General features: G+C 41.9%; 1 protein-coding gene across 2 annotated transcripts; it reads right to left on the reverse strand.

The window, feature by feature from the left end:
- Positions 1–2,330: 2,330 nt before the first annotated feature.
- On the reverse strand, positions 2,331–56,401 carry PLPP3 (phospholipid phosphatase 3). Of its 2 annotated transcripts, none has more exons than XM_073643701.1 (6): positions 55,701–56,401; positions 29,242–29,399; positions 20,638–20,927; positions 19,859–19,916; positions 9,206–9,382; positions 2,331–4,008 (listed from the first exon to the last, which is right to left on the reverse strand). In XM_073643701.1, the coding sequence occupies exons 1-6, from the start codon at positions 55,837–55,839 to the stop codon at positions 3,895–3,897; spliced, it is 936 nt and encodes a 311-aa protein (XP_073499802.1). In that variant the 5' UTR covers positions 55,840–56,401; the 3' UTR covers positions 2,331–3,894. The 2 variants fall into 2 exon arrangements, with proteins under 2 accessions (XP_073499802.1, XP_073499801.1); XM_073643700.1 differs by lacking the exon at positions 29,242–29,399 and adding an exon at positions 28,875–29,032 and having other exon boundaries at positions 55,701–56,392.
- Between the last annotated feature and the right edge of the window lie 15,688 nt (positions 56,402–72,089).

Genomic DNA, 72,089 nt, shown 5'->3' on the forward strand with positions numbered 1-72,089 from the left:
AAGCATGGAGGAGGAGGTGTGATGGTGTGGGGGTGCTTTGCTGGTGACACTGTTGGGGATTTATTCAAAATTGAAGGCATACTGAACCAGCATGGCTACCACAGCATCTTGCAGCGGCATGCTATTCCATCCGGTTTGCGTTTAGTTGGACCATCATTTATTTTTCAACAGGACAATGACCCCAAACACACCTCCAGGCTGTGTAAGGGCTATTTGACCAAGAAGGAGAGTGATGGGGTGCTACATCAGATGACCTGGCCTCCACAGTCACCAGACCTGAACCCAATCGAGATGGTTTGGGGTGAGCTGGACCGCAGAGTGAAGGCAAAAGGGCCAACAAGTGCTAAGCATCTCTGGGAACGCCTTCAAGATTGTTGGAAGACCATTTCCGGTGACTACCTCTTGAAGCTCATCAAGAGAATGCCAAGAGTGTGCAAAGCAGTCATCAAAGCAAAAGGTGGCTACTTTGAAGAACCTAGAATATAAGGCTATGTGCCCACGTTGCATTTATGAAGCAGAAAATTTCTGCTGCATAAATGCAAGTCCTCTCCCGGAAAAACGCATGCGGAATTCCGCACGCGTTTATCGCGCTTTTTTCGCGCGTTTATCACGCGTTTTCCACATGCGGAATTGCCTTGCGTTTTTTATGCATTGGACAAAGGCAATTCCGCTTGCGGAAACGCAAAATTAAATGACATGCTGCGGATTTTTGAACGCGGCATAAACGCTGCGGAAAAATCCGCAGCATGTGCATAGAAGTTGCGGAAACCCATTGGGGATCATGGGGTGCGGGTTACCAAGCATTTTACAAGCGTTTCCGCTGCGGAAATTCCGCATCAAAAACGCTTGTAAAACGCTACGTGGGCACACAGCCTAAGACATATTTTCAGTTGCTTCACACTTTTTTGTTAAGTATATAATTCCACATGTGTTAATTCATAGTTTTGATGCCTTCAGTGTGAATGTACAATTTTCAAAGTCATGAAAATACAGAAAAAATTTTTAATGAGAAGTTGTGTCCAAACTTTTGGTCTGTACTGTACATAATAAACAGAAGTTAGGGTATGTGCACAAGTAAAGTATTTGGTGCTTTTTTTTTCTCATTATTATGGGTGAAATATGTAGCAAAAAACGCTGAAAGAATTGACATGTTGCAGATTTAATTGCAGCTATGGATGTCTACAGTAAGCTTTGTGTTCAGTTACTGTGTGCTTTGCAGTTTGCCTCACCTTTCAGTTCTCTTAGTGGACAATCATATCTTCAGCAAACTCTTGTTTGTTTTTACCCATCTGCATGTACTTCCTGGCACAGACCTTCTGATCAACCCTTCATCTGCTGTAAGCAAAACAAACTCTTCTCTGGTGTTGTTCACACTTCAAACCTTGCTGCAACAGTGCATATCTTCTCTACAAGCAAGTATTATGTTTGCCTGTTCATCATTGCTGCCTTTGACCTTGCCATCTCTGCTTAACCATTTGTTTGATGCAAGCCTTTAACTAGTGGTATATCTTCAATTCCTGTCTCTGTGTCTTCTGGTGTTTCCTGTTCCACTTGTCTGCCTGCTGTCCAGCATATCCTACTCTGTTAGTCCTCACTGGTCCATGTACCATCTGACAAATCCTGCCTATTATGCCAACACCTTCAGTCCTGACCTAGGGCAAAGAGAATCCACCTCACCAGGTAAGCCCAGACAATAGGTATATTTACTTACTGGCTCAGATCTGCTCATCAACACTTCATCTGCTGTAAGCAAAACAAACTCTTCTTGGGTGTTGTTCACACTTACACTTTATTTATTTTTATCTGTCATTTCACCTGTAAGAATACATGGCCTCATACCACACAGAAAAAGTTAAAACTGCTTTTGGTACATATATCAATCCAATATGTCCAGGGACTGTTCTCATGTTCTGTAACCTGACATCCATTTTATTTAAGAGGTCAGATCTCCATTAGTATTTTTCCAGCATTTTAGGTTCAGGAACATCCTTCTCTTCCCAACATGCATTGTTCCTGCCATTGTCCAATAGCATGTCTGCCCAATGATCAATACATGACTTTTGTCTTTAGTTCATTTCAAGGGACAGGATAACGGACTCGTAAGGGATAATCAGCTAGATTAGTAGTACATGGTGGTTGTTTCACTTCTGTGACATGTACTGGGTATATTTTCCCAATAAAATGTCTAGAAGTTTCTTTGTTTCCCCCCACCCAAAATAAAAAAATATCCAGTTTTTAGCTATTGGCTTCACACACCCTTCCCGCCTCTCCCCAAAATAAAAATTCTAAACAAACCACAAAAAAATAACAATAGACAAGACACAAAGGGATAGAATAATTATCCATTATGAGCTTTTATTTAAAAAGCATTTTTGTACAGCAAATTTTTGCAGAAAAAAAAAAAGCCCAAAAAAAACAATTGTGAATTCTACAAAAAGTATTCGAATAATATTCTTTTTTTTTTCATGTTTTTTTTCTTTCCTTTACAATATGAAACATTACAAAAATACTGACAATTTCTTTCGTTTTACACAATTGCCACTGGTTATTGATTTCATTTAATAGAGAAATTACTACCACAGATCTAAAAATATTTTAGTTGACTATACAAAAAAAAAACAAAAAAAAACCTTTGCTTCTTTTTCTGTTTTCTTTAAGCAGCAAAATAATAACACAGGTCGAGACACCGTTAATGATCATAGTGGATATATCTAAAAATTATTTCGTTTTTGTTGTTTGTTTTTGTTTTTTTTCTTTTTCAAAAATAATATTTTACATAGTTAATTTTGTACTGTTTTATACATTATTTATATAATATATAATATAAAAAAAAAATAAAATCAGCTTGCTATTGTTGAAATGATAGGACGGATTTTGTTTTTTTTTCTCTTTATTTTGCAGTTAATATTGCGATTGATTTAAGAAGATTTGTATAGTCCCTTTTAAAGGTGTAAAAGTTACAAAGTAAATTATATATATATGCCTTTGAGTCCGTACTTACGATGGTTCGGAACGCTTCATATCGTGTCTTTTGTGAAATGTCATGACTCTATGGATGAACGTCAACGAGATTGGACAAGACTACAATGGATTCGGTTTTCATACCGTCCAGCGGTACCCATCTAAAACTGCCGTATGTCATCTGCATTGGGTATCAAACCCAAAATCTATAGTGCTTAAAAAGTCTCAAGCAAGACAGGCCACTAATGGTTTTCCACCTTCTGAGAGTCTCTGGTCAAGAAACGCGTTGGGTTTTGGGTTTGTTTTGGGTTTCGCTCTAGAAAGATATGAGAAGAGTTGTAAAACTTTGATGTTCTTAGTGGGAATTCCAGACTCGGGCTTGGCTGGGTCCATGATACATTTTATATATATATTTATCTTTACTATCTTTACAAATTTGCGTTATAAGGTCCATCATTTATGGTCAAGAACAGAGACACCATCCCCAACCATGAGTCCCGGATGGTCTCCTTATTACACGAGTGCTATATTTTCTAGAGATCTATGTAGTGCTATCGTTATCAGCTTTACTACAAGCCAAGAATATCTATTGTCAAAGACGACTCCCTTTTGTTAAAAGAAAAAAAAGTTTAGAGTTCATAAATTTATGAACAATAGGTTGTTCATTAAAACATGAACAGATAAAAGACCAATTGTACATCTGGAATTCCAACTCGGCGTTTTACGTCATCTCTTGACTCTCCATTAGACTGAACTTTCCCCCATAATATGCCACGTATAAAGGCCTCAGACATTTTTTTTTTTCACTTTCGAGTCTCCGTTTGGTTGGGTCAAAGAGTCTTTCTCTACATTCTACTGTCTGATGAGATCGGAAAGCAGCAGGTCAATGAATTCACTGTCAGAAGTTCTTCTGCAATCGGTTGACGGTGGTTTTTATACAATATTTCGGTCAATTATATCCACAGGTGACAGAGAGTCTTTCTTCACAGGAGGAGGGGTGATTGAGGTTTTCTTCGGTGTCTTGAAGAGGTCAGATACGAAAAACACCTGCAAAAAAAAGATAAAGAACAGAAGGTTAATCAATCCGTTTATGACTCATTTTTGAAAATTTTTTGTATCATTGTTAATAAATAAATATTTCTATTAACAATATTTAAATTTAAATGTAATATTTACGACTCAGTTTTGAACATTTTTGTATAATTGTTAATAAATATTTAGATGAACAATATTTATTATTTATGCAATATATAATTTTTAACTTAATTAGATTTTTAATGTAATAGTTATTACTCACTTTTGAATATTTTTATATTATTGCTAATAAATATTTATATTAACAATTTTTAATTTAATATTGAAGATTGATGACTCATTTTCGAACGTTTTTTTGTATCATTGTCAATAAATATTTATATTAACAATATTTACGTTTTAATTTAATTTGTATGTATTATTTCATTTAATCTTTAATTTTTCATTTAATATTGACTTTTTTATATAATTAATACATATTTATATTTACAGTATTATTTTTTTATTGACTTTTACATTTAATATTTATGACTAATTTTTAAACACTTATTTGTATTGTTAATAAATATTTATATTTACAATACTATATTTATTTTTCAATTTGCTTTTTCATTTAATATTTGTGACCTGTTTAACAACAATATTTATTTTTAATATTTAATTTTACATTTAATATGGAAGACTCATTTTTGAACATTTTTTGTATCACTGTTAATAAATATATAGGTTAACATATTTCATTTTTATTTTAATATTTAAATGTAATATTTATAACTCATTTTTGAACACTTTTTGTGTCATTATTTAATAAATAAATATTTACATTTATTTATCATATTTAATTTAATGTTTAATAAATATTGCACAAAAATAAAATCTGCAGAACTGACTCCAGTCCTCCAGGATTTATAGGTCTGCCACCACTTCATAGGTTTCTTTACTAATGGTAAAGTCTACGTTTCCTGCTGTGTAATATTCCTTCCACATCCCACTCCTGGAATAATGTCGCACACTATAACTCCTCTTCCCGCTGACATCTCGGTCAAAACCAATGCAAGGAAGAGGTATTTGACCACGATTTCCTGAATACCCAATAGCGGAAGCCGCCTGCAGGATGTGAAATAGACGACATTTAACATATCAGGGCAGGGACGTAGTCACGACGGGTGTGTGCGGGGAAATCACCGGCCAGGTCCACCTAACTTCCTACAGTGCGAAGTGTCAACTGGGGACAACATACAATACAGGCGGAAAAATGTGTAGGATGAGAAGTAAGAATCCCCCCTCTGGGGTCATCTGTGACGGCCGCTTTACATGTATTTTATTGGTCCACAGTTTATTTTTCCTGCATGAAATTGGAGGTCGTACTGGACGTCTGCACATTGACTGATCAAACCTGACCCATTTTTATTGCCAGATTGTGAAACAATCCCCCTGGGTTCGGAAGAGGGGCCAAAATATTTGCCGTCACATGAGAGTAGAGCAACAATGTTGTGTTAGAGCTCTAGTAAAGCTTCTGCATTGGGGTCCAGGAGGACCAAGTTGTATCATTTTATTGGACCATGTATTGGAAGACAATGAGATCCTTCAATGGATGGACAGATAAGATGGTGATCCCCACTGAAGCACATATTATTACTATTATTTAACAGCGTTGGGCTTGACTTTGGGACATGGAGACTTGATGGATGAATGCTCAGTAGGAAGATGGATCTTGTGCAAGCCTTCATAGGTCCACCAGGGTCTTCTCCACCATTATCTTGATAGTATCATGCCATCGGTTTGCTGGACTTCCTCAGCGCCTTGTTCCTTCTTTTCTTCTGACCATGATGTCCTTCTCCAGTGATTGCTTTCTTCGTATAATGTGTCCAAAGTAGGCAAGTCGTAGCTTGGTGAGCATTGCCTTGAGTGACATTTCTACCTTGGTTTGTTCCAAAATTGACTTGTTTGTTCTTCTTGCCACCCATGGTATTGATAATATCCTTTTCCACCACATTTCACAGACGTTGATTCTTCTTCTGTCTGCACACATAGGGGTCTGAAAATGGTGGTAAACTTTAGATCTTAGGACCAAGAGCTATTTCTCTTGACCTCCTCATATATACACATGCTCAATTCGGCAGAGTATGCATGTGCTCTCAATAGGGAGTAAAGCTGCTACCACATCCAGATCGGATATATTGAAATCCAACTACCAGGTCTTTCATTTCCCTGACATCTGCCATTAAAGGGGAAGGAAAAGACACCATCATACATATTCAATAGTTGGCCAGTTTCCCTCATATTGGAGACATTGGCCAACATGTAATGTGTATGTCACCGTTAGGATGGCCATTGCTTACCAGCGAGACTACTATCTTATTGGCGAGCCATGCCCACCACAGGGCAACCACTTCATACATGGTTCAAGATCTGAAATAGCCTTGAGTCAAGACCCTATAGGTCTCTCCTACTGGAGGACTGTGGATCCCAAGAGTTTTCCACCAGGGGTGTGAGGCATCTTAGGACAGAAATTAGGTTGACCATGATGGATTGATAGATGGATGGTTGGATGAGAAGAAGAATGGAATGTTATGTTTTCCTTACCAAGCAGAGGGGCAGCAAAAACAAACATAAAAGTTGGGGTTGGCGACCTTCAAAAGCAGGACCCTCTCTTTTATCTATGATGGCCACCATGTCATCTGTAGTAGGTGACAGCTGATAATTTACTACAAATGCAAAATCAACCATTAAAAATTCCTTTCCAGCTTCTCCAGGTATTGCGGAGTGACAGGCCGGGAATTGTTAACCTACTAGCATGTTGCACTTTGTCTTTTTTTTTTACGGCAGCTGTCAACCATTTCCCAATGGCTGGAGGTTATATAAACAACTGGCAGGGCTCATGAAATACAAGCTCTCCAGGCTGCGAGTTCTCCTCTCTGGGTCACACAATGAAGGGCGGCGAATACAGAGGAGAGAGAAAAAAAAAAGGTGGGGGGGAAGCTTTTTGTACTGGGTTTGGTCCACTTCCTGAAAAGTGAAGTTCTCCACCCAAAAAATAAACTCCCCTGGTCTACTCAGGGATAGGAATGTGCATTCATTCCCGGCTGATGTGTCAAATTGTACATTTTTTTGGGGAAATGTAGTGGAAATCAAACACATCTCTGGAAACATTGCAGACACCGGCTGCCAGGGTGAAGTATAGATTTGTGCTGACTTTGGAATTTTGGAGAATTACCTGAAACCAGATGTTGCAAGAAAAAAAAAAACAGCGTAAAAACTTGTCTTCTTCTGCTTTAGCCATTTCTGGGGGACAATTAGTAGGACTTCATAGAATTTATACAGGACTTTTTTTTTTTGGTGGGGTGGAGGTTACTTTTGTAATGTGACTCATGTGAGGACATGACAATGAGCCTCTGTAATGCTGGCGAGATGCTGTCATTTTAACCATACGGGATATGATAAAGGTCAGCGTGTGCTCACATCCTGCCAATGAGCGTGACCATGACAGTGTACATTTCCTATAGAATTCTGATGATTCCATGACAGCTCGAAGCGCCGGCGGTGAAGTCTCATCACGCCACCATTAACCATAATCAGGAAAGATTCAGCTCTACGTCCGGGAGGAATGACCTTAGTCTGTGCCGGGAGCTTTGTGTGAGAGCAGCATCTGCCCTACCATTTGTGCGACAGTGAAGTGCCTGTACAGATGGCGGCGGCAGTGGTGGTGGCGGCGGCAGCAGTCAGCACAATGACTTATCAGTGCTCAGTCCAACACCGATCCAAAATGGGCCAATGATTTTATTTTTTTCGAGGTTAGTATCCAAAATTGCTTACTGATCTGACATGCAACTTTCCTCCGCCAATATTTATAATCTATTATATTTTTCATTTTCAGCAATACGGCAGCATAAAGCCCGTGAGTTCTGGAATCCTTGTCTCTTTGTACTGTAGACACAATGTAAGAGCATTGTGCAGAGACACAATAGTCTACAACCCCTCGTGTGAGACCAGCTGTTTCCTACGTGGCTGTCATACGTCAGTCTATAAAAACTGCTTTGTCCCTACACATTTTACAAGACTTGGACGGATCGGCATGGAGACTGGAAAAGAAACAGGAGATGATGTTTGTAGACATCACCGATACGTGGAAATAGACAACAATGGCGAGAAACCCTAGGAACTGGTTGCAGTGGGAGCGAATGTGGGACTCAATGTTCATGACCAAGCATCAGGGCTTAAAGGAGCCAATCACTTTGAAAGGATTCTCCAATAATAGGATACCGATGACCTATTGGTGCTGAAGCACCTCCATCAGTCAAAGAATAAGTCATCAATGTCATAGTCCCTGATAATCCTTTTAGTGCTTGGCCAGTATGGTATCTTTGGGTGCACAACAAGTCCTGGGCTCCTTGGGGTCAATTAGTCATATAATGGAGATATGGCCATCATGATGGATGTATGACCAGTCATAGGGGTCTATAAAAAGTTCCATGGTGGAAAAAGGTCCCATGACTCGAAACTTGGGATCAGACTTGAGCGAAGTGCATGAACAGTCGGGGCACTAAAGAAAATCCCCATATAATCCAAGTCTAAATTTATGGGATTGGGCTATCTATCTCCATCCATTAGAAACTTCTTCAAAGTTTTCCAACTTATTTGAAAACTACTAAATTAACTAAAGTTTCATGGTTTTAGACCTACAAGATAGAAAACTGCTACCGGTTTCGTAATCTCTGGGTATTTTTGCCGTGTTTTCCTTCAGTTCACCCGAAGCCTCCTTCTCAGATAAAACTGCAGACGAAACTGGATTACATGACCATTTTTCCACTCTGCTCCTAAATTAAGTGGTAACACATGTCTCGCCGGTCATAAAAAATAAAAAAAAAGAAGAAGACGCTGGTTTTTGTGTAAACGGTTTGAGAACAAGCAATGTGGCTTCAAGCCTCAATCATGGTCACGAGATGGCCACAAATCTACAATCAGGAGGGTTTTGTTACTTCTCTGCTGGCAGACATTACTGGGGACGGCTGGCGCAGGGCAGACATTTATACTGAAAAATTCCCACACTTATCCTGGCCATAGATACAAGATTTTTGTCGGTGGGGCGGCCAAATTTCACAGGATCAGCCAATCGTCGTGATTAAGGCTCGGACTTGGAGGATTCCTCCAAAATTGTGACTGATTGTTTAATTCCCTGCTTGGACTTTCCATCATTTAGGATACTTACTATGCAATAAGCCACCAAAGCTCCCTGCACAAAACCAGCCAGCACATCGGTGGGATGATGCTTGTGGTCCGAGACTCGAGAAAGTCCTGTGTAGAAGGCCATCATAAGGAGGGTGAACTGCAGCAGGGGACGTAGGAGGCGAGCCCCTCTCCATGTAAATCTTGACTGAAGGTAAAACTGGAAAAGAATAAAACAATCATTAATAATTGTAGCCAAATAATTATAGGGATTTCCAGAAATATTAAGGGTATATTCTAACACGGCCACCAGGGGCGCTGTTCTCTTGCTACCCGACTCCAGAAAACACACGACAGCTCCTAACTTTACACAATCAAAAAGTTATTCTTATTTTTTCGTTTTAGAATGTAAGAATTGTAATTTTTTAAAATATAAATAACCATTCCTAACACATCAGATCTAATCGTCCTTCACCTTCTACTAAATCTTTATTCCTTCCTTCATCTCCCGAATGCCTACAGCAGTAGCCAAGCTCCTAATTTAGATAAAATTACATTTACTAGCAAAACACTGTGATTAGCGGCAGAAAGAGGCCAAAGGCAAGTCAAGGTCGGGAGATCTGTCACTATGGAGGATGCTAGCGGCTTGTAAAGGTCTAGGCCAAGGAAACTACTGTGCAACGTAAACTCCAAGGTTGAGGTATCGTCATTTCTGACTTATCCCTCGTTCGGTTAAGTGCATCTATTTTTTTCAAGAACTAAAAAAATATATATCAAAAAATTGCATTTTTAAGTGAAATCTTTTTTACAAAATGTAATTTATCTAATATTTATATAAATAAGCAATAATAGTCAAAGCAGAGGGTTTTGTTATTTGTTCTGCAGCTCAGTAGAAATTAATTTTTCTGAAAATTCGGATGGACGAAAAAAATAACATTTTCATGGGACAAAGGGGAAAATTTTTCAAAAATTCCAAAATTTAAGTAGGTATTCCCCAACAAACAAGTCGTTCCCCAGCAATGGGTGAAGGTATTTCATGCTGTTCACTGGGGGAAAAGGAATCTGGAACCCAGAATTAGGCTCTCAGGACAAAAAAAGGAAATTTTCAGGGGTCAGAGGGGAAAAATTTTCAAAAATTCCAAAATTTAAGTAGTTATTCCCCAACAAACAAGTCATTCCCCAGCAATGGGTGAAGGTATTTCATGTTGGTCACTGGGGGAAAGGGAATCTGGAACCCGGAATTGGTCTCTCCACCCAGCAGCAGTTCACATTCTTAACCTTCGCTACATTCATTGTCTATTGGACTGCAGGATAAAGTTGAGTACGGCGCTCGGCTATTTCCGACACTCCCACAGACAATGAATGGAGAAGATATCAATCGTGCGCACCTCTGCTATGTTCAAGAAGGGGGCTTCACAGAGCTGCACCCCTAGCCTCCAGAAACTGATATTAGGAGTCCCAGCAGTCGGATGGACCTCCAGTGATCAGCTCATATCGATAGGGGATAACTTTTTTTTTCGGAGGGGGGGTATCTCTAATTTTTTTTTTAAATAATGAGTCTTTTAAATCAAAGTAATAGAAGTAGTAGTAGATGCCTCGAGGAGGCCATGAAATTGTGTATACATTGAGTCTATATATATATATATATATGTTGTGAGAGTTTCATTGTTGCCATTTCCCCTTGGACTCGGGCCCAGTCCACTTGTCCGATTTCTGTGGGAACCTCCGAAACAAAGGAGAAGAGACGCAGGGAGGTTAGACACTTTTGCTCCACAAATCAAAAATGAATGGACAGGACCAGGCTGGGATGAGTATAACAAGGGGTGGAAAAGACCCCATGAGGAACCCCTCCCTTCCTATAGGAAGGAAGCCGAGGGGAAGGCCTGGATGCCACGGGTGGAGGTGACTTGTATATTTATAGATGACTTCATACAATTAGCAGGACACAGGGGACTAGTGAACCAGAACTAGAGATCTCTCCCCAAAAGTGCAAAAACTTCAAGAATGTGTATCCATTTCTGGGGGACACAAAGGTAGCCACGAGTGTTGTCCCCCAGCTTTACTATGGCCCTGAGTGTCACAATGTGGCAGTGCACATTGGCCATGGATATCATGGTTCTCTTTTTTTTTGCTACATTCGCAGGTTTCTTGCTTCCTGCATCTGTTTCCAATCACTCCTGTTCCTTCTTAACCCTAAATTTCCGATTCTTCCCGCAAGGTCTGCAGCTTTTCCCTGCTGCCCTCGGACAGATGACAGGTTTTGGTGGTCTTTGGATGACATCGGATTCGGTTTCTCTGTGCTGCCCTTTGACACAGGAACTGATGTTTCCTTTGTTACTGACTTACTCAGCTCTGTGGTCATTACAAATGGTCTATAAAAATCCACAGTGACTCAAGTAAAAGTCAGTGAGCAGGAACTCAATCAAGTATGGATTTAACATTTTTTTTACTGTATATAGCAAAAATTGTATAATGTATGATATAGGAAGGATTTAAAATAGATTCATCATTTGCCATAAATATGTAATTTTTTCACCTGGTGTAAATGCCGCTGTTCTCCTGAATCCGGCGATGTTTTTCTTTTCTTCCTGCGCCTCTCCATTCCTGAGATATGACCTCCTCTTCCCTGTATACAAATCTACTCTTTTCAGCAAGAAGGGCGTGGCCCCAACTCTTCTCTGTGGGTGTCTCATTGAGAGCCACACCCCCTTTGCTCACAAGAATAGATTTAAATACAGGGAAGAAGAAGCCATATCTCAGTAACGGAGAGGCGCAGGAACAAAAGAAAAACATCGCCAGATTCAGGAGAAGATCAGCATTTATACAAGGTTAAAAAACATACAGATTACTGAAAAGTGACAGGTCCTTTTAAAGGGACAGTCTAAGTCTTCGTAATGAAGAATATTTAAAGAGAGAGTGCAAATGAAGTTGCTGTTGGTATGCTGGGGCTTGTAGTTAGCCATTAAATGCTTTTGCTTTAGAGTAAGGATCCAGTGATCGAATAAAACTAAAGATCATGTGATTGACGGAGACTTTGTTAGATGAATGCACAGACATAATAGCAGCTGTCAAACCTGAAGTTTATTCCAACTTTTTCCAGTTCAGTAGAACTTTCCCCCTTACTGATTAGTCCGATTAATGCCGCACAACGTTTTCTAAGTCAATAAGTAACTGAGAAGTCCTGACCGACTGCCCTTGCATAATATTAGAGATCAATCCCTAATCCCCCACAGAAAATGACCTGATCATTAAGCTCTGATAGACATTATACATCCTTACTCCTCATTTTCTAGCATTGACTGGATAGTGTGTCAGTCTGTACTGCGCTCCTGTTATTCTATTCAAGAATCAGGAAGCAGCAATGCTTGCTGGGAGTTGGCAGTTTCCCGACAAATGAAGAGTCACAGTCTATAAACCATAGCCCGGAGGCACAAATAACTAGATTTGCCTTGTAGCAAAGTTTCAGCTTTCAGAGCAAATATTAAAGTGATAACGAAATGTTAGTGATCCTCAATACTGTCAACACAGTCACCGGGCCGGGGCCTCTTGACCCCTGCAATCGCCTTCATGGGGCAAGTGGTGGTCCCTAGGACTGCGGGCCGAAGCAGAGATCAGACCCCCTATTATCAGCTGCATGGCAGGGAAACACAATGGGCACAGATAGGGATCACAGCTTTGTGCTGTGACAGAGGGTAATCCCATCTCCCACCCGGGATGTAATCAGTGATCGACCTGCAGATTATCGCACAATAGCTCCAGGTGACCAATCACCTCTGACACAATGGCTCTTGCTACGATCTGACATTTGTCCGCTCTCCTAAATAGCAAATCTGCCTAGTTACACGGCAATGCATCCCTCTGTCGCAACTATTGCCTTGTCCCTCCACCATGCTTTGCACTGCAGCTCTGCCTATTCACATTGGCTGACACAAACTCACCATGACCCACAAACCAAATATCCGACACATCAACTGCTATTAAAAAAAAGCAGCTGCAGTCTCGTTCACCCTGCTTTACACTGCAGCACTGATCTTTATCATTCACAGCTGAACATGATCACGAGCTTCTTCATTGCAATGTCACCTAATGTCTATATAAATCCAGGAACCCGCTGTTATTTAGTCCGATCAGTGAGAGCCATGGCCGACACTGGTCTTCGAGGGGGAAAAAATAGGGGAAATTAAATGCGTGGAAACTCGGCCTCGGCAGGGAATTATTAACCTCTTATCTGACTTTGCCCTGTTACTTATCTCTGGACTTTGCAGCATGGGAAGCACCTGGTGGTTTAATCGTTTCTGCTACATATCGATCCAGATGGATAAATAATAAAAGGAAAAAGACGCAACGTTTGTCACCGAGACTAAACATGAGCGAATGTTATCTGTCTGACGACTGATCTGGAAATGAACTTTGACAGTGGCTACAATGTAACAAACATGCTATTATGTGTGATTCAGAGCAGCAGCACCGGCTACAATAAACAGAAGGATCAATATGATCTTAAAGGCAACCCGTCCTAAATCTAACCCTAAGGCCACAGCCCCACTATCAGTATTTGGTCAGTATTCGGTCAGTATTTTTTCTCAGGAGTGGGAGCCAAAACCAGGAGTGGGTGATAAATGCAGAATTGGTGACTTATTTCTATTATACCTTTTCTCTGATTGTTCCTCACCTGGTTTTGGCTCCTACTCCTGAGAAAAAATACTGACCAAATACTGACCAAATACTGATAGTGGGGCTGTGGTTTAAGAGACAAAGTTGATTCCTACCTTTTATTACTTAAATGCATGCATCTGGGACTAAAAATAATTTTTGCAATTGGGTTTCAATAACAAGAATTACACCGTTTGCTTCATACGGTCTCCTTGTTGAACTGTCTATTGCAGGCTGCAGGAGTTAACTGAGAAACCGTCAGTGAGTTTGTTTTGATGACCTGGTAACTCTGTTATCTGTCTTTTTCTGTGCTCTGCTCAACTTATTTGTGAAGACTGACCACATCAAAGTTGAATAAATTGAAAAACAAAGAGCCTTTAAAAAAGATAAAAATTATGGAACCCAGCTGCAAACATGATTTTTAGCCCCAGATACATTAATTTAAGCAAAATAAATGTCCCTAAAGGTGGACAAATCCTTTAAGCCCCACATTATGATTTATATATTAGGAATGTTATATTTTTAAAGTGATAGGCACCCGCTGGCTCGAAGCCGCTGACCTGTTAATCTGCTTATTTAAGGCAGGTGAACGGCCTCAAGGTTCATTTTCTGCTCAGTGTAATAAGGAAGTCGCTTTTTCTCATTTACTTCTGAGTCTTATATGAAAACCACAAAACATATCTTATCTCCCAGAGTCCAAAGAGCTGAAAAATACGCCAGGCGCTGCTACGCTAAAGCCCACATTTCTAGCCCGTTCCTGCTGCCAAGCGTGATGATGTAATATCTGGCCGGACAGGTTCTGCCATTGCTAATTTTCTGAAAGGAAAAAAATATGAACGTTTGCCAAGATCGCACGGTACTTGCCAAACTGCATTGATTGCTCACAACCACTTAGGAGGTCTTCTGAGAAAGAAAGATTAGACTTTATACTCCATTCACGTCTCATAATTCCAAGGCTTCTAGAGATCGGTGCATTTGGGAGGATCTATGACAGCGACACAATAAGGCTGGGGACTTTCTGTAGTGCTTTGGATTAATTATGAACTGTATCTGTCACCAAATTTCACAATACAAGACTGATTGACAGCTCAATGTCCCTCCTCCCTTATGCTGAATCTCTGCCCACCTAGCCTTACTAACTGCTCCTCAGTGTCCCTCCTCCCTGCTGCTGAATCTACATCACCTAGCCTTACTAACTGCTCCTCAGTGTCCCTCCTCCCTGCTGCTGAATCTACATCACCTAGCCTTACTGACAGCTCCTCAGTGTCCCTCCTCCCTGCTGCTGAATCTCCATCACCTAGCCTTACTGACAGCTCCTCAGTGACCCTCCTCCTTGCTGATAAATCTCCATCACCTAGCCTTACTGACAGCTCCTCAGTGACCCTCCTCCTTGGTCATGAATCTCCATCACCTAGCCTTACTGACAGCTCCTCAGTGACCCTCCTCCCTGCTGAAGAATCTCCATCACCTATCCTTACTGACAGCTCCTCAGTGTCCCTCCTCCCTGCTGATGAATCTCCATCACCTAGCCTTACTGACAGCTCCTCAGTGTCCCTCCTCCCTGCTGATGAATCTCCATCACCTAGCTTTACTGACAGCTCCTCAGTGACCCTCCACTCTGCTGATGAATCTCCATCACCTAGCCTTACTGAAAGCTCCTCAGTGCCCTCCTCCCTGCTGATGAATCTCCATCACCTAGCCTTACTGACAGCTCCTCAGTGCCCTCCTCCCTGCTGATGAATCTCCATCACCTAGCTTTACTGACAGCTCCTCAGTGGCCCTCCTCCCTGCTGATGAATCTCCATCACCTAGCCTTACTGACAACTCCTCAGTGGCCCTCCTCCTTGCTGATGAATCTCCATCACCTAGCCTTACTGACAGCTTCTCATTGTCCCGCCACTCTGCTGATGAATCTCCATCACCTAGCCTTACTGACAGCTCCTCAGTGACTCTCCTCCCTGCTGATGAATCTCCATCACCTAGCCTTACTGACAGCTCCTCAGTGACCCTCCTCCTTGCTGATGAATCTCCATCACCTAGCCTTACTGACAGCTCCTCAGTGACTCTCCTCCTTGCTGATGAATCTCCATCACCTAGCCTTACTGACAGCTCCTCAGTGTCCCTCCACTCTGCTGATGAATCTCCATCACCTAGCCTTACTGACAGCTCCTCAGTGACTCTCCTCCCTGCTGATGAATCTCCATTACCTAGCCTTACTGACAGCTCCTCAGTGACTCTCCTCCCTGCTGATGAATCTCCATCACCTAGCCTTACTGACAGCTCCTCAGTGACTCTCCTCCCTGCTGATGAATCTCCATTACCTAGCCTTACTGACAGCTCCTCAGTGACCCTCCTCCCTGCTGACAAATCTCCATTACCTAGCCTTACTGACAGCTCCTCAGTGACTCTCCTCCCTGCTGATGAATCTCCATCACCTAGCCTTACTGACAACTCCTCAGTGGCCCTCCTCCCTGCTGATGAATCTCCATCACCTAGCCTTACTGACAGCTCCTCATTGTCCCGCCACTCTGCTGATGAATCTCCATCACCTAGCCTTACTGACAGCTCCTCAGTGACTCTCCTCCCTGCTGATGAATCTCCATCACCTAGCCTTACTGACAGCTCCTCAGTGACCCTCCTCCTTGCTGATGAATCTCCATCACCTAGCCTTACTGACAGCTCCTCAGTGACTCTCCTCCTTGCTGATGAATCTCCATCACCTAGCCTTACTGACAGCTCCTCAGTGTCCCTCCACTCTGCTGATGAATCTCCATCACCTAGCCTTACTGACAGCTCCTCAGTGACTCTCCTCCCTGCTGATGAATCTCCATTACCTATCCTTACTGACAGCTCCTCAGTGACTCTCCTCCCTGCTGATGAATCTCCATCACCTAGCCTTACTGACAGCTCCTCAGTGACTCTCCTCCCTGCTGATGAATCTCCATTACCTAGCCTTACTGACAGCTCCTCAGTGACCCTCCTCCCTGCTGACAAATCTCCATTACCTAGCCTTACTGACAGCTCCTCAGTGACTCTCCTCCCTGCTGATGAATCTCCATCACCTAGCCTTACTGACAGCTCCTCAGTGACTCTCCTCCCTGCTGATGAATCTCCATCACCTAGCCTTACTGACAGCTCCTCAGTGTCCCTCCACTCTGCTGATGATTCTCCATTACCTAGCCTTACTGACAGCTCCTCAGTGACTCTCCTCCCTGCTGATGAATCTCCATCACCTAGCCTTATTGACAGCTCCTCAGTGACCCTCCTCCTTGCTGATGAATCTTCATCACCTAGCCTTACTGACAGCTCCTCAGTGTACCTCCTCCCTGCAGCTGTAAAATGCTAATTTTAATGTTAGAATTATACAGTTATTCTGACATTGATTTTCAAAGTAACCCAACCTGTATCATCTGGTCCATGAAATCTATTTAAGACCATGCAGTTTGCATTGTGACATGTGGTGACAGATCCGCTGCTGCAATCCCAAGCAATAAACTTGAGTTGCCGGTAATCTCGTGGACTGGAGCTGTCACTCAATAATTGAAATAAGTAAAACCAATAGAAGAGGTCTCCATGTAGCCCCGTGTGACCACACGATTGACCATGTAGCACAAAAAAAAACCTTTCAGTCAATCTGTAAAAGGCACTTAGCAGAATTTTGAATGCAGCTCTGGATGTGATTTGATTATTGAGAAAAGTGAAAGTTCCAAGTTTTTCTAAACTCTCCTTTCAGACTTGGAGCTGCAGGTCAAGGCTTTCACGTGACTCGTGTGTCTTCCATCACTAAAACTCCTTCACTCTCTTAAAAAGTTGTAAATCTGCGGTAATCGCGCCTAAGCTTCTATCTGACATGTGAACGTATATTTTTCTTGTAATTAAATATAGAAAGACGTTTCTATAAATAGACCCCACTGTTCAATCTTCAGGACACCTCAGAAAATGGAAGTCAGGGGGGCAAGACAAAACTTTCATTCAGCAAAAGAAATAGGTCAACTTCTGTTTTAATAAAAGTTTGGGGGGGAAAGAGCTTACAAAAACAGCGAGAAATAAAAGTGACGGCCTTTACAGAGGGGCTTAGCTGCCTAAATGTTTTCATAGTATCCGAGAGGGATGGGGGTCTAACTGCTCACAGACACTATCATGGGGGGTGGAGGGGGTCTTATACTACCATGGAGGAAATTCTGCACCACCTTTCCCCTCCAACACCTGCAGCAGGTAATATTTTACAGCCGGGGGTCTCAAATCATTTTCCAGACATTAAGCAAAATAAATACCATAAAACTAAAGAAAGAATCCCGACTAGAGAACAGCCCCCCGTTATGATGTGAAGCAGCCCACAAGGGTCTTCCTACGAAGCCTATAACTGTTTGTGCCCCCCTGCAATTTTAATAAAGTGAAATAAAACTTTATTAAAAGTTTTTTTCTGCTGATTAGTTTTGAAAAATGCAAGTAGCCTCTTTTACTTAATGGGTGCAGAAAATCGGCAACATCAACAGCTCACCGTGGGAATGTAGCCTTTTGCCTTCTTAATTGGGTACAACTGCAAAGTGCTTGTAAAAATGTTTCATTTTATTGTTTACTGCTCATTGCCTAGGTTACCGTCCACCGCTGAAGTCTTATCAGCTGCAGCTGGTCTTCTAGGCAAAAAAATGCAGAGCTAACAAGCTCTTTGCTATCGGTCTTGTAGCTGCATCGCTGGATCCAGTGTCTCTGCACGCCTCTGATGCCGCAGAAGCACACGGTCTCTGCTTGTAGCATGGAAGAGCACGCAATTTGGGAGAAACCATGCTGCAGGTCCGAACTGTCAATCATCAGGAGCACAGCAGCTCCTGACCACGAGGCAGAGGAGCAATGTGCCCCTGAAGATAATGAGACAACCTATTTAAAGAATAGTTCCATCCAGAATATACTGATATTGGATGTTATCAGCAAGACTCCTATATGTTTTATGTACGATAGTGGAATGAAAAGACAGCAACCACTTCTCAGGAAACAGCAATCGAATATCTCTAAATCTGGGTGGGACTTCCACTGCTATGCGGGGAAGGGATGAGACAACCTCTGCGCTAAGAGCAAAATGGTTACATTGTTGTACAACTGCAAAGCTGAACATCTCCTGTATTCAGTGACCACACCCCTTTGATCAAGTCCCACCCCTTATATTGGGGAATCAGAAAAGCCTAGTACAGTTGTATCCACAATTCCTACGTGAATAAAAGTTTAGTAAAACTTTGCTGTGGTTGTGAAAAGAGTTTTCCATCTAGGATAACTAAAAATATTAGTCATTCTGTATCCGGCTGTAGAAGGTCGCTGCTCTTGGCCTTGCAGACACCTTCTTGATCCTTTAATCATCCCTCCCTCTCTAGGACCCAGAAGTGATCTCCACCTTCTGCTGCTAATTAACACACCCTTGCTGGATCCTTAAATGCACTCAGTTTCTCCAGAGAGTTGCTGGTGATAGAGTTAATTCCTCTGTTCAGGTCTGAATTTTAGTAGTCGGCTAGGTTCTCCTTGGAGTTCCTTTGTGGATTGTAGTCGTGATCTCTCTGGTGTCTTCTCAAAGCTAAGTGTATCCCCTTGTCTGTTTTCCTTCTTTGTCTTCAGTTCTAGTGGGGCTGACTAGTGCTCACCCCTCCCTATCCCTACCTAGGGCCTAGGTTTAAGTTCAGTCAGGGCTAAGGTATCCTGCTCGGTGATAGGTGAGGAATCTATCTAGGGATGATAGGGGAGTCAGGGTGTCGGTAGATCTGCTTAGGGGTCTCCACTCTCCCTTTCTCTAGTTGCTGGGCTTCCCCCCTTTTCCCGTCATTGTACGCTGGGCTCTTCCTATACCTAGCATGACATTACTGAAGGCAGCCATGATTGGTCAAGATGAAGGAGAGACGATTTCATGGTTCCTATACAATAACCTTGCACCTGCTGCCACTTCTGTACCAGAACATGTGGATTGGGAGGACACCATGTTTTGGGAATTGTTGGGTGTCCACCTACACTAGACTCCAATATTATTTAATTCTATGATGTTTCAATGGATCCAACTTACCACCAAGTACAGCATGGTGTACATGGAGAACGAGGCGTGGCCGGAGAAAAAGGACTTTCTGTAAAAGAAAAAAAAAAAAACACTTTATGAGATAAGATAAGAAGATCAACGTGATGGACTTTACCACATAGACATTAAATTGAGCAAGATCTGACTCATCTGTGTCCGGAACATGCACCGAAAAGTATAGATATATACTGAGGGTGGATAAGGGACGGCCGGAATGTGATGCCATGTGAGCTGGGAGATAATGGGCACCATCAATCGCATCCTCCGCGTGACTCCTCATTACACAGCACAGGGTATTGCAGGGGTTATTAGAGGGTTTACGAATGTGTAATAAGTAAAGGTGGGGCATAAGGAAGTGCCAAAAAATTGTATTATTATTCTTCAGAATTTATCGAATTGGATTAGAATGGGCAGATAAGCATGTAGGACCACCCATGCTGATCGGTAACAGGGACCGCCCCTGAGGTCCTACTCAGACTCCTCCATGGTCTTAAAAAGAGGATCTGTCATTACAGACAGCTTGGATCAGATACTGGCTGAACGATTGAAGCCAGGTGGGTTTTACTCTGAAACAATATAGCATTCCAGAGGAAACATACTTAGAAAAGCCTACCGAGGTCCAATGCGTTCCCTGGCCGTCTTCTCACTCCCATTATTCATTAACAAAAATTAGGCGAAAAGCGAAGGCACCAAACTTGGACCGGCACTAAGTGCTGTTATTCACGATGCCCACCCATGATTCTGCCACGTCCCCGGTGTTTGTCACATACCTGGCTTCAATGACTTTACTCTCCGGACCTGTGCACTCATAATTCTGGATGTATTCATGAGATTCCAGAGAACAGTTGATTAGCGTGAAATTCGGCTTACAAACTTCAATGAAATGGGGGCGCAGACGTCCAATCGACACCTTGGCGATGTCTGTGAAAGACTGACTTATGGCACAGCCGAATACGAAGCACCCAACCTGCTTGTACAAGGCGGAGACGTAAGGATTCTGGATGAACGAATAGGAACGTTGCTTCAAGTAGTATATCCGGAAGAACTCGCCCACTATGATCTGCCAAGACAAGGAACCCTCATTAGTGAAATGCAGGAAGCTCATAAACTTAAGAAGAGCAAGACCCACCACCGATAATTGTACAAGCAGCCAGTTCTCGAAGGAATGAATGTTCCAAGTGTATGGTGCAAATGTATGGTGCTCAGCTGCAATACCCTATGTAGCCTGTGGACAGGTGGGGCACTATTGTGAGACGAAAGCAGCCATTTTTCTTGACCCTGAACAACCCTTTTGATGAGCATTTCTACCCAAGTCGAAAAATAACTAATTAACACAAGACTGAGTCCTTTCCTTTATCACTTATCTTATGATACAATGTATCCGTTTCTACCATCACTATATCGACTAAAAATCAAACTGAGTTTCAGGGATTATCTGGAGATACAAGTGTCTACGTGGGACTTATACAACCTGGAGCACATTAATGTTCATTCAGAAAATCCAACCAGCCATGAACCACAATGGCCTCCGCGGCTCCCGTTCTGGGGGGAGATAACACAATGACAAAGAACTGAGGTCCCCAGAGATACAACGAAGATATCAGAGCAGAAATGTGACTGCTCCGACTATAATGGACTGCGCCGCTCCCAGGACCTTTCAGAGTATTCCATCCATTAACTCCTATTTGCACATGAATGCTCGATATCTTGATAAGTCAGACGTCACTCGCTTTCCCATGAAGTTACTTACATTTTGGGTCTCTTAGTCTCTTTGTAAATTAATGAACGGCCAAAAATAGAGTAAATGTATAAAGTCTATGTGTAATGTCTATGTCTATACACTATGTAGTCTATGTGTGCAGTCCGTGTTCATACACTGTGTGCAGTCTGTGTTCATACACTGTGTGCAGCCTGTGTTCATACACTGTGTGCAGTCTGTGTTCATACACTGTGTGCAGCTTGTGTTCATACACTGTGTGCAGTCTGTGTTCATACACTGTGTGCAGTCTGTTCATACACTGTGTGCAGTCTGTGTTCATACACTGTGTGCAGTCTGTGTTCATACACTGTGTGCAGTCTGTTCATACACTGTGTGCAGTCTGTGTTCATACACTGTGTGCAGTCTGTGTTCATACACTGTGTGCAGTCTGTGTTCATACACTGTGTGCAGTCTGTTCATACACTGTGTGCAGTCTGTGTTCATACACTGTGTGCAGTCTGTGTTCATACACTGTGTGCAGTCTGTGTTCATACACTGTGTGCAGTCTGTTCATACACTGTGTGCAGTCTGTGTTCATACACTGTGTGCAGTCTGTGTTCATACACTGTGAGCAGTCCGTGTTCATACACTGTGTGCAGCCTGTGTTCATACACTGTGTGCAGTCTGTGTTCATACACTGTGTGCAGTCCGTGTTCATACACTGTGTGCAGCCTGTGTTCATACACTGTGTGCAGCCTGTGTTCAGACACTGTGTGCAGTCTGTGTGTATACAGTGTGTGCAGTCTGTGTTCATATACTGTGTGCAGTCCGTGTTCATACACTGGTGTGCAGTCCGTGTTCATACACTGTGTGCAGTCCGTGTTCATACACTGTGTGCAGTCTGTGTTCATATACTGTGTGCAGTCCGTGTTCATATACTGTGTGCAGTCCGTGTTCATACACTGGTGTGCAGTCCGTGTTCATACACTGTGTGCAGTCCGTGTTCATACACTGTGTGCAGTCTGTGTTCATACACTGTGTGCAGCCTGTGTTCATACACTGTGTGCAGCCTGTGTTCATACACTGTGTGCAGTCTGTGTTCATACACTGTGTGCAGTCTGTGTTCATACACTGTGTGCAGCCTGTGTTCATACACTGTGTGCAGTCTGTGTTCATACACTGTGTGCAGCCTGTGTTCATACACTGTGTGCAGCCTGTGTTCATACACTGTGTGCAGTCCGTGTTCATACACTGTGTGCAGTCTGTGTTCATACACTGTGTGCAGTCTGTGTTCATACACTGTGTGCAGCCTGTGTTCATACACTGTGTGCAGTCTGTGTTCATATACTGTGTGCAGTCCGTGTTCATATACTGTGTGCAGTCCGTGTTCATACACTGTGTGCAGTCTGTGTTCATACACTGTGTGCAGTCTGTGTTCATATACTGTGTGCAGTCCGTGTTCATATACTGTGTGCAGTCCGTGTTCATACACTGGTGTGCAGTCCGTGTTCATACACTGTGTGCAGTCCGTGTTCATACACTGTGTGCAGCCTGTGTTCATACACTGTGTGCAGCCTGTGTTCATACACTGTGTGCAGTCTGTGTTCATACACTGTGTGCAGCCTGTGTTCATACACTGTGTGCAGTCTGTGTTCATACACTGTGTGCAGCCTGTGTTCATACACTGTGTGCAGCCTGTGTTCATACACTGTGTGCAGCCTGTGTTCATACACTGTGTGCAGTCTGTGTTCATACACTGTGTGCAGTCTGTGTTCATACACTGTGTGCAGTCTACCTTCAGACACTGATTGAATCCTACAATCTGCACATATACAGCTGTTAATGGTCTCATCTAGTCCTCGGATTGCTGCAGTGTACAGACCATTTACTCTTCAGATCATTAAACTCCATATTAAACATGAATAATAGTTTCAGAATATCCCCCAATGGCCACAAGTAAGACCCCCTCCTACATTAATACAAGTCATCCCAGCAGAAGTGGAACAATTGCTCAGCCCCATTTGCTGTAACCTCTGCTCCAGAAGGTGGACTGTAAATTCTGTGATCCCGGACTCCACAACACTCAGTGAAGTCTTCTGGATGTGACAAAGTGGCCATAAATCAGAGTTATGACCTGGAGAGGCTCCGCTATTCTGACAGGGCAAGTAATTAAAATCAGACTGTGAAACCAGGTCCAACTCTCTCACCTCTGCAGAAGGGGACAGGACCTGAGCGCCAAGTGATCACGCCAACCCCTCCTCCATGGCACAGACTGCCGGCCATGGCCCGAGCTCTCTACAGCACAGGGTGCCCGCTATTTTACTGGACTGGCACTGTTCATAGGGGCAAGGCAAAAAAAAAATGCAAACATACATTGGGAATAATGGACACATTGTAAAAACTCGATTCCTTGATTTATAAAACTTTAGACCTCTTGTAAAGTTTGACTTAAGGAATTTATATCAGTATCTGTGCCCCGGGCAGGAAAAGGAGAAGTAACGAGACTGGACGGGAATACGCAGCCTTCATTGTTACAATAGGGGAAATAGACATAAGATATGGGATGGATCGTGAATTCCCCCCAAAACGGTCAATGCTGGATATTCTCCAATAAGCATGTGGTCCTATTAAATATTATAGGAATCCTAAAGTTTATCCTCAGCAGGTCTCCAAGTCCCCCGACCCTCCGTATCTATATTTATTTTACTATCCGGGTCCCATCCCCCCTCTTGTGACACTGCTGGTGGTCTTACACAGATGCTGCAAGCTGTAAAGAATTAATTGAAGAATTAACTAAGTAACCAACTATTTTCTTTTTTTTTTTTCTAGGAAAACAGAAGACACAGAACAGACGGCCATTCTGTGCCGGGCATCGGGGCAAGTAAAGGTCCTGACTCCTCACAGATGTAGCAGAGAACGCAGGGGGATCTCAGATATCTAAATGGGTCTAATTACCAATTATCAGGACTGAACATGGAATTATTATTATTAGCAGGGGCCGGCTTGACTATTTGGGCATTGCCCAAGCACCCGTTGCAAGACATGTAAAAAAAAATGTAAGGGGTGCTACTTGGGTGCAACATGTTATCTCAATTCATATGTATAAATACTCTGTAAGGTGCCATTGACCCATGTGGATCCCCAAGTTAAAATCATCTTACCCTCTGGTAGACTAGCCCCATGCAAGCATTACATTGTGGCCATTCCTTTGAACGTACAGGGACTCCAACCTTCCCTCCAGTAATCGAGAGGGGTACCAGGGTGGCTGGCTTTGGAGAAGTGATTTCCTTCATGCGCCCCCTCTTCCCTATATTTGGCCATTAAGGTACTGCCATGGGGTTCACCATGCAGGTATTACATTGTGGCTATTCCTTTGAACGTACGAGGACTCCAACCTTCCCTCCACTAATCGAGAGGGGTACCAGGGCGGCTGGCTTTGGAGAAGTAATTTCCTTCATGCGCCCCTCTTCCCTATATTTGACCATTAGGGTACTGCCATGGGGTTCATGACTAGGCGACATACACAGTCCCTTATTCAGTTACATCAGGGAATGAAAAAAAAATCAAGGGAAAATTACTTCTGAAAAGCAATGTATTAATTCAACCCATGTGAATCAAGAGTCTAGAGGTCGGTAAGGTGGGCATGACCAATGTGGTCAATGGCATATCTTGAAGCTTACAGTGCCCCAACTGCAGAATCTCTAATTCCCAGCGGTTTTTAATAATTTTGATCTTTTTTGCATGGGAAAAAGATCCCCATTAGTCTGACTGTTACTGAGACCCCCTGATCAGGGTTACATTGTAACCTTTAGGTTATTGGCTGTGACACGTGAGACGCTTCTGTAATTAATCTTACATCTTTTCATTCATGTCGTTATTATGGTTATTACATAATGAGATGTTCCTTGAAATCCTTTGCTTGTTACTCTTTCTGTTAATGACTTAATAACTTAATTAACTTAATAGCCCGACTACAAATTGTCTAAGCTGGTGGCATCAGGCAGGTCACGATTCCTTCCTATCTGAGATGCCACCACCCAATAATAGCATCATGGAGCCTGCAAGGGCCATAACTTCAAGGGCCCAGCATTGTTTTATTACAGCTCTGAGTTCTTGGAGACTATGGAGAGTGGTCAAGATGCTGATTAAACAGATCGGTAACCCCAATATCCACTTATTCTGAATAGTCTATCATTTTAATGCACCTTAGATTTAAAGGGAATGTGTCATCAGAAAATGTTTGAATCAGGTTTTCATTACAAAAAAATAAATAAAATTAGAAATCTTGCAATTCATACAGTGACCACTGTTTTTTTTAGACTCTAACTATCTGTTGTTTCAGGAAATCCACACTTATATTAGCAGCAATAAACTGACTCTGACCCTATCTTTTGTACTGAAGCATCTAATGAGCATGTGCAAAGGTCAATGTGAAGGGAGGGGGAGCAGGTGAGCTGTGACATCGCCTATTGGTGGAACTTGTGTTCTCATCTGTGCTCAGTGGTGTTATCAATCATTATCATCAAAGGCGGGATTAGAATGAGACTTCTGAAAAGTCTTTTGTATAGAATAGGAAACTTGAGTCTAAAATAGCTACTGTACAGTGATCAATGTGAACCTTTCATTAAAAATAAAAACATTTTAAAAAATAATATTAAAATAAAATAATAATGCATTTAAAGGGAGTCTGTCAGCAGGATTTCAATCCTCAAATTATTTATATGTGCCTGTGACCCTTTAAATGACAAATCTAGCAGTTCCTTTACATGTCCAGTATGTTCCTCTGAATTTTAATTGATATGCAAATGAGACTGAAGTGCTATTTGTAGATCTGAAGCCTCTGTCACTCTATTTCCCACCCAGCTCAGGCTCCTCCTGCTTGACTGACAGCCTCTATGCTGTATGCATTCAGGCACAGGAGCTATCAGTAAAGCAGTACAGCAGGAGGAGACAACAATGGGCGGGGAATAGAGCTGGAGTGACAGAGGCTTCAGATCTACATAGCTTATTTGCATAGATATCAATTAAAATCCTGATTTTTTTTCAGTAATGGAGGAATGGATCAGCCATGTAAAGGTATTGCTGGACTTGTCTTTGAAAAAGTTACACGCGCATATAAATAATGTGGGGGTTGAAATCCCGCTGACAGATTCCCTTACATGTGCAGACTACATTTGAACAATAGGTAAGTTTCTGATGACACCTTCCCTGTAAAGTTTAGGCTCAGTGTTCTCAACCAGATATTAACCTAAATAAATTGAATTTATAATAAAAGTTGAGAAACTTTGCAAAAACTTTGCAACTACTTATACTTTAGCCACCACCAGAGCTGCATTCCTGATTCTGCAGGTTTCCTCCTCCCATACATCCTGCAATCCAGTGTTTCAGATTTCATAAGCATGGAAGAATTGTAAATGCAGCTCTGGCTGTGAACAGAGTAGGAGACAAGAAGACAATTCAGATCTTTATAAAACAGTGCAATATGTGTATTGTTAGGATATACATTACCTGTTAGAGAGAAATAACCCTTTATATTCCTAACACCTGGACACATAAAACGTATCACTGAGCGTAAGGATCTATAATCACAAAGCTGAAGATGGATGCACGGACGATGTGCCAGACACAGAGGTGGAGTGTGCTAAATCCTCCACCTCTGTCCCAGGAGTGCCATCTTCTAGAAAGAAAGCTGTAGCGTGGGGCCCCGGGCGATCGCAACAGAATTAATCCACATATGGAAGAAAAGCAAAAGATTTTCCCAACACCGATGCAAAAGCAGAGATAACTTGGAATAAATCAGTAGTAATTAAAACCAGATCCACATAAAATTCCAATAATAGTAATTGCTTCAAGAAACGAAAAAAGAAAAAAAAAATCACCCTGAACTCTGAGATGAACTGTAATTTGTGGAGCTTCGTGGAAATGTCTGGATGAGAAATGGCTGCGTGGTAATAGATGTTGGTTTTCAAAATATATATATATATTCCTAGGGATCTGAGCTCAATTTATCTGATACAGAACTCCAAATCCCCTGCGGAGTCATAGGCTAAGATACAATTCCTGCTGCCAGAAGCTACCACTAGAGGGAGCTCACTCTAAACTGTTCTACAATTAGGTTCAATGTATGCAGTAAGCTCATCAGCTCCCTCTAGTGGTGGCTGCAGGAAAGAGAGAATTTTATCTTTTTACTCTATGTCTTTGCAGGTGATTTGTATCAGCAACACAAAGCTTTGTCAAATTGGCCATTATTTTAGATATTCAATAAACAGAATTGGTCCAGAATATTTAGCTGGAGAGTTCTTAACTTTCTTGGGCTCATTGAATTTTTTTTCTTTAGGATGAACTTCAATTTTAAAGGGGTTCTCTACTTAGCTAGTGCTAGTTATACCTTACCAAAAGGTGGGATAACAATGCTGGGACCCCCACCCATTAGAACTGCCTGAAAGGAGTGAGATTGTGCATTTCCACCACTGGTCTTTTCACTAGACTGCTGTTCCCTGCTATCTCTGGCAGTGCCATTGACAATGAATACATGCATTTAAATCGGGCATGGATCCTTAATCTTCGGAACGGAGGGAGTCCCAGAGTTCAGAAAGATATCACCTACCTAGTGCATAAGTGATAACTTTCTCCTTTAATAATATATGTGGTGCATTCCATCCAAAAATGGTATTAAAGGACAACTCTACCCCTTAAATTTCATATTTACCCATGGAGAGGGGTCCCAGGGTGGCTGGCTTTGAAGAAGTAATTTCCTTCATGTGTCCCCACTTCCCTATATTTGGACACTAGGGTACTGCCATGGGGCTCAAGACTAGGCAACATTCACAGTCCGTCAGTTATATTAGGAAATGCAAAACAAATTCAAGGAAAAATTACTTTTGGGAAGCAATGTATTAATTCAACCTATGTAAATCAAGAGTCTAGAGGTCGGTAAGGTGGGCATAACCTTATCGTTACCAATTCATACAAGATAGTATTTCTAATGGTGACAACCACTTTTTTTAAAATAGCAGTGACTGTAAGGTTGTCAGCTCTGCTCCTTTTCTATTATCATTAAATTTTGCAACAATGTATCAAAAATTAAGGGGAAACTCCACCCTAAGTGTTAAGTAGTTCTCAAGGCTTCTTAACAGGGGGCAATCCGAATTAAAGAAGGATTCCAGGAAGAGGGGAGAATACATTTCTTAGGGTTCCCCCTAGTGGCCCGGAGGTTAAGAACTCTCATCAGCCGCTACTGAAGCACACAGCAATAAATGGAGAATAAAAACAGAATAGATTTTGGGGATTGACAGTTTGCAAACTTACAGCAAGGATGGAAATAAGAATGCCAGCAGCAGAGAGCACAGCGTCATTAATTGTCTCTCCCGATTTGTTGGGGTACCGGATACTGTCATCGTTACAGTAGAACCCCCGTCGATACGGTTGGATTCTGTTAGTTTCAATTATCAGGAAAGGGAGGGCGGCTAGCCATAGAGCGAGAGAGAAAACACAAAAAAATGGGAAACATGGTCAATGCACAAAATGATACACAAGATGAAAGCACAGGGCGGGCGGCGCGGAGCCAAGCAGGACCTCCCAGGGGTAAGGATGGTGACCAGGACTCCATCATTACTATGAGAGGGGGACGGCAAGGGCTCCGCTGGGCCCGGCTCCTGTGCCACATGTCACTTACAGAAAACAGCGCCACCAGCAACGCCAGTGAGAGAAGCATTGGGACTGATATTGTGCTTCTCTTAATCTCATATCTGATGCTCTCATCATTGCAGAAAAAGCCCCTCTGGTAGGGCAAGATGGCAGAGGTACAGTTGGTCACGATTGCCGGGGCGCAGGCTGTTAGGACAAACAGTAAAACGTCACAAATTACAATGCACTGCTGCAATTAGCTCCACTATTAATAAATTACCATTGAGATATTGGTTTATACTCTAGTCACATCCAAAGCTGCATTCACAATTTTGCTGCTTTACTGTTATTTGTTCAGAATGCAAAAAAGTTCCAACTCTCTACTGCCCCTTACTGGATGTTATTATACATCACATTTTCTGCTGCATTATGTGTTAGAACATTACTGGCAGGCAGCAGAATAGTGAATGCAGCTCTGAATGTGATTGGAGAAGACACAATAGAAGCAAATAGCTAAATCTGCAAATTTCTTTTAAGTCTTGCAGCGTAAAACATGTTGAGAAGTGGAGCTACACGATAATAAATGACGACGCCGGTAGATATTACCACCCCATTTTTCTTTATTCTTCTTCCAACCAAGCAATATAAAGCAAATGTAAAGCGGGGGCTGCAAATAGGAATATCGAACATTGCACAATTCTGGGGAAACAGTTACTTTGCAGTAAACATGACAATATTGCAACAATGTTGCAATTTACGTCTTAAAGGGGTTGCACAGAATGAGAAAAATATGGCTGTTTTTTTTTTTTTTCTATCCACAGGTTGTGTCTTGTATTGCAGCTAAAAGGAATGAAGCTGAGCTGCAATACCACACACAACCTGCGGGCAGGGGTGGCACTGTTTAAAAAAAAAAAAAAACAGCCATGTTTTTCTTATCCCTTTAAGAAAGGCATTACTCCTCTGACACATTGCACAATAAACAAAGGCGAGCGGCTGCACACAGTCGTGTCTTTCTCCTGCGGACAGAGCGGCCTTCAGCACCTGGAAGGAAAGCAGCGAAACATCTTATATGAACCAGGCTCATCTCTATTTCACTACCTAAACATTGTAGAAGACGGCCAACTTGGCCAGGAGACGGGTCCTGCGTGCCAAGCGTTCGCAGAGAAGTCGGAGTCTGTACAGTCGGAGCAGCCAGGGCTGGAGGGGAAGATTTAGCGCAGACCAGATCCAACCAATCCGATTGCACGAGGAGGACGGAGCGTACGCGGCCAGGTCTGCGGGACTTGCATTACGTGGCTTTGTGTCATTACTATTCTTTTACACACAGCTTCTTCTGCAAATGGCTCGCACATGACAAATCTGTAAAACACATGTTGCTCTGGGGAGGGGAAAAAAACGGGAACGTTAACCACTTAATCCCTGGAAGACGGTGGCACGTGACAAACTTTGCACATGTTCTGTTATTTCGGGGGGAAACCATTTAATCCTTTTGTTACTGGAAGGGATGAGGACTGAAGAGGTTAAGTGTTTTCAGATGCTGAGGGGACGCGTAGAAGACACAATCATCAACTTATATTCGGGCTCTCATCTCCTACATTTAATAGGAACGCTGAAATGGCACAATTAAAGGGATTGTCCAGTTTTAGAGCTTAAAAGGGATAATTCAGCATTCCCAATTTAAAGGGATAATTCAGCATTCCCAATTTAAAGGGATAATTCAGCATTCCCAATTTTTCTTCAAATAGCTGAAAAAATAAAAAATACCCTGTTTACCTCTTCTCCTCCCCAATCCAGCGCTGATGCACCTCCCTTTCTATAAAAACATTCAGCATGTGACCCCGCTGCAGCCAATCAGTGGCTCCCATGGCTAAAACCTAGAGTAAACTTCTGCAATCTGTTTAGATACTTTTCGCTTGTCATCGGTGAATGCAAATATTCTGAAATTCTGCTATAAAACTATTCTCACAGCAGAGGGTTTGTAACAGTGTACACAAGCAATCGCATAAAAAAAACCTCTGAAAATAATGGACCACATGTAATCAAATTAAAAATGAAACTTTTATTAGAAACATCTAAAAAATAAACTATACAGAAGGAAATACCTGACACGTATATTTAGTCTACCATGAAATATTTAATATAAAACAAATACAGGAGCTAGAAAACTCAGTATATTTACATAAAAAGTAGCAACATATAAAACCTTTCGACTTTACCGTACCGCATTGAAAAAGTGCATAGCAAATAATCTCTAAAAGCGTTTCGCCTTATACTTTTTCAAGTGGACATAACCTTGAAATGTGTTTCGCCTTTCTGCTTTTTCAAGGGGATACCTTGATATGGTCAGAGCACACTTTTAAACCCCATTTTCACCAGGCGGGCAGGAAATTCACGCACGTCACATGTATGCGATCCACATACGGCAGACTCTTGTTTCCATTACAACTTATATACAAATAGGAGGTACGCATAGCGGAGCATTCGTCCGAAGACCAGTGCAAATAACAGACATTACAGATTGGACAGGTAAGTGTAAACCAGAAAGGTTTATGAACAAAAAGATACTAAAGTGCCAAAAAAGTGTAAGTGAAGCGATAAGAATCATTAAAGATTATTCACAATACATTCACAATATTTCATACTTAAAAAAAAACTAGTGCTATGTCATGACACTGTGATTAACAGTGCGAAACTATGAAGTGTTAATGTAGTAAATATATATATTATATGATATCCCATTACATTGGGATATGATGTATGGGGAGATTTAATAATTACAGAAATGGAATAAAACTGATATTTTCTTTAAGGCTATATGGTGTCACCGGATTCAACGTAAAGCTTAAAGGGGTGAGAAAAAGGTCCTACATGCTGCAAATGGAAAAACAAACACTCTCCTTCCCTTTTTTCCCAACCGATCCAACGCTGATGTTTCTTCTTCTTTCCTTCCTTTCTTTGTTTACAAATATTCAGCATGTGACCTTTACAGCCAATCAGGGGCTCCCGTGACTAAAAACTAGAGAAAACTTCTGCAATCTGTAAGATACTTTTTATCATACTTCAATTCCTGACTACTTACAGGAGCGCTGCTCACCATCGCTGAATGCAAACATTCTAGTTCACAAGGATTTGAAACATCTACAACTTCTCACAGCAAAGGATTTGCTACAGTCTACACAATCCTCTATGAACTAACCACGTTAAGTGGGCGGAGTGGAGCACTTCCCGAGTCCCTTTCTTGCAACTCCCAATTTTGCCTGACTGATGCGAGATTTCCTTTATTAGCACTTTCTGTTACACAGCCCGTGAGCTGTCAATCAATCAGCAGTGCAAGATGCAAGGCGGGGACTCAATATTCAGAGGCAGAGGTCGGGAAATGCTCCGTCACGCCCAGAGCACTTATGGCCTCATTTGCATATAGATAAAAATGTGAATTCTTAGATTATGGAGCTGAGGACTTATCCTTACAAGAGCGACATGACTTTATAAGCGGTTTTGGGTAGGATGGGGGGGGGGGGGGGTGGACTCCGATGACAGTTTCTCATTAAGTCAGAGAAGGTTTTCAAAATTTCCAAATAAACTATATTTACACTGATGACGGAGCAAGTATTGAAATTGGTAAAGAATTGAAAAAATTGGTATAAATGGTGACTTCCTCTTTCTTATTCCAGAACTAGGGTGCAACTATCACCTCTGCACCCCTATAGAAACACCCTGAATATCCAACGCCACATTTTATCTCTATTCCCCCGAATATCCACATTGTAGATGCACCCCTATAGAAACAGCCGGGAATATCCAAAGCTGCAAGAAATGTACCCCTATAGATACACCACATCTTATCCAGACCCTGTATTGATGCACCCCTAAAGAAATACCTAATTGGACCAACTATAGATGTGTCCAGGGGCGCAACTATAATAGGCGCAGGGGGTTTGCAATTGTATCCGAGCCCTGTAGAATAGGGGGACTGGAAATGATCTCTGTGGTCCTTATGAAAAGACTATTACTATTAAAGACCTGTGATAGTTGGGGGCCATGTTAGAGATTTTGCATTGGTGCCCACAAGCTTCAAAATACTGTATGTGCCCCTATAGTTATACCCCTGAACACCCAGACCCTCTATATAGATCCAGACAAGCTACAGATGCAATATCTTTCATTTCTAATGCACAAGGAGCCATTTATTTCCAGCTCCAACGAATGGAGTCACAAAGTCACTTTCAGTCTAATCTCCACATGACAAGGCTCGCTGGGCTGATGACGGAGCTTGGAAATTTCTCTTTAATATTTAGTAGCTGTTTAATTTTAGGCACCAGGCCAATGACTAGAAAGGAAAACGAAAAAAAAAAAGAACCCACCCTGCCAGGTCTGTGCAGGAGCCGGCGAGCCATGTGATCCGAGAGGTAAGCGCACATTATAAATATTATGATTGCACGCTTGTGACTTGGGTGCTATTTTAAGCAGTTCAGGGCTACTGGTGCTGGGGGGGCTGGGGGGCTGTAAACCTCATTTGTGCTGTAATAGAGGCTCAAATTATTGAATTTGGCTCGTGGCCAAAGTGGCTGAGAGTGAACGTCTTATATTCTGCCGGAGAGCTTTGAAGCTGTAACGTTTATGTAGAAATGATGTCTTGTGTGCACACGTCCGAAATGTCCATTCTCCGCTACCACCTCTTATAGTACACGGGAAGTGATTTGTGGGGTCTATTAATGACTTCATGTGTTCAGCTGCCTGCACTCACCTAGTTCAATGGGCTTCATGCTGAAGTCTATGGCTGCTGCTTCTATCTATTTATCTATCTATCTATCTATCTATCTATCTATCTATCTATCTATCTATCTATCTATCCTCCATTATACCAACACATTGAGATGTAAAGAGCAAATCTGAAAGATATCTTCTGTGTGTGTACAATTCCTAAAGATCCAAGTGTTGGAATCCTTCTTTATAAGAGACTAATATTACGATCTCCCCCATCTATCCGCAGTATATTACTGCCCCATATACTGATCCATAAGACATCTCTACAGTCAGGACACGCACATCATCATTATTTTCACTCTTATGTTCTGAATTCCCTGGGAAAATAGCAGATGGTGAATAATCTTATGCTGGGATCTACGGCTTCTAGTAACATTCCAGCTTCATGAGAACCGGACGGAGCGTGGTCCAGATCTGATCCAACCGCCTGTACTCAATGTAACATGGTATATACCTCTTTATATATATAGAAACTCATGGTATAATGAGATACAGCAAAAAATATATCTTTGTACTGTGTTAGCAAGTAGATAGAAAAATATGAAAGTGTTACAATGTATCACTTCAAAGTCACAATGAATAAAACTAAATAAACAAACTTACAAAAGATTCTATTTGTTCCTCAGACCAAAGCTGAGCATTCCCTCCACACTAACCACCTGTTATCTATTGGCATTTGCCCAAATCTTCTTTCAATTTTTCTGGGCACCAGGTACCTCATATTCGGAAGCCTCCACCAAAATATTGACAATGTCAGGAAAGCAGGAGAGAGATTAGAAGGGAGGAAGAAAACAGATGCAATACATCAAGAGATTTTCATTGGTCCCACTTAATGACGGACTTGATACAAAATTAAGGAAACCAATCTGACCTCACCACAAAAAAGAACATCCTAAAAACTCTAGGAAAGCTAATTTCAGGGCAATATAGGCTCTGATACAATCTCCTTCTACAGCTACATGGAAGGAAGGATGGAAGGATGGATGGAAGGAAGGATGGATGGATGGATGGATGGATGGATACATGGATGGATAGAAGGATGTAGGGGATGGATGGATAGAAGGATGTAGGGATAGAAGCATGGATACATGGATGGATGGAAGGAAGGATGAATGGATGGATAGTTAGAAGAATGTAGGGACAGAAAGATGGATGCATGGATGGATAGAAGGATGTAGGAATGGATGGATGGAAGGATGTAGGGATGGATGAATGGATGGATGGGAGGAAGGATGGATGGAAGGATGGATAGAAGGATGCAGGGATAGAAGGATGGTTCATGGATAGATGAATGAATAGATAGATGGTTAGCTATGATTAGACAGAGATGCTGTGCAAAGAATGATGGACAGGTAGAGTAACAGTCTACATCATCACGGAAGAAAGAGAAGACTACACAGATTTGCAATTGAAGATCTTGTGGTATTTTGTGTTTATTCAAAGCAGAAAACATATAAAATCAATGCCGCAGTGTATAGTATGGAGGATGGATAGCACAGCAGCCTTAGGAGGGGATGGATAACAGCATAGTTAGGAAAATGTGACCTCCAAGTCTCTGAGACGGCAGGGTCCCTATATTGGTCATCACCCAGCTTTTCTAGAATCAGATTAGGGATATTTCTGCTTTTAATGCATTTAATATTTTATTGATTCGGTGTGACTTCAAGGCAAAACAGTGTGAGAAAAATAAAAGGTTATTTAATAGCACTTTAGTCTCAGTAGCCAATTTGCGGACAGTGCGGGATTGTATGCCGCGGCTTTAATGGGCGATTTCCGCCGCAGTAACGACATTTCTGAATCTCGTAAAAGGCAATCATAGTAAACACTGGGCTCCTGCAGTTGAAGTCGTTTGGTGAATGGTCGCTTAATGGAATATCCGATTCAGCAGAATCCCAGGATGCGGCCATAAAGCAGCAAATTTATGTATCTTGTGCGCCGAGCTCCAGCCGCCGACTCTGTCAATGTATCTATTGTGGATCTGGAAATCTCTCTTCAGTGTCGACAGCTGCCACCTGCACAAACAGCGCACGGCTATGAATGTGGACGAAATACCGGCCGGGACTGGAGGAGCGGAAATATTAAGAGTCCCTCCAAAAATCCACTAATCACTTTTTTTTTAGGGAGTATTATAAGGTATTTCCTAAGTTTATGTATATGGAATATTAGACTTTCCATCATTTCTGGGTCACAGACGACCCCTGAAATTAGTCTCATAGACAATCTCATAACAGAAATATACCGCTGGTTATATATTTTATTTTAACCACCGAGCCCCGGCCTGTGGCCATCAGCACAGCCGCCGTAGGGGCTGTCACACAAGAAGAGTCTCCTATTAATGGCGCGTGCAGACGACCGGATGCTGGGTCCGAATGCGATCCGACAAAATATCGCATCACACTCATCCCCATGTTATTCTATGGAGCCGCGCACTTTAGAGGAAAAAAATCCAAGCATGCATGATTTACATCCGATGTTCAGATCGCACTCCGCCATGCAAGTCAGTGATTGTGTGCAAGTAATCATAGATATATACAAGGATAGATAGATGGATGGATAGATAGATAGATAATAGATAGAGGGATAGATAATAGATAGATAGATAGATAGATAGATAAATAGATAGATAGATAATAGATAGAGGGATAGATAGATAGATAGATAGATAGATAGATAAATGGATAGATAATAGATAGAGGGATAGATAATAGATAGATAGATAATAGATAGATAGATAGATAGATAGATAGATAGATAGATAGATAGATAGATAGATAGATAAGAACCCGCAGCCCAATCCTCAGAATCTCAGACAATCAGTGGATTTGTGGCCGGCACTTATGTGCAGAGCATCTGCGGGGATACTGCGGGGATACTATGGGGATACTGCGGGGATACTGCAGGGATACTGCCTGGATACTGCGGGGATAGCGGAGATACTGCGGGAATACTGCGGGGATACTGCGGGGATACTGCAGGGATACTGCCTGGATACTGCGGGGATAGCGGAGATACTGCGGGAATACTGCGGGGATACTGCGGGGATATTGTGGGGATACTGCGGGGATACTGCGGGAATACTGCGGGGATACTGCGGGGATATTGTGGGGATACTGCGGGGATACTGCGGGGATAGCGGAGATACTGCGGGGATACTGCCGGGATACAGCGGGGATACTGCCGGGATACTGCGGGGATAGCGGAGATACTGCGGGGATACTGCGGGGATACTGCAGGGATACTGCGGGGATACTGCAGGGATACTGCCGGGATACTGCGGGCATAGCGGAGATTCCCGCCGGCCTCATTGTGCTACATTTGCTCAATCACCTGCCTGAATAGGATTCTGCCGCATTAATCCCCGGCCTTTGTGTTGTGGCACGCAGGTTTGTGGGGATCACATGGTGACAAGGGAGCTCTTTCAATTCCCACGGGAGGGATTTCACTCTGATGGTGACTGAGCCGCTGACCTCCATTCACCGCTCTCCTACTCCCAGAAAGACAAAGGGCCTGGCTATGAAGGAGGCATTGTGTGCCCCCTGTGCTCCTGACTGTGCCGCCTGTCCAGTGCCCACCAGGAGTGAACAGGTTAAGCTCTACAGCCAAATGAGAAATAAAGCAATGTGTCCTTCCCCAGATCCAGGCACAATGTCCACACTGTCCTGGTACAGAAGACCAGACGGATCAGCTGAATGTGCACCGTCCGCTATGGGCCGCAGAGGGAGGCGTCCATTCTTCTGTTCACGCCTTCAGGATTTGTCTGTGGCAAATGCCTCGTCTATAAGAAAGCCTGCTATGCTGCTTTGCTGCTTTCCTGCTTTGCATATTAAAAAATGAAGAATTGCAAGAATGCGCCATTATGTGAAGAAAGCATCCGCTTCTTAAAGGAAAGTGCGCTGTAACAAATGGCATATTTATTCCCATATGTCCATGAAGAGTATTCGGGATCTTAAGAAAGTCATTCCTTAAGTACCAAGGAACTCTGCATTAGTAAGAAGGATGCAGCGGAGGAACGTGAAGATTGAGGGTCCCAATGCAAAATCTCCTTCAGGGCCCTAAGCTGGTCCGACAGTATTGGTCTTCTATATGAGCCAATGAACCTTTTCGGCCCCTCAGCTCCAGGGACCAGGAGCACCTAGAAAACCCTGCACCCAATACAGTCATGCCCCTGGAGGGTGTGTCAGTTGGGAAAGGCAGGGCAGGTGCCTGCTGATTGGCTGCATATTCTCCAACCAATCAGAAGGTGGTGTGATATAGTATATATGTATATAGTGACCTCCACAAATCAGCAATAAAGGAATTTTTTTTATTTTGAGCAGCTGAGGTGCGGGCAACCATGGTACACAAGTCTATGATGTCTATATACAAAGTGATTATTGAAAATAGACAATCCCTTTAAGAATTCTCCTTTATAGAGGACCTTTATTTTTTTATAGCGTGTAGACGCCGCTGTTCTCCTGAATCCGGCATAGTTTTTCTTTTCTTCCAATTCCTCTCTGTTCCCAAGATATGGCCCCCTTCTATGTGAATCTAGCCTTGATAACCAAATGGGTGTGGTCTTAAACACTTTTTGTGGGCATTCTATTGAGGACTGTTCCCCCTTGGCAAACAAGGCTAGATTTAGATACAGGAAAGAGGAGGCCATATCTCAGGAACGGAGAGGAGCAGAAACAAAAGAAGAACATCACCGGATTCAGGAGAACAAGGACTTTTAGACCAGGTAAAAATTACAGATTTTTGTCCATCCTTTTAGGCGCCATCTTGTGGCTCTGAGAAGTCTTCGCACTGTCCTTCCCACACACTGGGGCAATTGTATCATGGTCCAAATTGTCAGAGGTTGGAGAAGTCGGGAACTTACAGCTGTAGAGTAAATTGGAAAACTGGACTAGAAGGTAACAGAAATGATTGGAAGTAACTGTATCCAGCTCAGGTGCCTGCAGACAAACATGGAAAACTCTCCTAGCCAGACAGACAAACAGACGGTCACGTTTCAGGACCCCCACTCTGCACCAGGGATAATCAGACATTGGGATGCATTAGTCACCGCTCCACTGAACACTCCAACTAATCAGGGAGCAACAACTTTACCAACGGGGGATGTGATGATTTTCTATAAGGTAATTCCTCAAGACCCTGAAAGACAAGAAAACAGCGGCACCTAATAAAAGAGAAGGAATTGGCAGCGGCTCAGAGAAGGACGATGGGGGAACTGCTAATCATATGTGGCTTTTCCGGACAAGCACCATCAAGGGTTGAGGTGGGGGATGGGCAGTCAATAATCAGCGCGGCACGGAAAACGATTTAATCAGGAGAGCAAGTAAGACTTGTAGTGTCCAACCGGTGACTGTGTAATTATGTCATTATGAGGCTTTACCTATAGAGGAACGGAGGCTTGTACTGCTTACAGGCTTTACTATTCCCTGCCTGAATGTAAAGCTCTCAATGTGGATGAAAATATGATGTCACCACTTTCTAGTGAATGGATAGGCTGCATTCTCAGTGATGTCACTGCTCTCTAGTGAATGGATAGGCTGCATTCTCAGTGATGTCACCGCTCTCTAGTGAATGGATAGGCTGCATTCTCAGTGATGTCACCGCTCTCTAGTGAATGGATAGGCTGCATTCTCAGTGATGTCACCGCTCTCTAGTGAATGGATAGGCTGCATTCTCAGTGATGTCACCGCTCTCTAGTGAATGGATAGGCTGCATTCTCAGTGATGTCACCGCTCTCTAGTGAATGGATAGGCTGCATTCTCAGTGATGTCACCGCTCTCTAGTGAATGGATACGCTGCATTCTCAGTGATGCCACCGCTCTCTAGTGAATGGATAGGCTGCATTCTCAGTGATGTCACTGCTCTCTAGTGAATGGATAGGCTGCATCCTCAGTGATGTCACCGCTCTAGTGAATGGATAGGCTGCATTCTCAGTGATGTCACCGCTCTCTAGTGAATGGATAGGCTGCATTCTCAGTGATGTCACCGCTCTCTAGTGAATGGATACGCTGCATTCTCTGTGATGTCACTGCTCTCTAGTGAATGGATAGGCTGCGTTCTCTGTGATGTCACTGCTCTCTAGTGAATGGATAGGCTGCATTCTCAGTGATGTCACCGCTCTCTAGTGATTGGATAGGCTGCATTCTCAGTGATGTCACCGCTCTCTAGTGAATGGATAGGCTGCATTCTCAGTGATGTCACCGCTCTCTAGTGAATGGATAGGCTGCATTCTCAGTGATGTCACCGCTCTCTAGTGAATGGATAGGCTGCATTCTCAGTGATGTCACCGCTCTCTAGTGAATGGATAGGCTGCATTCTCAGTGATGTCACCGCTCTCTAGTGAATGGATACGCTGCATTCTCAGTGATGCCACTGCTCTCTAGTGAATGGATAGGCTGCATTCTCAGTGATGTCACCGCTCTCTAGTGAATGGATAGGCTGCATTCTCAGTGATGTCACCGCTCTCTAGTGAATGGATACGCTGCATTCTCTGTGATGTCACTGCTCTCTAGTGAATGGATAGGCTGCGTTCTCTGTGATGTCACTGCTCTCTAGTGAATGGATAGGCTGCATTCTCAGTGATGTCACCGCTCTCTAGTGAATGGATGGGCTGCATTCTCAGTGATGTCACCGCTCTCTAGTGAATGGATAGGCTGCATTCTCAGTGATGTCACCGCTCTCTAGTGAATGGATACGCTGCATTCTCAGTGATGCCACTGCTCTCTAGTGAATGGATAGGCTGCGTTCTCTGTGATGTCACTGCTCTCTAGTGAATGGATAGGCTGCATTCTCAGTGATGTCACAGCTCTCTAGTGACTGGATAGGCTGCATTCTCAGTGATGTCACTGCTCTCTAGTGAATGGATAGGCTGCGTTCTCTGTGATGTCACTGCTCTCTAGTGAATGGATAGGCTGCATTCTCAGTGATGTCACAGCTCTCTAGTGACTGGATAGGCTGCATTCTCAGTGATGTCACTGCTCTCTAGTGAATGGATAGGCTGCATTCTCAGTGATGTCACTGCTCTCTAGTGAATGGATAGGCTGCATTCTCAGTGATGTCACTGCTCTCTAGTGAATGGATAGGCTGCATTCTCAGTGATGTCACCGCTCTCTAGTGAATGGATAGGCTGCATTCTCAGTGATGTCACAGCTCTCTAGTGAATGGATAGGCTGCATTCTCAGTGATGTCACCGCTCTCTAGTGAATGGATAGGCTGCATTCTCAGTGATGTCACTGCTCTCTAGTGAATGGATAGGCTGCATTCTCAGTGATGTCACTACTCTCTAGTGAATGGATAGGCTGCATTCTCAGTGATGTCACTACTCTCTAGTGAATGGATAGGCTGCATTCTCAGTGATGTCACTACTCTCTAGTGAATGGATAGGCTGCATTCTCAGTGATGTCACAGCTCTCTAGTGACTGGATAGGCTGCATTCTCAGTGATGTCACTGCTCTCTAGTGAATGGATAGGCTGCATTCTCAGTGATGTCACTACTCTCTAGTGAATGGATAGGCTGCATTCTCAGTGATGTCACTACTCTCTAGTGAATGGATAGGCTGCATTCTCAGTGATGTCACCGCTCTCTAGTGAATGGATAGGCTGCATTCTCAGTGATGTCACAGCTCTCTAGTGAATGGATAGGCTTCATTCTCAGTGATGTCACCGCTCTCTAGTGAATGGATAGGCTGCATTCTCAGTGATGTCACCGCTCTCTAGTGAATGGATAGGCTGCATTCTCAGTGATGTCACAGCTCTCTAGTGAATGGATAGGCTGCATTCTCAGTGATGTCACTACTCTCTAGTGAATGGATAGGCTGCATTCTCAGTGATGTCACCGCTCTCTAGTGAATGGATAGGCTGCATTCTCAGTGATGTCACAGCTCTCTAGTGAATGGATAGGCTGCATTCTCAGTGATGTCACCGCTCTCTAGTGAATGGATAGGCTGTATTCTCAGTGATGTCACAGCTCTCTAGTGAATGGATAGGCTGCATTCTCAGTGATGTCACTACTCTCTAGTGAATGGATAGGCTGCATTCTCAGTGATGTCACAGCTCTCTAGTGAATGGATAGGCTTCATTCTCAGTGATGTCACCGCTCTCTAGTGAATGGATAGGCTGCATTCTCAGTGATGTCACAGCTCTCTAGTGAATGGATAGGCTGCATTCTCAGTGATGTCACTGCTCTCTAGTGAATGGATAGGCTGCATTCTCAGTGATGTCACTGCTCTCTAGTGAATGGATAGGCTGCATTCTCAGTGATGTCACCGCTCTCTAGTGAATGGATAGGCTGCATTCTCAGTGATGTCACTGCTCTCTAGTGAATGGATAGGCTTCATTCTCAGTGACGTCACTGCTCTCTAGTGAATGGATAGGCTGTATTCTCAGTGATATCACCGCTCTCTAGTGAATGGATAGGCTGCATTCTCAGTGATGTCACCGCTCTCTAGTGAATGGATACGCTGCATAAAATACAAAGTTAATATAAGACTAGGGATGAGTTACTGACGGCTAAATGTCTGTGAGAATTGAAGTGAAGCAGTGCATGTTTGTATTTTGTTGGGGGGGGGGGGGAGTGTAATTAAAGATCCTTCTCCTCCCATAAGTATAGGCTAATTAGTTTCTCTAACTCTTTGTGAGGCTTGTCATTAAATAAGCTGGAAAAGGAAAGCAAGGATTTCATATATTATAGGGAGCACTGGGTGAGTGACTTTCCTCTGTAGTATGTATCCTGGTTATTCTGTTTGCTCTGTCTGTGGAAAATGAAATAATGTTGAGTAATTGTGCACATATCCGTGTTCACCCTTTAATACCCGTATATTACAACACATGGCTCCGGTGAGTGCATGCTCATCTCCAGGAACTCATGGGCTCCTTATAACCAACCATCCGCTGGGATCAAATACATTCTTTCCAGCCTCTATGTTTACTCTCTAGCACCCAACATCTTGAGTTGGCACCATCTAATCATTAACGCCTGAGAGCCTCTACAGAGTCGCTGCTATCTGGTTTGCGAGCAGAGCTTGCAGATAAGCGAGCGCTGACAGATTGTCTCTCCATTGTCTATGGAGACAGAGCGAGTGGGAAAACTGCCCAGCGTTATGGTGGCCACAATATCCAAACCGCAGTAACGTGATGATGATGTGCAGCTGAAGGATATGACAACATGGAAGAGAGAAGGCGCTTATCTCTTATCTAACAATACCGATGTAGATGTAGTGGGTATAGACCATGGGGGATGAAGTTCCCAAGAGCTAGCCATCTAAAGAGAAAAGAGAGCAATGGACGCATGGTGGAAAATCCAACGCTCTACATATGGAGCATTTATGTACACTCCAACCGTAGGCTCCACTATGGCAGGATTTGAAGGGTTTGCTCATTAACTTTCTTCAGTCTTTGCTTCCTGCACCCCTGACGACTGACAGCTCGGAGAAGCAACACGGCCTCGCCATTGGTCCAAACTTTGTGCTGTAAGAAACAGTTTTTCCTCTGCAGCATTGGAGACTGATTTAGCAATCCAGCTAGCCCCTGAGCAGCGCTTGCAAGCTCTAAAGCAGTGATCCCTAACCTTTCTTACCTTGAGCACCACCTTCAGCTCTGAGAGTGCACTCTACCTCCAGCAGTACCGATATAATGACAGCCAAAGCTTCCCCACAAAAGGCACGCCGAGACCTTGGTGACTCCTCCATTATAAGCAGTATACTTACATCTATGGGTTCACACCTTACCCCCATACAGTATTCCTGCATCAAGCACTCCCACCACGCTATTGCATCCAGCTTCACTCACCCCTCTTACTGACAGCATCATTTTATCTGCAGCTCATCATATTTATCCCTCCTGCACATCCAGATCTGCTGTTCCATGTGCGGATACTCACAGAAGTCACCATATGGAGACCTTCTATTCACAGCTGCTTGCTAGCCCTAGTGCTAATGCACCAAGCTGGCAGGAGGCCACAAGCCACATATCATGGGCCCATGAGTCACAGATTGGGGACCCCAGCTCTAAAACCTTGCAAATTTGCGCTCCTTACCAAGGAGACCAGCCACTTCTGATAGACTGCAGAGGTGGCCGGTAACCTAGAAAATGAGCAGTAAACTATAAAATTAAAAATTCATCCATTCTTGAGAATAAGAGGTAAATTACAAAGTTACTTGTCTTTCCAAGCTCTTTGCAATTTTATCTTATCATGGTGACTGGTGAGGGTGATTAGACTGTTATCCTCTCCATTAGGGAGAAATAGGGACAAGTACAAAACCAACGTTTATCCTGGTGGTATTCCAGCTTGCTGCCACCAGTTTGGCACTTTTTATTGTTTTTTTGGGGGGGGGATAGCTTACCCCATCTTATGTATATAAGTGGTCACTGTGTAACTAAAAATTCCAAAAAAATATTTGCTCCCCGAAAAAAAAAAATCCCTTTATTTTTTTTTTATGCAAAATATATATGGAGTTATCATTTGCATCTGATATACAAAAAAAATTGCATAAAAAAAATTTAACTTTCAAAGTTAAAAATGGCAGTGCAAAAAAAGAAAAATCAGAGAGGGGAGGAAAAAAAATAACGGAATCCAATCTGAATGCATGTAAGTGATCGCTCCTTCAACCCTGAGATGCCACTTCCTTCACATGAAACACAACGGATCAATTCCCAACTAATTTATGGGCATTCAGGATGCCCGACTCCAACTCTAAGACAAACACAAAAACTTCTGAAGATTTCTTTTTTCCTCTTCTCCAAATGAGTTCCCCACTAAAGAAAATCAGACCAGAAACAGAGTGAAGAAATCCAAATAAAATCGTCAGTCTGTAATGGTACACTCCTGTTTTCTGCACATTCCCCAGCGCTCTCCATTAAAGAAATCACTTTGCATTCACGCCAACCGGCCGCTGTCCTCCTGAAAAGCCTCATTGTTTTTACCCCGGAGCTCTGTATCCTGAACTTGAACCCCAAAGATCAGAACTGGTGAAATGTTTGAGAAGAAACCAAGCTCTGCCAGCAGCTCTGTGGTTCATAATAGGCCTCGAAATCCAAGAACACAGACTGTTCCAAGGAAACCTTTTCATGGGAAGGAAATAAAAGCAATTTCTTAAAAGAAAAACAAAGAGGGATTAACAACGTGTAGCGGGTTCAAAGAAAGTTCTGTGACTCCGCTCCATGATAAAGTCAAGGCTCACAGTTTCCACCATCCTCCTACTTTACACTTCATTTTAAAGATTAACCTAAACTAATAAACTCTTGCTTTTTTTTAACGTCCTTCAGCTCGATCTTGAGCCATGGCGACTTGATGGATGAACGCTCTTTAGGAAGATGGATCTTGTGCAAGACTAGATAGGTCCACCAGGGTCTTCTCCACCGTTATCTTGATAGTATCGAGCCATGGGGTTGCTGGTCTTCCTCTTCGACTTGTTCCTTCTGTTCTTCTGACCATGATGTCCTTCTCCAGTGATTGGTCTCTTCATATGATGTGTCCAAAGTAGGCAAGTCGTAGCTTGGTGATATTGGTGATTTTTTATTTTACCAGATAAAAACTAAAGTTTGTTCTTCCAGAAAACTAAAAAAAATCAAGAGGCAAAGACAGGGTGCACTGACTGCAAGATGGGAGACATCTACTAATCACTCATAGGACAGTGACCATAATACCATGCTACTATACTGGACACTTGTGGCCAAAAGTTTTGAGATTTGGTTTTCAGTTTGTTGTTTAAATGTTTTTAGATCTTTTAGTCGGATGTTTCTATGGTTACTGAAGTACAATTATAAAAATCTCATAAGTTTTTTAACTTTTATTAACAAACATTTAAAGTTTATGTAGACACTCTATGTCTCCACAATTCTCTGCCCTTCGCCTGGACAGATGGACGTCAAATTCTGAGCCAAATCCTGACTGAGGACCGTGTAGCCTTACCTAATCAGGGCTTGGAGTTTATCACTATTTCTGTGTTTTGTTTGTAGCTTTTTGAGAATTGACTACAGGTTCTCAATGGGATTGAGATCTGGGGAGTTTCCTTGTCATGGACTCAAAATGTCAAACGTTTTGCTGACTGAGCCACTTAGCTATCACTTTTGCCTTGTGACATGGTCGCCATCATGGATTGCTCTTGGAGTAGGTTTAGATCCTATTGTTTATTAAAAAATTGTGAGTGAGCCCCCTCCATGGATGAGATCCCCCCACACATGAATGGAATGGTCTCAGGATGCTTTACTGTTGGCCGACACAGACCTCATGGTAGTGGCAGTGCTCACCTTACTTCTCCAGGCAATCATTCTTCCAAATTTCTAAAACAGTCTGAAGGGGCTTCATCAGAGAAAATAACTTTACCCCAGTCCTGTGTAGCCCAAGCCCTGCACTTCCTACAGAATGTCAGTCTGTCCTGGATATTTTTCTTGGAGATAAGTGGCTTCTTTGCTGCCGTTCTTGACACCAGACCAGCCTCCAAAAACCTTCTCCTCACTGTGTGCACAGATGCTCTGACACCCGCCTGTGGCCATTCCTGAGCAATCTCTGACACCTGCCTGCTGCCATTCCTGAGCAATCTCTGACACCTGTCTGCTGCCATTCCAGAGCAAGCTCTGACACCTGCCTGCTGCCATTCACAAGCAAGCTCTGACACCTGCCTGCTGCCATTCCTGAGCAAGCTCTGACACCTGCCTGCTGCCAATCCTGAGCAAGATCTGACACCTGCCTGCTGCCATTCCGGAGCAAGCTCTGACACATGCCTGCTGCCATTCCTGGGCAAGCTCTGACACCGGCCTGCTGTCATTCCTGAGCAAGCTCTGAAACTTACCTGCTGCCATTCCTGAGCAAGCTCTAACATCTGCCTGCTGCCAATCCTGAGCAAGCTCTGCACTGGTGTTGAACTGATCCCATGGCTGAATCCTCTTTAGGTGGCGATCCTGGCACTTGCTGGACTTTCTTGGCTGCCCTGAAGCCTTCTTCATTGTACCTCTCTCTTTGAATGTTTTTTTTTATTACATTAATTTTCATGGCATGAATTTTTGCAATTCATCTGATCGCTTCTCATAACAATCTAGAGTGGAAACTGGCAATATAAATCTGAAGCTGCAAACCAAAATGTATGTCAGTCTCAAAATTTTGGCCACAACTGTTCATATAGAAGACTACAACCCTCAACATGAGTATAATATAATGCTATTATACTTTAAATGTTGAACACTTCAACCCCCAACACGACCCGACTGCTGGATCTGACCATAACACAGTTCCACTATACTGTATACCAAGAGCGATACAACCCCCATCATGATCAGACCATAATACATTTCTATTCCACTGTATACACAGAGCACTACAACCCCCATGATGACCATACTACACCTATTCTACTGTATAGATTCTGATTGCTGTTCCCTTCTCATTGCATCTCCCTCTCGCTCAGTATACCGCCCCCCTCTCGCTCAGTGTACCGCCTCGTCCTGTGCTCTGAACAGCAGCGCGGCAGATACTGTCTCCCATGTTAATCACTGCACCATTCAGCTAAAGCCTCCATGTGAATAGGTCTTTGACAATGGGCCAGGGGCGCATTCAACCTGCTCCACAAAGCTCAGCCCTTTCACGAAATACTGTTTTCACGCTCCTATTAGAGAGAGCTCATAAAATGACTCTGTGTAATTTAAGGACGCGACGATCCTCACTTTCACCAAGAGACTTCATGCAAGTCTGAACACAACACGGCTCCGCGGGCAAACTGGTTACAAAGTATCAATTAATATTCATCTCCAACCTTGAGACTCCTAGTGACACGACCGATGGCTGATACAAGATGTTACTTCTTGATACATTCTTGATACATCCTTTTTGATTAAATCTTCATCTACTTTTGGATTAGATCTGGATTATTTATGAAGGGTGATCAGACCGGGACGGATTATCCAGACTGAGATGTACGATTGGACATCAATGGCAGTTGCCGAGGAGACGGCCCTGAAACAATGTCCATTGTGCAAACTTTTCAATAGAATTGGTGGGAAAAAAATAACGGCCATTTGGCTCCTCTCGGAGTTATGTACGGCATGAATTGGCATTCACAGAGACATTTCTATGGCCGGGTAAAACGCATAGTAAAAGGCAGTATTCACTTTTCAAAGATACTAAATTAGATCAGGCAGTTGAAAGGGGCATTGTTCTCGACCCCCACTCCTCTCGTCTTGATTTCCTAATCAAATAGCTGACGGGAACACGACACGAAAAAGTAGATGGCGACACAAGACAACAAAGTCACAGCAAATGAGAACAAAGAGGTGAGACTATTCTGCAACCAGGTGATTTAAAGATGGAGCCTCCACAAGAATGATGAGGTCTTCAATTCTCTTATATGGACCCATTCATGACTTGGAAGATCTTGATGGCTTTAGACCTCAAACTTTTCATTCTCCTTTTGTCAGTGGTAAATTAATGTATAAAGATATAGGTAGATAGAACTGCTGGATGTGAGTACATCTAGTTATACAAACTTTTACAAACTTTTTGAAAAACTTTTGAAAACTTTTCTACTTACAACTAAGGCTGGGTTAACAAGACAACCAAAGTTAGGTTACTGTTGGGTATTAAGGTTGATGGCATCCTGATTTTTTAAAGGGGAGGTCTGACAGGTAAAAAAAAAAAAATCACCACTGCAGCCAGTGATTTGCTGAAGCGTTTCTGGACATTGTCACAGCAAAAAGTAAACGGCAGCTCAAAATAGGTTTATGGACTGTACAAGAGCATGTAACTAGCAGGGAGCTCTGCACCTGTCCGCTATGCGGATGGGCACACGGAGGAAGTCACTTCTGCAATTTGGACTGGTCCGATAAATTCAGTTGCCCATATCCCATAATATGCAAAACGCCAGTCTTATGTCATTTGAATGAGACTTGGAAGGTAAATTTTGCAGAGAAACCCTTCCTCCCTGACCTCCTCCCTGCCGATTATGAGCTCTGACAAGACTTTGCCCCCGGCCCACGCCTGCACAGCGCCTCTATCCTCCAGTTTCTATTTTCAGGTTATATCTTAGTTAATTTGTAACTGACCTCGAAGCCCAGAAACAGTCAGAATGGTAACGGCAATATTATCTGAAAATTCCCAGTAAATATATAATCTTGAACCACCTTTTCTATTCTCTGTGGTCCAGCGAACATTGGGTACAAACTACAACTACGACTCCCAAGGGGATTCTTTCCCAGGGTAAAAAAAAAACAAAACAATAAAATTTCTCTTCCAAAATTTGCCTTTCTTGACTCGATTTTCCTCATGTATGTAGCCAAAGGCATTAAATAAATTGCGGCAAAGTGAATTTTATAATCAGGTAATGCTCCATGTCTCGGCCTATACTTGTAATAAACTTTTAAAGCAGCATTTATAGGAATCTGAATTTACAGGAGTTCCCCACAGCCGCCCACTCCGACACTTGAGTCTCACACTTCAACCATAAAGGATCCTATAAAGGAAATACTGCCTGAAGCTATCAGTAAATCAGAAGGAAAAAAAAAATGATGCAAATCCAAAACTGCTTTTTCAAAATAAATTGCCACTAGGTGGCGCTGGAATACAAATATTTTATTTCATTTCGAACTATCTACTGAAACCCTGGGCAAGGATTTAGAAATTAATCATGGAGCTTTAGGATTATCCTTCTTCTACAGAAATAAGAAATGTCTGAGCTATTAAGATCTAGATGGCAGATTAGGGGCAGCAGGTGTATGCCAAACTATATGTGCACCCGTTCTAGATCTGCTACAGGACTGTCCCTATGAGGAATCATATGTCCGGATGAAGGTCATCTCCAAGGCTACAAATCAGATGACATTTTAGGCATCTCCTACTTCAAGGCTTAGATCAAAGGCCGCACACTCAGCGCTAAAGGATTATATATATATATATATATATATATATATATATATATATATATATATATATATATATATATATATATATACACACATTTTTTTTTTAATTTTTCCAAAAACCTAAGGAGCAGAGACCTTCTGGAGAAAAAATAATGCTAATAGACACATATATATCACCGGACTGCCAGTTTCCAGACCTTGTCAGGTCTGTCTGTGGAGCATGAAGCCCCCTCCTCTGCTTCCCCTATAAAAGACCAAAAGGGAGATATAGTTTCCTTGAAAAAAAAAAAAGAGACTAATTAAGAAAAAATAAGTCAAAAGTAACTACATTTCTCTTGAAAACTCGACCACAAAAGGAGGATTGCACGTTACCTTCTGTTTCATGGGGAGTTTCCAGGAAAATCTACATTTCCCACTCGGTTTGTACCCACATAACAGACGTGTTGGGGTTTATTATATTTGCAGGGTCCCTAAATGACCCTAATGGGGCCACAGTGAGGTGGACGGGGGGGGGGTAGAAAAAAATTATATAGGCAGCGGTGGTGGATGAAGGGTTAACCCCCCTCTCAAAGTTCTCTAAAGTTATTCCAGATGGTGTTGAAACCTCTTCCACTGTAGCAAGACAGGAATAAGAAACTTTTCTGTAAATATTATTAACTGGGCGGCTTAAATTACTCCAATCTGGTGTCCGGCATTGGTGAAATATTTGGGATTTTCCTACCACCTTCCAGTTTATGATACCATCTAAGACCATGGAAAAAGAAGGATGAAGAAAGTCTTCTTGTAAATCCTACCACTACATTTCTTATGGAAAGCCCTGAAGTGTTTGCACCTGTCAATCATTCATTAAGAAAACGTTGGCTCTGCAGCTGCAGATACGTGGTGTTCCTCGAAGAGGTAAGGAGACCAAGGTGAGGTCTTCATTGACTGTGCACAGCCGTACCAGTCAACGTAACCTTCAGTTCACCTCTCCCAAGTCCAGATGGTGGGATCTGCCCTCAATTTCATCCATGTTAATGCATCATAATCTGTCGGGGAATATTAGCGCTGAGTGGAAGCCTTGCTTCTTATCTAGGTTGTCTTCTAAAAAGTACTATCAACCACTACTCTCATCAAGTCAAGGCAGATATCTATACTTCACATTTTTAGGAAAAGCCAAGACATATTTGCTCTTGTCAATCACTCATTATGAAGACAGACGCTGCAGATATGTGGTGTTCCTCAAAAGAAACCTTCTTGATAGTTCTGGAGGGGTCAAACAACCCAAGCGCTTATGTCTACTGACTGTACACAGCCGTACCAGTCTACGTAACCTCCAGTTCCCCTCACAATGACCAGATGGTGGGTTCTGCCTACAGTTTCCAGTCATTTGTGTTCAAGGTAATGCATATCAGGCTGACGGGGAATGTTGGTGTTGAGTGGAAGCCCTGGGAAGTATCTGAGATGCCTTCAAGCAACGTCCTAGCAACCTCTAACCTCATCAAGACAATAAGAGTATCGCCTACTAATGAAACCCATCACTGGGTTGGACTATATTCTTATGAATGTGGATTTACCATGGCTTATATGTTAATGGAGAAGGTCAACAACATCCATGGTGATCCATGATGAAACTCCACCATGGGTGATACTACAAGGCTACCAATGCAATTTGTCATGGTAATGAGGCTACTGTTTTGATTCGTGCAGGTTCTTTATGATGCAGAATAGTCATTATTGTAGCTATTGTCAAGGCGTTCCAGTGTGACAGGGCATCAGAAGAAACCGAGTATAATGATAATAATTAGGGGGCAGCAGCAATTATCCATGCAGGACAAATTGACTATTTTCCACGGTTTACTGTAAACGTTGCACACACTGAATGGTAATTTTTACTCCATATCTCTGCACCATGTCCTGGAGCAGTCAGGGGCATGATGCACAAAAAAAAAAAAAAAACGGCAGACAAGATAAATGACTCCCCCTGGGTCAGTCTGAGGAATTTTGCAATAAGGAGGATCAGAAGCCACTAATGAAATGTTTGCCACCCCCTGACAAAGTAAACATCTAGTTGACAGTCAATGCCTGTGCTTCTAGATTTATGGACTTAGATATGTAACTCAAGATACAGTATATTGTGATAAGGTATGAACCAGAAACCTGTAGGATCTCTCTTCAGTTTTCAGCTAGTCAACAAATGGTTCCCCACCCCAAGTCCCCATAGAAGTAAATGGATGTCCTTAATTGAACGAGGGTTAAGTACTAATCCGGTCAAAAGCAACCTCTATGTTGAGTTTGTATGTTCTTCACATGTTCACTTGGGTTCCTTTCCACACTACAAAACATGTTTGGGTTAACTGGCTTCCTAGGTAATGGGAAAGAAGATGGTGGATGTGTTACCTCTTGGGTAAAGAACATGGTGGATGTGTTACCTCTTGGGTAAAGAACATGGTGGATGTGTTACCTCTTGGGTAAAGAACATGGTGGATGTGTTGCCTCTTGGGTAAAGAACATGGTAAATGTGTTGCCTCTTGGGTAAAGACCATGGTGGATGTGTTACCTCTTGGGTAAAGAACATGGTGGAGGTGTTGCCTCTTGGGTAAAGAACATGGTAAATGTGTTGCCTCTTGGGTAAAGAACATGGTGGATGCGTTGCGTCTTGGGTAAAGAACATGGTGGATGTGTTGCCTCTTGGGTAAAGAAAGATTGATATCAAGCCAAACTCAAACAAGGCTAAATTGCATCTGTTCTTCCACATTGCACATCTCTTCCTTAATCCCATCGTTTAAAGCTTTTACTTAATCAATACCTCCCAGATACCAAGATCGTCAACATCTTCTTCCAGATCCCAATTACCAGTCAGCCTTAGTATTGCTTGGGAGGCGTCTGCACAGTGTCACACGATAGCTGTTCCTTGTAAAAAGCATTAAGACATCGAATTTCATAGCTGCCAGCATTAAAGTGAATCCTGTGACACTAAAGTGTCCTCCCAGGAGTATAGTAACCAACACTCAAATGTAAGTTTTACCATGGATCCCAGAGGAGAATCTCAAAGCACAAACCCCTCCATCCACCGTAAATATAGAAAACCGAGAGTATAAAATACTAAGTAACTAAAATCAAAGCACAAAACCACAACATAAAACGGATCTGGCAATAATCTGAGGATTATGGTGGGAGATTAGCTGGGGCAGTTTGGGATTAGCTCCTATATTTGGAACATTTACAGTGCAAACTCCAAGTCTTATCTCCTCTCATGATACTCTTATCTGCAATCGGTGCCTGTAATCTGCCAGGACAGGGCACTGATGCTAGGATTTACTCTCAGCCAGCCTATGAAGTCAATGGTAGATCCAAGAGTACGGATGCAAGACTCAGTCCTGATGTCTCTGTTTCCTAGCAGGGCTCCTCAAAGGCAAAAGTTTTGCAATCTGCACCAATATTTGTAACACAAGCCTTCCTAATCATTCACACATCTTACACCAGCAATGACAGAGAGAAAATGAGATCTCAACTATACTGGATGGACACAAGCCAACATAGACTGTATATCAAGGGGGAAGGCGCTTACTAAGTTTAAAGGACCTAATGCTATCCAATCTCCAAGCATTCTCAGTTACATGGGACACAATGCAAACCAGATGTCAATTATATAATGATTTATGGATTCAGAAAAGCTTTAGAGACCCTTTAAGTCAACTCTAAACATCTACCATTGACCGGCAACTTACTATATTGTTGACATGCAGCTTAGCTGTAGAGTCAAGTCACTGCAATATGTGCAAGCCATGACCTTAGGAGGCAAGTCACTGTAATATGTGCAAGCCATGACCTTAGGAGGCAAGTCACTGCAATATGTGCAAGCCATGACCTTAGGAGGCAAGTCACTGCAATATGTGCAAGCCATGACCTTAGGAGACAAGTCACTGCAATATGTGCAAGCCATGACCTTAGGAGACAAGTCATCGCAATATGTGCAAGCCATGACCTTAGGAGACAAGTCCCTGCAATATGTGCAAGCCATTACCTTAGGAGGTAAGTCACTGCAATATGTGCAAGCCATGACCCTAGGAGACAAGTCACTGCAATATGTGCAAGCCATGACCTTAGGAGGCAAGTCATCGCAATATGTGCAAGCCATGACCCTAGGAGACAAGTCACTGCAATATGTGCAAGCCATGACCTTAGGAGGCAAGTCATCGTAATATGTGCACGCCATGACCTTAGGAGACAAGTCCCTGCGGCTGCGCTTATGGTCAGGGTGAGTGGGACATCAGTCACTACTGAGGATGCTCTTAAAGGAACGGCATATGGCGATAGTTGACTCCGGAGCATTGATAATATAATGATCATATATCTGCTGTAGTTTGTGACTGTGGACCCGGCGCCTCTCCTTACTCCTAGTTATCAAGTTACAGCCTACAGTAAGCTGCAGAATTTACACTGGAAGGAGGGGAGGGGGCATCTAATTGTGGTTTTGGAAAATCATTTCAGTGCTGTTCAGCTGAGTGGAGGAGAAGTCATAGATCAGTGATTGCAGAATGCAATGTGGAGAATTCAGAGCAAAGAAGAAAGGCAAAGAGGGGTTTTCTTTGAAGATATTGAAAGGATTTCTCTAAAATCTGATAAGACTGATCCAGTACTGCCAGGACAGCTCTCCCATTCCTCCAGAGAGCCAGGCGATGCCATAACAGCTCCTACTATCATACAGGCACCAGCTGCGCACTCACATGCTTTACACTAGGGGATATCATGTACCTCTCCCATATACAACCTATAGGGGCTACAGCCGCATTCTCCAGGACCACACAGTAGTGTGTACAACTTCATCTGTACGGTTTATATACCAAAAGCTACAATCTAAACACACACTCCTATAATGAGTACCATATACTGCTCTGCAGCCCTGGTCATGGCATGCAGGGAGTTGCAATTCTGGTATAGTGCAAAACCATCTGCTCACACCATATCCATTTATTGAGCCCTGCACTTTTATTGCAACTTTCAAAATAGAAAACGTGACTAGTAGGATCTGGATTTACTTGGGTGCTTTCCATCTATTAATGACACACTTTCCTTTTTTTTTGTTGATGTGAACATTTACGCCACAAGCGAAAATCAACACTACACATCCACCAGGCACCAGTAATATGAAGTTTTCAGAAGTGTAGCAGACAGGATACAATGTTACACATCACTTTTTCCTAACAAAATATTTCCTGAAAATGTGAAGTGGAATGAAAATAAAGTGTGTATAAAGTTAAACAAGAGGCAGAAGGGATCTGAGGGGCTCCAGACTGCTCTATAAACTGTGGACTGATCTGTAAATAGGGAAGTATAATGCAAACACAACAAAATGCAAAAATATAAGAAAATGCAAGCATAAAATAATGCACAAAATGGAATAAAATGCAAACACAGAATATGCGAAAAATGTAAATAAAATGCAAACCTAAAATAATGCACAAAATATAATAAAATGCAAGCATAAAATAATGAAAAAATGTGAGAAAATGCAAACCTAAAATAATGCACAAAATATAATAAAATGCAAGCATAAAGTAATGCAAAAATATGAGAAAGTGCAAATCTAAAATAATGCAAAAATATGAGAAAATGCAAACCTAAAATAATGCACAAAATATAATAAAATGTAAACACTAAATAATGCAAAAAAATAATACAATACAATCAAAATCATACAAATTATAAAAAAGAAATGCACAAAATAATGCAGAATGTAAAGTAACTTGTTACAATACTTAAAATTAGCACCTAACACTATCCCAATGTCAGAGGAGTAAATGCCAGACAGAAGTGAACCCCATAGGCTACAGTCCCTGGAAGCCACAGGGGACACATAGTGACAGCCCTGCAGCTTTGACCTGAGCACCAAGGGTTTAAAGGGAAACTTAAGACTGGACTTACCGACTATAAGGCAGAATAGATCCAGGAGGATGAGGAGAATCTTCTTGCAGTTGCCGGTGCCATTATTGTTGTTCAGAGTGGTGCTGCCCCCATTCCTGCTCTCTGGCACCATTGCCTTGTCATACTTGTAGTTCTGCATGCTGGTGGAGCAACTGTTGACAATTTTCTTTAGATCCAGGCTGCCCAGCTTTGCACTCAGTCACTGACAGCACAGGGAGCTGCTGACTTTGTCCTCTGTTGACAATCCCAGGGAGCAAAGTCCGTCCAGATCAGATTCCCAGTTTGCGCATGAAGAAAAAAGTTAGGAAAAGTTTTTGGAAAGTGAATGTAGGGGGTAAAATCCAAGGCTCCAGTGAGTGCAGGGGGCTGGGATCACTCCGCACACAGCTACAAGCCTCCTGCACAAAGGCTGAGGGAGTTTTGCTGGTAAAGAAGCTGCGGCTCTGCTGCTGCTCTGTCCTGTCCTCTTGCACTTTTATTCCAGAGCTCTGTTTCCAGCCCCCTGAAAGTTACTGCCTGCTCTCGGCTCTTATGGGATTTGAGTTGTTCAGCCCCTTCCTGCAACTTCACTACAAAATAATTAAGAGCAGTGCACATTCATTTTCCAACAGAGGAGAAAAATCCAAGCAAAACCCCAGCAGAATGAGGAGGGGCCCCTAGTGGTCACTGCAGAACTTACTATTTACTTAATAACTTACAAAACTTTTTATCTTCTCCCCCTCAGTGTAAACTCTGAGACTCCTCCTGGAAATGACAAAACTTTACCTGCACATCCTATAGGTACAGGTGAAGCCCTGGGGAGGAGTGTGGGGCTGAATGCAAATCCCTGGTGTTTTTTTTTTTCTCCTTCTGGGTTCATTCACATGATACCATGCATGTATAAACCTGTGAGAAGAAGCGAGCTGGCATGTGAATAGGCTGGGCCATTAACACTTTGTGTGCCATACTAGTGCACAGCTTGCTTCTACAGCTGTGTAGTGGAAATACAAGTTCTAGACTGAATAAAAGTGGCAGGGATTGCTGGGATTTGTAGTTCTTCAGTAGGTCACTCTGCTTAGCTGTTACACTGGTGTCTTCCTGCTAAATTCTGTAGACACAAAAGGGTAGAGGTAATGGGTTGTTGTAATTCAGTATCCCAGAGCCTGCAAAGAAAGAGAGATACTCTGTTGTCTGGGCATGCTGGTACTTGTAGTGTGACTAAATGTGGCTGGCAGCAATGTACTGTGTATTTTGCAGTCACTTGTTTCTCAGGGAGAAGAGTCATAAAATACACAGGTATAGAAAGCACCTCCTGTTTATAATGGGTAAAGACACTCCCATGGCCTTGAGTAATCTGCTGTTTTATACTCATTAACTACAGTATTACTATACATCATCTTTACAGCCTTCTGTACATTGTGTTTACCTAAGTCACCTACATGAGCAAGAGCACTGCCTCCCCGGTAATTGTGCCTGACCCCCAGAACAACAATAGGATGGCTCTGACTGTAACCCAGGATCAGTACAGGAGAGGTACTGCAACACAATCATTCCTCCAGCAGAACAGTGAGTGCTGCTCTGGAGTATGATACACAATGTAACTCTGGATCAGTACAGGATCAGTAATGTAATGTATGTACACAGTGACTGCACCAGCTGAATAGTGAGTGCAGCTCTGGAGTATAATACAGGATGTAACTCAGGATCAGTAATGTAATGTATGTACACAGTGATTGCACCAGCAGAATAGTGATTGCAGCTCTGGGGTATAATACAGGATATAACTTAGGATCAGTAATGTAATGTATGTACACAGTGACTGCACCAGCAGAATAGTGAGTGCAGCTCTGGAGAATAATACAGGATGTGACTCAGGATCAGTACAGGATCAGTAATGTAATGTATGTACACAGTGACTGCACCAGCAGAATAGTGAGTGCAGCTCTGGAGTATAATACAGGATGTAACTCAGGATCAGTACAGGATAAGTAATGTATGTACACAGTGACTACACCAGCAGAATAGTGAGTGCAGCTCTGGGGTATAATACAGGATATAACTCAGGATCAGTAATGTAATGTATGTGCACAGTGACTGCACCAGCAGAATAGTGAGTGCAGCTTTGGAGTATAATACAGGATGTAACTCAGGATCAGAGCAGGATAAGTAATGTAATGTATGTACACAGTGACTGCACCAGCAGAATAGTGAGTGCAGCTCTGGAGTATAATACAGGATGTAACTCAGGATCAGTACAGGATCAGTAATGTAATGTATGTACACAGTGACTGCACCAGCAGAATAGTGAGTTCAGCTCTGGGGTATAATACAGGATGTAATTCAGGATCAGTACAGGATCAGTAATGTAATGTATGTACACAGTGACTGCACCAGCAGAATAGTGAGTGCAGCTCTGGAGTATAATACGGGATGTGACTCAGGATCAGTACAGGATCAGTAATGTAATGTATGTACACAGTGACTGAACCAGCAGAATAGTGAGTGCTGCTCTGGAGTATAATACAGGATGTAACTCAGGATCAGTACAGGATCAGTAATGTAATGTATGTACACAGTGACTGCACCAGCAGAATAGTGAGTGCAGCTCTGGGGTATAATACAGGATGTAACTCAGGATCAGTACAGGATCAGTAATGTAATGTATGTACACAGTGACTGCACCAGCAGAATAGTGAGTGTAGCTCTGGGGTATAATACAGGATGTAACTCAGGATCAGTACAGGATCAGTAATGTAATGTATGTACACGGTGACTGCACCAGCAGAATAGTGAGTGCAGCTCTGGAGTATAATACGGGATGTGACTCAGGATCAGTACAGGATCAGTAATGTAATGTATGTACACAGTGACTGCACCAGCAGAATAGTGAGTGCAGCTCTGGGGTATAATGCAGGATATCAGTACAGATCAGCTCAGTACAGGATAAGTAATGTACTGTATGTATGTTGTTCAGCATATTATAGCTCTATATAAATTGTAGAATGTTGTTATAATGTGAATGTTTGTTATTATTGTTATAGGGGATCGGGATAAATAGTCTGAAGATCAGGAAGGGAGTTGCAGCTCTGGATATGACTGGAGGATGCAATAACATAAGTAAACTTGAACATTCTTTGGACAGATCTATAATCGTAGTATTTTTCTGTGACCTATGAATGACTTTGGAAGCCTGGATTGTGGAGGTGTCAGTCACGTCTAAGCCTATGTTATTGGAGTGGAGGATGGGGCACAGGTAGGTAGCAGGACCCTACTGAGAGACGCCTTGATGACCTGAGGTGTGATCCCAGATGTCTTAGAGTAAAGTGATTGTGAGACGTCTATGTGAACGCTCTGTATGGTGCTGTCTAGACTCCTATGGCTGTGATAGAGATCTGCCCATGTCTCTCCATCTATGTCCCTGAGATCCAGAGCAGCAGCCTGTAATCTTAGAGCAAGTCTGGAATGGAGGCACTCAGCTCTGAAGTACGGTGTGAAGTTCCAAGACACTTAATGCTACTCCTTAAAGGGGGTCTGTAATCTTATATTCATGAAGCTTAAAGGGGTCGCCTTGGCTTTTCTGCTCAACAACAGAAATTGCTAGAAATTATGAAAATGAAAATATTTTCTTGCTTAATCCCCGTTCTGGTGATGATCCTGCAGCATTTATATCGCATCCATTTGTCATGTGACTGCAGCAGCCAATCCTGGGCTGAGTGGTGACACCTACTTGTACTGCACAGGACCACTGAGGCCAGTGATTGGCTGCAGCATTTGAGCATATAATGTTTATTTTTTCCTACTTTATAACATTCTGCAACTTTCTTATTTACTTTGTGTCTCAGTTGTAAAGAATTTGCATAGATAATAGTCAATGGATCCCATCAGTCTCCAAGTGCTGGATTCTTACCTGGCAGATCCATTGTTTACAGCAGAGATAAAGGGCACCAGAAATAAATGGCGTCTGCTTATCTCCATGGTCTTCCTAGTGAATAAAATATGCACATTCTACCAAATTAAAAAAATACCTACTACCCCAGTGCTTGGGGCTGGCAGCGATCTCCGCTCTATGGTCAGCTTCTGTCTCTCACAAGTGAATATAAGGAATCTACCTAAAAGTCTCAGTTCCTTAAACCTTTAAGGTCGGTCTTTTCTTAGTCTGGTTTGAGTAATTTTATGAGTTTTGTTACCGGAGCTGCAAAACCAACGGAAGCGGGACTGGTCAGGTAGGTTTACAGAACAGTCATTACTAGCTGTAGGATGCAATCAGCGGGCTGTATCCTTGTAATACAGTCATTAAGAAGGTTGTGTGTAATTATCTGTATGGACAAAGGTAACAATCTCATAGATTTCTATAGGATATGTAGATAAGTCATTTCTCCAATGTCAAATGCCCCTGAGCTAATAGATTTAGCAATGTGTAATATAGACCTAATGGGCTCAATATTTTTTTTTTTACAGTGGGCAATGAAAGTGTTAAATACTGCTGTTTTTTTCATGGGAGTTTTTACTTATTGCCCAGTGCTGGTATTTTGGATGTAGATTTGGTTGTTACACTTTGATCCTGTGGGGCTTCAAGGACCCTCAGCCACATAAGACAGCGGTACTACACATGAGATGGAACGGTTGGGGACCCTAATATGGATTTTCTGTTGATTTACCTCTGCTATGGACTGGCTCACTGCATAACCACTGCAATCAAAAAAATGTCAGTCTCAAAAGTTCTCTACCGGGCTCTAAATGTAATTTGCTTTCCACTTCATAAACTGTATTCTGTCTCTTGCTGCAGAGAAGTGGAGTCAGGACTTTATCGCTCTACATAAAGTAGGAGCGAGGCTTTGTCTCCTTACAGGTCATGGAAGTGCAACTTTATCTCTCTATAGGAAGCAGGGGCAGGTCTTTATCTCTATAGGAAGCAGGGGCAGGTCTTTATCTCTATAGGAAGCAGGGGCAGGTCTTTATCTCTCTATCGGAAGCAGGGGCAGGTCTTTATCTATAGGAAGCAGGGGCAGGTCTTTAGCTATAGGAAGCAGGGGCAGGTCTTTATCTATAGGAAGCAGGGGTGGGTCTTTATCCCTATAGAAAGCAGGGGTGGTTCTCTATCTCTCTATAGGAAGCAGAAGTGGGTCTTTATCTCTCTATCGGAAGCAGGGGCAGGTCTTTATCTATAGGAAGCAGGGGTGGGTCATTATCTCTATAGGAAGCAGGGGCAGGTCTTTATCTCTCTATAGGAAGCAGGGGCAGGTCTTTATCTCTATAGGAAGCAGGGGTGGGTCATTATCTCTATAGGAAGCAGGGGTGGGTCTTTATCTCTCTATGGGAAGCAGGGGCAGGTCTTTATCTATAGGAAGCAGGGGTGGGTCATTATCTCTATAGGAAGCAGGGGCTGGTCTTTATCTCTCTATAGGAAGCAGGGGCAGGTCTTTATCTCTATAGGAAGCAGGGGTCGGTCATTATCTCTATAGGAAGCAGGGGTGGGTCTTTATCTCTATAGGAAGCAGGGTGGGTCTTTATCTCTATCGGAAGCAGGGTTGGGTCTTTATCTCTATAGGAAGCAGGGTGGGTCTTTATCTGTATCGGAAGCAGGGGTGGGTCTTTATCTCTATCGGAAGCAGGGGTGGGTCTTTATCTCTATAGGAAGCAGGGGTGGGTCTTTATCTCTCTATAGGAAGCAGGGCTGGGTCGTTATCTCTATAGGAAGCAGGGGTGGGTCTTTATCTCTCTATAGGAAGCAGGGGCAGGTCTTTATCTCTGTAGGAAGCAGGGGCAGGTCTTTATCTCTATAGGAAGCAGGGGCAGGTCTTTATCTCTCTATAGGAAGCAGGGGCAGGTCTTTATCTCTCTATAGGAAGCAGGGGTGGGTCTTTATCTCTCTATAGAAAGCAGGGTGGGTCTTTATCTCTATAGGAAGCAGGGGCAGGTCTTTATCTCTCTATAGGAAGCAGGGTGGGTCTTTATCTCTATAGGAAGCAGGGTCAGGTCTTTATCTCTCTATCGGAAGCAGGGGCAGGTCTTTATCTCTCTATCGGAAGCAGGGGCAGGTCTTTATCTATAGGAAGCAGGGGCGGGTCTTTATCCCTATAGAAAGCAGGGGTGGTTCTTTATCTCTCTATAGGAAGCAGAAGTGTGTCTTTATCTCTCTATCGGAAGCAGGGGCAGGTCTTTATCTATAGGAAGCAGGGGTGGGTCATTATCTCTATAGGAAGCAGGGGCAGGTCTTTATCTCTCTATAGGAAGCAGGGGCAGGTCTTTATCTCTATAGGAAGCAGGGGTGGGTCATTATCTCTATAGGAAGCAGGGGTGGGTCTTTATCTCTCTATAGGAAGCAGGGTGGGTCTTTATCTCTATCGGAAGCAGGGTTGGGTCTTTATCTCTATAGGAAGCAGGGTGGGTCTTTATCTCTATCGGAAGCAGGGGTGGGTCTTTATCTCTATCGGAAGCAGGGGTGGGTCTTTATCTCTATAGGAAGCAGGGGTGGGTCTTTATCTCTCTATAGGAAGCAGGGGTGGGTCTTTATCTCTATAGGAAGCAGGGGTGGGTCTTTATCTCTCTATAGGAAGCAGGGGCAGGTCTTTATCTATAGGAAGCAGGGGCAGGTCTTTATCTCTATAGGAAGCAGGGGCAGGTCTTTATCTCTCTATAGGAAGCAGGGGCAGGTCTTTATCTCTGTAGGAAGCAGGGGCAGGTCTTTATCTCTATAGGAAGCAGGGGCAGGTCTTTATCTCTCTATAGGAAACAGGGGCAGGTCTTTATCTCTCTATAGGAAGCAGGGGTGGGTCTTTATCTCTATAGGAAGCAGGGATAGGTCTTTATCTCTCTATAGGAAGCAGGGGCATGTCTTTATCTCTATAGAAAGCAGGGGCAGGTCTTTATCTCTATAGGAAGCAGGGGTGGGTCTTTATCTCTATAGGAAGCAGGGCAGGTCTTTATCTCTCTATAGGAAGCAGGGGCAGGTCTTTATCTCTATCGGAAGCAGGGTGGGTCTTTATCTCTATCGGAAGCAGGGGTGGGTCTTTATCTCTCTATAGGAAGCAGGGGCAGGTCTTTATCTCTCTATAGGAAGCAGGGGCAGGTCTTTATCTCTTTAGGAAGCAGGGGCAGGTCTTTATCTCTATAGGAAGCAGGGGCAGGTCTTTATCTCTATAGGAAGCAGGGGCAGGTCTTTATCTCTATAGGAAGCAGGGGTGGGTCTTTATCTCTCTATAGGAAGCACGGGTGGGTTTTTATCTCTATAGGAAGCAGTGGCAGGTCTTTATCTCTATCGGAAGCAGGGGCAGGTCTTTATCTCTATAGGAAGAAGGGGCAGGTCTTTATCTCTATAGGAAGCAGGGGCTGGTCTTTATCTCTATCAGAAGCAGGGTGGGTCTTTATCTCTCTATAGGAAGCAGGGGTGGGTCTTTATTTCTATCGGAAGCAGGGGAAGGTCTTTATCTCTATAGGAAGAAGGGGCAGGCCTTTATCTCTATAGGAAGCAGGGGCAGGTCTTTATCTCTATCAGAAGCAGGGTGGGTCTTTATCTCTCTATAGGAAGCAGGGATGGGTCTTTATCTCTACTGGAAAGAAGGGGTGGGTCTTTATCTCTCTATAGGAAGCATGGATGGGTCATTATCTCTCTAAAGGAAGCAGGGGTGGGTCATTATCCCTCTATAGGAAGCAGGGTGGGTCTTTATTTTTCTACAGGAAGCAGGGGTGGGTCTTTATCTCTCTATAGGAAGCAGGGGCAGGTCTTTATTTTTCTACAGGAAGCAGGGGCGGGTCTTTATCTCTCTATAGGAAGCAGGGGCGGGTCTTTATCTCTCTATAGGAAGCAGGGGTGGGTCTTTATCTCTCTATAGGAAGCAGGGGCAGGTCTTTGTCTCTTTACAAGAATAGGCACGAGTCTCTGTCTCTCTATAGGAAGCATGGGCGAATCTGTCTGTCTACAGGAAGCGGGGGTGGGTCTATGTCTCTATACAGGAAGCGGGGGTGGGTCTATGTCTCTATACAGGAAGTGGGAGTGGGTCTATGTCTCTATACAGGAAATGGGGGTGGGTCTATGCCTCTATACAGGAAGTGGGGGTGCGTCTATGTCTCTATACAGGAAGTGGAGGTGGGTCTTTGTCTCTACAGGAAGGATGGGAAGGTCTTTGTCTCTCTAAGGAAGCGTGGATGAGTCTTTGTCTCAGTACAGAAAGCATGGGCGGGTCTTTATCTCTCTATAGAAAGCGGGGGGGTATTCGTCTCCTTGCAGGTAGTGGAGGTGGGTCAATGAATCTCAATGAAATGAAATCTAGATAAATGAAGTGCCAGTACCCATAGTGCTGGCAGAACGCTGATGAAGAGGAAGCATCTGATGAAATCAAGTGGATGACAAACAAGAAAGAGTGCATCCGAGCCACAGTACTTTCTAGTCAAAAAAAATTGGTATGTAGGCACTTTGCAATTCAAACATTACAAAACGCCGTCTGCCTTGGCCCATTATTCCTAAAGTTCCTATTGTGGGTGGTCAATGAATTCATACATTTTGTCTTCTGCTCCCTATTTATCATTGTGTTATTATACATATTTTCTTTTCTGGAATAGTTTTCTATAGTTTTTCTTAGAAACCCGTACAGTCGGCTGGTGACTTGTAGCCACTTGTCAGAAACGTCTGGAATTCCACCAAAAGGTCCCTTCACGTTATCTCCTCCAACTATCAATAACACTAAAACAATTAGCTGATTCCTGCAAGGGAAAAAAAAGGAAATCTGTTAAAATATCAATGGGCGTGCAGGATTCCTGCGGCACAGACACCCCACAGATAAAGGAACTCATTATATCCTACAAGCACCATTTACCATCATGTTAACCCATTTATGACTTCAGCCTCTTATCACAGGCTGGATCATAGATGTCAGTGATCTGAAGGCAAAAAGACAAGGACTCTCTGGCAAGAGATAATGTGCTATCGGTTACTAGTCAGTTGTCTTAGAAGAAGATGGGAGTTACCTCTTAGGTTCATCAATAATTCAATAAATCCAACCAAAAACTAACAGGCAGATCAATTATTGACTTCAATTTGGTGATAAAACAATTAGTTCTAAACAATGGAAATGAGTTTTGTTCTTTAGGTTACAGCCATAGAAATACATAATGTCACCACTAGAGGTAGCTTAGTAGATGACTGCATACAGATTTCTAACTGAGCGCAATAACGGCAACATCTGCATAGAAGCAGTACAAGGAAATGTTACTGGAGGAATTATTTTGCATTTATTTAACCATTTTGTAATTAACATTTTACATCTTGGAAGAAAAGTTAAAGGTTGATTCATATCAGAATCTTCAAAGTCGGTATTAACTGCATCCAAATTCAATATTCCCCTCTCCTTGTCACATACATAAGGACCCTTGAAGCTGAGATATATGGAGCTATTTGTTGGGGTCCTCACACTTTGGAGTTGCCTATCTGACCTCCTATTACATAAAGCCCCTTGTGGCTGTACGTAAAATGTAATTTTGCACAGTTGAAGAACTGAAAATCTCATAATCTCTGTGTTTCCTGCATGTAAAAGCAGCACAAGGTCATCACTATGGTGCAAATAGCTCCTGATATCCAAGTTCCCTGTTCTCCTATCAGTCGGACAAACTTATTGTTACATTATTTTATTGTTTATTTCAAACTTAAAGGGGTATTCCATAACTGACCATCATCATCACCTGTATAAGTGATAATTGTAGGAGCCTCGTAGATCTCTATTATCTCCGGTTCTTATTTAGATCATATTTGTACCCAAGTTTATGACACCAATGATACAAAAATAGCTGAGTGCAAAAATAGTTTAAACTTTATGGAGACCAGAAAACCCCTTTAATGATAGTTCTGCCTTTTAAGAACCACTTTTGAGACATAGGTTCACTCAATGATGATAAGATGGTAAAATATGTGGACTCCTGCTTCATTCACTGTCCATTGGGGCTATCTCCGGCAGTACCGTAGTCAATGAATGGAGATGTACTGCACATTCAAGCAGTTGGACACCCAGCAATTTACAATTGTTTAATGACTTTATTTTAGATGCTCGATCATATTACCGGGCTGCTATTTTATCTTGCGTGTAACAGCTGCCCAGAAACAGAATGAGACCTTTCCATCACAGCACCCTCTGTATATAGCAACCCCGAAGCTTTAATCAACGCAGCTCCGGCATCACAAAAAAAGAGATGAGAGCAAGTGGCCAACGGTTCACTCAACACAAGCGTTTACTTTGGACTTTAATGGATTTTGATGGCTTGTTTTCCGGAGCAATTAAACCCTGTCACATTCAAGTGCAATTATCTGCATGGGCAGAACTGCATGAGTTCAGATGATATATCCTTCCCAATGCAGCCCATCAATCAGCCGTCAATCATCTGCAACACCCTGGATATTACGTCACATTTCAAGTTCAATCACCCACGCATCTGACAAACGGAGCAGAACAATTTCAAGACATCAAGGCAATTTTTAGGCTGTGTGCCCACGTAGCGTTTTTCAAGCGTATATGCTGCGGAATTTCCGCAGCGTAAACGCTTGAAAAACGCATGTATATCCGCACCCCATGGTCCCCAATGGCATTCCGCAATGTCAATGCCCATGCTGCGGATTTTTCCGCAGCGTTTATGCTGCGTTCAAAAATCCGCAGCATGTCATTTAATTTTGCGTTTCCGCAAGCAGAATTGCCTTTGTCCAATGCATAAAAAACGCAAGGCAATTCCGCATGTGGAAAACGCGTGATAAACGCGCGAAAAATGCGCGATAAACGCGTGCGGAATTCCGCATGCGTTTTTCCGGAAGAGGACTTGCAGAAATGAAGCAGAAATTTTCTGCTTCATAAATGCAACGTGGGCACATAGCCTTATTATACTGCCCCGGGCATAATATAACTACAATAATAGCACCCCTATGTACAATATTCTAACTACTATAATACTGCCACATGTACAAAAATATAACTACTATAATACTGCTCCTATGTACAAGAATATAACTACTATAATACTGCTCCCTATGTACAAGAATATAACTACTATAACACTGCTCCTATGTACAAGAATATAACTACTATAATACTGTCCCCTATGTACAATATTCTAACTACTATAATACTGCCACATGTACAAAAATATAACTACTATAATACTGCTCCTATGTACAAGAATATAACTACTATAATACTGCTCCCTATGTACAAGAATATAACTACTATAATACTGCTCCTATGTACAAGAATATAACTACTATAATACTGCTCCCTATGTACAAGAATATAACTACTATAATACTGCCCCTATGTACAAGAATATAACTACTATAATACTGCCCTCTATGTACAAGAATATAACTACTATAATACTGCCCTATGTACAAGAATATAACTACTATAATACTGCCCCTATGTACAAGAATATAACTACTATAATACTGCCCCCTATGTACAAGAATATAACTACTATAATACTGCTCCTATGTACAAGAATATAACTACTATAATACTGCCCCTATGTACAAGAATATAACTACTATAATACTGCCCCTATGTACAAGAATATAACTACTATAATACTGCTCCTATGTACAAAAATATAACTACTATAATACTGCTCCTATGTACAAGAATATAACTACTATAATACTGCCCCTATGTACAAGAATATAACTGCTATAATACTGCCCCTATGTACAAGAATATAACTACTATAATACTGCCCCCTATGTACAAGAATATAACTACTATAATACTGCTACAATGTACAAGAATATAACTACTATAATACTGCCCCCTATGTACAAGAATATAACTACTATAATACTGCTACAATGTACAAGAATATAACTACTATAATACTGCCCCCTATGTACAAGAATATAACTACTATAATACTGCCCCTATGTACAAAAATATAACTACTATAATACTGCTCCTATGTACAAAAATATAACTACTATAATACTGCTCCTATGTACAAGAATATAACTACTATAATACTGCACCCTATGTACAAGAATATAACTACTATAATACTGCCCCTATGTACAAGAATATAACTACTATAATACTGCCCCCTATGTACAAGAATATAACTACTATAATAGTGCCGCCTATGTACAAGAATATAACTACTATAATACTGCCCCCTATGTACAAGAATATAACTACTATAATACTGCCCCTATGTACAAGAATATAACTACGATAATACTGCCCCCTATGTACAAGAATATAACTACTATAATACTGCCGCCTATGTACAAGAATATAACTACTATAATACTGCCCCCTATGTACAAGAATATAACTACTATAATACTGCCCCTATGTACAAGAATATAACTACTGTAAACTTCTATAATACTGCTCCTATGTACAAGAATATAACTACTATAATACTGCCCCTATGTACAAGAATATAACTACTATAATACTGTCCCTATGTACAAGAATATAACTACTATAATACTGCCCCTATGTACAAGAATATAACTACTATAATACTGCCCCCTATGTACAAGAATATAACTACTATAATACTGCACCCTATGTACAAGAATGTAACTACTATAATACTGCTCCCTATGTACAAGAATATAACTACTATCATACTGCCCCCTATGTACAAGAATATAACTACTATAATACTGCTCCCTATGTACAAGAATATAACTACTATAATACTGCCCCCTATGTACAAGAATATAACTACTATAATACTGCCCCTATGTACAAGAATATAACTACTATAATACTGCCCCCTATGTACAAGAATATAACTACTATAATACTGATCCTATGTACAAGAATATAACTACTATAATACTGCCCCCTATGTACAAGAATATAACTACTATAATACTGATCCTATGTGCAAGAATATAACTACTATAATACTGCCCCTATGTACAAGAATATAACTTCTATAATACTGCCCATATGTACAAGAATATAACTACTATAATACTGCCCCCTATGTACAAGAATATAACTTCTATAATACTGCCCATATGTACAAGAATATAACTACTATAATACTGCCCCCTATGTACAAGAATATAACTACTATAATACTGCCCCTATGTACAAGAATATAACTACTATAATACTGCTCCTATGTACAAGAATATAACTTCTATAATACTGCCCATATGTACAAGAATATAACTACTATAATACTGCTCCTATGTACAAGAATATAACTTCTATAATACTGCCCATATGTACAAGAATATAACTACTATAATACTGCCCCCTATGTACAAGAATATAACTACTATAATACTGTCCCCTATGTACAAGAATAACTACTATAATACTGCACCCTATGTGCAAGAATATAACTACTATAATACTGCTCCCTATGTACAAGAATATAACTACTATAATACTGCCCCCTATGTACAAGAATATAACTACTATAATACTGCTCCCTATGTACAAGAATATAACTACTATAATACTGCCCCCTATGTACAAGAATATAACTACTATAATACTGCCCCCTATGTACAAGAATATAACTACTATAATACTGCTCCTATGTACAAGAATATGACTACTATAATACTGCTCCTATGTACAAGAATATAACTACTATAATACTGCCCTATGTACAAGAATATAACTACTATAATACTGCCCCTATGTGCAAGAATATAACTAATATAATACTGCTCCCTATGTACAAGAATATAACTACTATAATACTGCCCCCTATGTACAAGAATATAACTACTATAATACTGCTCCCTATGTACAAGAATATAACTACTATAATACTGCCCCCTATGTACAAGAATATAACTACTATAATACTGCTCCCTATGTACAAGAATATAACTACTATAATACTGCCCCCTATGTACAAGAATATAACTACTATAATACTGCCCCCTATGTACAAGAATATAACTACTATAATACTGCTCCTATGTACAAGAATATGACTACTATAATACTGCTCCTATGTACAAGAATATAACTACTATAATACTGCCCTATGTACAAGAATATAACTACTATAATACTGCCCCTATGTACAAGAATATAACTACTATAATACTGATCCTATGTACAAGAATATAACTACTATAATACTGCCCCCTATGTACAAGAATATAACTACTATAATACTGATCCTATGTGCAAGAATATAACTACTATAATACTGCCCCTATGTACAAGAATATAACTTCTATAATACTGCCCATATGTACAAGAATATAACTACTATAATACTGCCCCCTATGTACAAGAATATAACTTCTATAATACTGCCCATATGTACAAGAATATAACTACTATAATACTGCCCCCTATGTACAAGAATATAACTACTATAATACTGCCCCTATGTACAAGAATATAACTACTATAATACTGCTCCTATGTACAAGAATATAACTTCTATAATACTGCTCCTATGTACAAGAATATAACTACTATAATACTGCCCCCTATGTACAAGAATATAACTACTATAATACTGCCCATATGTACAAGAATATAACTATTATAATACTGCCCATATGTACAAGAATATAACTACTATAATACTGCCCCCTATGTACAAGAATATAACTACTATAATACCGATCCTATGTACAAGAATATAACTACTATAATACTGCCCCCTATGTACAAGAATATAACTACTATAATACCGATCCTATGTACAAGAATATAACTACTATAATACTGCTCCTATGTACAAGAATATAACTTCTATAATACTGCCCATATGTACAAGAATATAACTACTATAATACTGCTCCTATGTACAAGAATATAACTTCTATAATACTGCCCATATGTACAAGAATATAACTACTATAATACTGCCCCCTATGTACAAGAATATAACTACTATAATACTGTCCCCTATGTACAAGAATAACTACTATAATACTGCACCCTATGTACAAGAATATAACTACTATAATACTGCTCCCTATGTACAAGAATATAACTACTACAATACTGCTCCCTATGTACAAGAATATAACTACTATAATACTGCCCCCTATGTACAAGAATATAACTACTATAATACTGCCCCTATGTACAAGAATATAACTACTATAATACCGATCCTATGTACAAGAATATAACTACTATAATACTGCCCCCTATGTACAAGAATATAACTACTATAATACTGATCCTATGTGCAAGAATATAACTACTATAATACTGCCCCTATGTACAAGAATATAACTTCTATAATACTGCCCATATGTACAAGAATATAACTACTATAATACTGCCCCCTATGTACAAGAATATAACTTCTATAATACTGCCCATATGTACAAGAATATAACCACTATAATACTGCCCCCTATGTACAAGAATATAACTACTATAATACTGCCCCTATGTACAAGAATATAACTACTATAATACTGCTCCTATATACAAGAATATAACTTCTATAATACTGCCCATATGTACAAGAATATAACTACTATAATACTGCTCCTATGTACAAGAATATAACTTCTATAATACTGCCCATATGTACAAGAATATAACTACTATAATACTGCCCCCTATGTACAAGAATATAACTACTATAATACTGTCCCCTATGTACAAGAATAACTACTATAATACTGCACCCTATGTACAAGAATATAACTACTATAATACTGCTCCCTATGTACAAGAATATAACTACTACAATACTGCTCCCTATGTACAAGAATATAACTACTATAATACTGCCCCCTATGTACAAGAATATAACTACTATAATACTGCCCCTATGTACAAGAATATAACTACTATAATACTGATCCTATGTACAAGAATATAACTACTATAATACTGCCCCTATGTACAAGAATATAACTACTATAATACTGATCCTATGTGCAAGAATATAACTACTATAATACTGCCCCTATGTACAAGAATATAACTTCTATAATACTGCCCATATGTACAAGAATATAACTACTATAATACTGCCCCCTATGTACAAGAATATAACTTCTATAATACTGCCCATATGTACAAGAATATAACTACTATAATACTGCCCCCTATGTACAAGAATATAACTACTATAATACTGCCCCTATGTACAAGAATATAACTACTATAATACTGCTCCTATGTACAAGAATATAACTTCTATAATACTGCTCCTATGTACAAGAATATAACTACTATAATACTGCCCCTATGTACAAGAATATAACTACTATAATACTGCTCCTATGTACAAGAATATAACTAGTATAATACTGCCCATATGTACAAGAATATAACTACTATAATACTGCCCCTATGTACAAGAATATAACTTCTATAATACTGCCCATATGTACAAGAATATAACTACTATAATACTGCCCCCTATGTACAAGAATATAACTACTATAATACTGTCCCCTATGTACAAGAATAACTACTA

The sequence above is a fragment of the Phyllobates terribilis genome, unplaced genomic scaffold (assembly GCF_046119375.1).
Source record: "Phyllobates terribilis strain yellow unplaced genomic scaffold, ASM4611937v1 Scaffold_8__6_contigs__length_399053987, whole genome shotgun sequence".
Lineage (NCBI taxonomy): Eukaryota > Metazoa > Chordata > Amphibia > Anura > Dendrobatidae > Phyllobates > Phyllobates terribilis.

Coding starts and splice junctions, on each gene's coding strand:
- PLPP3 (XM_073643701.1), bottom strand. CDS start 55,839: ATGCAGAACTACAAGTATGACAAGGCAATGGTGCCAGAGAGCAGGAAT. Junction 9,383..19,858: donor ACACCATGCTGTACTTGGTG/GTAAGTTGGATC, acceptor ATTCTTTTCCAG/TTTTACCTTCAGTCAAGATT. Junction 4,009..9,205: donor CTTTGGTGGCTTATTGCATA/GTAAGTATCCTA, acceptor TTTTTTTTGCAG/GTGTTTTTCGTATCTGACCT.